At 36.8% G+C, this 69,412-nt stretch overlaps 1 protein-coding gene and 1 long non-coding RNA gene across 5 annotated transcripts; both read left to right on the top strand.

The window, feature by feature from the left end:
- The first annotated feature begins 305 nt into the window (after window positions 1-305).
- LOC117244816 lies at window positions 306-27,688 on the top strand. The gene is made up of 2 exons (XR_004498611.1): window positions 306-13,194; window positions 16,872-27,688. It is a non-coding gene; the product is annotated as an uncharacterized LOC117244816 (long non-coding RNA).
- A 3,850-nt stretch (window positions 27,689-31,538) lies between these two features.
- PRKACB (protein kinase cAMP-activated catalytic subunit beta) lies at window positions 31,539-67,858 on the top strand. Of its 4 annotated transcripts, XM_015636317.3 has the most exons (11): window positions 34,973-35,365; window positions 45,502-45,510; window positions 48,369-48,430; window positions 49,376-49,504; window positions 52,854-52,952; window positions 53,932-54,014; window positions 54,549-54,675; window positions 56,831-56,926; window positions 58,443-58,565; window positions 60,610-60,774; window positions 64,389-67,858. In XM_015636317.3, the coding sequence occupies exons 1-11, from the start codon at window positions 35,359-35,361 to the stop codon at window positions 64,512-64,514; spliced, it is 1,026 nt and encodes a 341-aa protein (XP_015491803.1). In that variant the 5' UTR covers window positions 34,973-35,358; the 3' UTR covers window positions 64,515-67,858. The 4 variants fall into 4 exon arrangements, with proteins under 4 accessions (XP_015491800.1, XP_015491803.1, XP_015491804.1 ...); XM_015636314.3 differs by lacking the exons at window positions 34,973-35,365; window positions 45,502-45,510 and adding an exon at window positions 31,539-31,755; XM_015636318.3 differs by lacking the exon at window positions 45,502-45,510 and having other exon boundaries at window positions 35,033-35,365.
- The last annotated feature ends 1,554 nt before the right edge of the window (window positions 67,859-69,412 follow it).

Below are 69,412 nucleotides of genomic sequence, written 5' to 3'. Positions count from 1 at the left end.
GGCCGCCGGGCCGAGGCCGCCGCCGGGCCGCGCGTGCGGCTGTCCCGCAGCAGGTGTCCGTCCCCGGTGGAGGAGGAGCCGGCGGCGGGGCCGCGGTGTCGGCGGGCAGGTGTCGGCGCCTCCGCCAGCCTCCATCCTCGCCCCGGCCCGCTCGCTTTCCCCACCCCCGAACACACCCTGCCGGCGGGGGAGGCCGCCCGCCCGCCGCGCTCCGTCTGCGGCGGGAGGGTTTTCATCCCGCTACGGGGAATGTAGGTCAGAAACTCCTGTGCTCGCCCGGATCGTGCAGCCCCGGTGACCCCGCGGTCGTGCCCGCGCCCCGCGGCGCAGCCCCAGCCCCGCGGCGTGTTTACATCGCTCGGGAGCGCGCTGGGAGAGCCCTCGGTACAGCGTTGCTCTCCAGAGCCCTGGGTAAAATGGAAGACAAAAGCATTGATCTGAACTCGTCATGGCAGGGAGCTTTCTGCTGGTGTTTCTGTTCGTTTGTTTGCTTTGTTTTTGTTGTTTTGTTGGGGTTTTTTTCCCCTCTGAGTATTTCAGCATTACTTTAAACAATATAAAGCCTATTCAGTTGTTGGGAAGAAAACTCTAGACTTTATTTTTTATTTTTTTTTTGCATGTTGACTTACTTCGTTTCTAGTGAAAAACTTTGGGTATGTTTGTAATGGATAAGAGTAAAGACAAGACGTAGTGAGCAGGCAGTTGTGCAAGCTCAGTGTTGTGATAACAAAACCCTTTGTTACTGGAAAATCCCTGGGCATTAAAATGGAAAGGAACTTTAATGGTGGAAGTTTGGGGGTTTGGGGTTTGTTTTTATTTGTTTGTTTTTGGTGTTTTGTTGGTTTTTTTTGTTTGTGTACTTTTTGTGTGTTTACTATTGAAGTCTGGAGTAGAAGTGGGTAACCTGATTTGCATAGGCCGGGTGCTGCCCACATAGCATTCTGGCTTCCCAGGGATCTGCAGTGGGTGCTTCCAGCTGTAGGAGCAGGGCCTCTGCCTGACCTACCCAGTTCTGATTGTTGGTTTCACCTTTCAATTCTTGTGTCTTACCTCACTATTATTTTAGACTTCACAATCCAAATCTGTTATGAGTGTTTGACCATTATTGTTAGTGGTTTTATTTTTTAGTTGAGTGCATTAGTTTTGATGGGAAGTATTTTAGCCTAACTGTAAAGATAAGTATGGAGTAAGATGTTTGAAGTACTTCAGATGACAAAACACTGCATTCTGTACTTCATGGTAACTGTACTGCTATTAGTTTGTGCAATTAAATTACACTACAACACAGAGTGTTTACTTCCATTTTACTGAATTCTCATATTACAAAATACAGTAATTTTTAGGTTGCAGAAGGAGTTTCCTTCAGAACCTCTGTCTCTCTCTTTGTTAGCATTTAAAAATTAAATGCTGCTAGAGCCAAAAAGCTCAGATGTTTAATTACTCAGTATATTTAACAGCAAAAAGCTCTGTAATGATACAACTCCTGTAACTAGGAGAAAAAAATTGCCATCATTGACATACTTCTGGGAAAGACCAGGATTCACTTAGCATGAAAGACTGATAATATATGGGCACTATACAAATAATTAATTATTAGAAACAATGTTTGGTTTACTGTCAGTGAATGTTGATTGTAATCTATTCATATGATACATGGCAACTAAAAACTAAAGAAATATAAAATGTGATGGAGTTTTAATGTTTTGAATTTTTTATTTGCATTGTTGAACCATTGCATTTGCATAGTTGTTTTCTAGTTTTGCATGTTAAGTGTTCTCAGTAGCTTGTCTTCCAGACTATAGCACACTGAACATGAACTTGTTTGAAGGGATAACAGAAGAATATCCAGCTTTGAATTCTAAAGGTGATGTTATGCCCTTGATCCATGCATGGAGCTTTTGGAATTGTGTGGATCAAGGGCATACTAAGGTCCCTGGAAGAACAATGAAGGGTAACACAGCTTCCCCTGATAACTATACTTACTAGTTCATGAAGTGTAATTTGAAACCTCTTGCACTGTCTATGGTCAGCGCAGTAAATGCTGCTCACCCAACTATGGCACTTAGATTCTTCTCATTTATTGTAGCTTTCCATTATAGTCAAATATCTTTATTACTTGTTACTTAACTTAGGAAATGAAGTGGAATAAAACCATGAGTATGTGAACGCCAGTAGCAGATGAGAGCAAATGTTTTGAAGTATTTCTGGGCTGAAGCTGCAGGTGAATGAAATCTGAGTGGTAGTGGTTTCTTAAGCTGGGTCACCAGAAGAGGAAATCGGGCTTGTGTAGCAGACAGGGCAAGATACATTGTGTATACAGAAGATGGAAAAGTTTCAGTGTACTCCATTAGGGGTTTATTTCTATGGCCTTCTCTTTCAGGTTCTCCTAATAGGCATTGGGTTTTGACTGGAGGACCAAAACCAAAAGTTTTCCTTTGGTAATGAGATGCTTCAGGATTCTGGCTCCATTTTGAACTTCATTTGTTTTAAATGCTTTCACAGTTTTCCACAGGGCACCCCAACCTACAAATTCTGAGGGCATTTTAGAATAGTAATATGAAAGATGAAAAATCTTTCATCTGATATCTGGAGAGACACAGTTATCAGTTGCCATAAAAGTTGCTCTAATTCCTCATCCTAATATCAATTTAATTATTCTCTTCATTTTCTGTTGGGATTTTTTTCAGCTTCTCAATTTACAGTAGTTGAGAACTTTTGCAACCTAGAAGTTAAAAATATCAACATGTAGTAAATTACATTTTTTTAAAAAGGCCACAGGAAATCTTCTTTAACTTGTTGCAATTAATGTAGTAAAATCATAGCTTTATTATTATTCATTATCTTGAAATAATTTGTGAAAGTAACATGAAACACAAGTACAACACATCTGAAGTTTAAAAAAGGTCACGTAACTTTTTAATTTGTCAAGTGAATCTGGTACTTTCAAAATCATTGATTTTACATGAAACAGGAATATTTTATCTTTTCTAGAACTACTTTCCAAACTAGAATGAATGTCAGCCCTGCAAAACTATATAGTTTGTAGAAAGTTTTGTGTGTGTTTTACTTCAGGTAACACAATAATACAGATTTTAAAATTAATTATGATGTATGGCTCTGAATTATTTGTCCTATTAGATATGCAAAGGAATGTCATACACAGCAGCAAGAGGTTTGGCTATAAATTAATAGTAATCCCACTTAATGTTTTGTTTGTGGTTTTTGTTGGGTTGTTTCCCGCCACAGATTCAATAGTACTTAGGTGTGATGTCTTATTTCTTTGTTACCACCAGACTGGATAAGAGACCAGGTGATTAGAATATACTCCTTAGGTACTGGAAGATTTGTAAACCTTCTCTTCTTCCAATAAATCTTGATGATGTGGGCTTGGCTTCTGAATTTTATTTTCTGGGATTCAGATGGTCTTTGCTGCTTTTTCTGTGGCAGTATGTGGTACCAAGTTGCTCTTAAAATGTATTTTTAAAGGAAACTATACATAATTTTCAAATCATGATTCTGTACATGTATCTTCTTACCTAGTAGCCAGATCTCCAGTTCTGTTAGTCCAGCATGATTTTACTAACTTTGACTTCTGTGGTCTTTAAATAGCCAAGTACAGCATATGTGATGTGTATTCTGCATGTGAGTTTTATGTTCATTCACTCCTCCTTCTCCTCAAAGTGTTCCCTACAGTAGCTTCAGTATGACAGAGTTCCCATTATAGTCAATTCTTTGCTTTTTAACTCTTATAATTATTCTTTAAGTAGTGCTTCTTTGAAGTGTGCTTGACAGGAAGATGCAGTCTTCTACTTTTTCTTTTTCCTGTAGATTTTAACATCCTCTGGGTTCATTTCTTAAAAACTAAGGGTTTGTTTTTTTCATATTTTTCATGTGTATTCACTGCTGGGTCATTCTGTTGTATTTTCTTGCTGAAGACCAAAAGAGACCACAAGTGTAGCTCTTGTTAAGACTAGATGAGACAAGGCTCTATCACTGCTGACCTTGGTTAGATTAAAATTGGTGAAGTAGAGGTGAAAAGCCCTGTATCCATTGCTATCCCAAGGTAGCTGATTCCCTGTCACTTTTCCAGAGACTCTTGCCTTGAGTGTTTTTGATCAGAGTGTAGTTTTATTCAACAGAAAGTATCTTTTTTCTTTTGCTCATTATGTTTAGCTCTCCAGTTTTGAAATGGGTAGCTTTTGGAGCCTTGTGCTTGGATCAGAACATCAGCTAAAATATCTGTTGTATAAAGACTAATTAACAATATATATTGGAGTGATGCTGGAATGGTCTGCATGAATAACATCTCTAAAGCAACGTATGCAAAGCTTATTTCCCACTAGGTTGTGGTTGTATCCTCTATTAATTAGATAGGTTTCAGCAATAAGAAAAAAAAGAAATAGTTGTAATTACTTGCTGAAGAAATACCTGAAAATCCCTCTGCAGTAATCACCAACGTAAGACTACCAGTATGCACTGTGTGGAGAGAGGCACCATCTGAAAATTCTGCTTTAATTAAAAACAAAATGCTTCACAGCTTGGACTAGCAAAGAGAGAGGTTATCACTCATTAAAGATAGCCACGTGGTAGCATAACAAAAGGTCAGAAGGGCCTCCAAGTGATAAATTGGTTTGTATTTAGCTGTTGTGGTTAGGCCTTTATTACAGGCTCAGACTACTTGAAAGACAGAGTATTTTAAATTACTTGGCATTCCCTTCTTGCTGGGTTTGTTTAGTGTTTGTTCATCTACCCATCCACATAAGCAGAAGTTGCAGAAGTGACATAATCTAAAGTAGGTTATGTAGATAATATTATTATAGATTATGTAGATAAATCTTGAATAATGCTGGGATTTCTCATATTCTTTCAAGTCACTTTGTTCCTTAGCCTAATTAAGGCTATGCTGTGCTGCAAAAATGAAGCTCTCATTGCAGAATTCTGCAAGGAGCAGAATGTAAGGAGGCAGCAGTGCAGCTTACGGTGTGGAGTGGAAGGCTCTGCTCTTTTCCCCACCACACTGGCAGTGTGTGGTGAAGACACACCACAGTCTTCAGACAGTGAAACTTCTTCTGGAGCTGACACATCCCTTCTTTGGACAGAGCTCGTTTGGAAAGACTTTTGGACGGACGTCAGATTTTGTTTTCTGCCTGCATCATTTCTAGACATCATAAGGGACTTGTTTGTCCAGATTCCTTTTTTTTTTCCAAAATACAGTGGTTGGTTTAATAAAGAATATTGTTTCTGCTATACAGTTCCAGATCAGATCTGAGTAACTGGTTTGGTTTGTTTTATTTAATCAGTGCTTCTAGCATTTAAGCTTGCAAAGTTTTCAGTGTTAGGAACCTTGAGTCAGTGGGGATTTTCTTTATAAACTTGTGAAATCTAGGGCTAAAACTTGGTAAAAAGTCTACCCTCCAGTGCTGCTCTCAAGCTTTGCCTTTGTTTCAGATACAAGGTGCTATTTCATAAGCATTTCTTTCATTTGCAGGTCTGCTTTTCTATCCCCAGCTACTTCTTTTCCTGCCTCTGTGCCCTCAAGTGTGCTGGAGTAACTGTTTATGAGACAGCAAGGTGAACTGAATTTGAGATTGATCTAGGTTAAAAATAACCCTACAAAAAAGGGAAAGCAGGAGGGACTTCAGTTAACCTGGATTTGGCTTCCTGATCCAGTTCACTGCAGCCACACAAGCAGTTGTACCAGTGCAGGTGGGATATGGCACAGAGAAGAGAGTGGATAGCAGGCATTAAATAGGAGCTGTCTGACCTACTGCTGTTGCCAAAAGGAGAGCTGTGATTTCAGGCTGTACTGCAAGTATTTTCCTACCATAAGCAGTTTCTCTGCTGTGAGGTAGAAATGCTTCCTGGGAAATGGGAAAGAGAACAAAGTAGCAGTGGAGCTCTGAGGAGGTAAGTGAAGTAAGGAGTGTGTTGTCTTAGAGTTGCAAAACTAGAAGAAAAATTCAGTTTGGTTTTTTGTTGGGTTTTTGGTTGGTTGGTTGGTTGGTTTCTTGTTTTTTTTTTAACCTTCCCCTTCAATGTTTGGGAAAGGATTACACACATTTTACTTCTTTGTGTTATCATGGTGTTCAGGAGGGCTAGTCATGAGCTAGGACCCCATTTTGTTAGTACAAACAATATGTAATTTGTTCTCTGAAGTCCCCCTGTTGTGTTTTGGAAAATAAGGTGAATGCTGACAGGAAATGAAAGTGAGACTCTTAATTTGTGTAGCAGAAGAATTGGTATACAGCAGTTTAGAGGGTGTGCTATGCAGGGAGCTAAAGGGAGATACTGCCCTGCCTGTGGTGTTGGGATCAGCAGTGGTAAACAAGAGTCTCTTCAGGGCTCGTTTGAGCCTCTCTTTGGCATCTCCCTTGCTGTTTCTTCCACATCTCAGCAGAATCACATCCGCTAAGAGTAAGGTTTCACGAAACAGCTGAGCCCAGCTGGTGACTTGCACTGTTGAAAAATCAGGTTTTAATCCTAGACCCTTCACAGGTCACAATTCAAGCGTTTCTCCAATCCATTGTTAAGGTCTTTAACATAGGCAGAAAACAATGCAGGTTTTATCTCTTTGGGTTATCTGTAATTATTTTTGCGCACCAAATCTATTCACTGAGGTGTCAGATGGCAAAAGACAGATTCAAATTAAGCACTGAAAGCACATTCATTGGCAATTAAATGGTCAAGTGGCAAGAAAAAGGAGTCTATATTTTCTAGCATTGAGCTCTTTAAGACCTCACCCTGATAACTTCTTGAAAAAAGATATTGCTCCAAACTACCACTTTGTCATCTGTATTTGTTTAAATAAGAAATTACTTCAAGACTTTTTTGGTGAGAGTGTTATCACCTAGCAGTTGACATCTAGAGCTATATGAAGGTAGAGAAAGATAGAGTAAAACATTGCTTGTTTCTACACTTGCCATATGGATCTTTAAGACAACAGCATTTTAAGAGGTTTGTGGGATTTTTTTCTGTTCAAGTTTTTCATTTTGTATTTCTTTGGTTTTGTTGTTCGGTTGTTTTTTCCAATTTGCTATTCAGAGTAAGAAATGTAATTAAGTTTTTATTTCTTCTATTAAATTACTTTCTGCTTTTCTGTGCCCAGAAGTAGAACATGTTAGCTGGCTTCTGGTAGAATGAGTTCTGGTGCATATTCCTTGTTATACACGTAGTAAGGGTTAGGCTAACTTCTTAGCACTATGCTGTGCAGTAAAGGTATGGAAACACCACCTTGGTGTTTGTTCTGTGTGGGTTTTTAAAGCCACAGGTTTTGTTACTTCAGAATAAACAACCAGTTTCTGTACACTGGGATGTCATCTGTCTGTAGTTTTGAGCAATAATTTTGAGGGTTTTAGGAAATACTTTTCAGTAAATCAGGGAGGCATATAAATATGCTCTACATGTAGGAGTTAAATGGTTATCCAGATTCTGAGAAAGCAAAAATCTTTTTTATTACATAGCTGATCTTTACCTGAGAAAGCCTGATGAGCATTTTTAAGCTAATTCCTCCCCTTAGGAAGGACAGAGGGGTGCTGTTCTGCTTCCACTGACCTTTTTCTTTAGAGAGTTACAGTATTTCTGTGATAGACTTGCAGTAAAGTTAGCAAGGTATCTTACCTTGTGTCCTTTAAAATGTTGCTAGGTGAGTGAATATCGAAACTGTTCCCACCAAACCTGGTTTGGTGATTTGTAAATGTAATTGTTACTTTGTTATTCCTTTGCCTCTTATAAACTTGTATCCTTTTGCTGAACTATTGTAGAATCTAAACTGAGGACATCAGGAACTTTTTGTTTCTTTTATTTCAGTCAGGTTAAACTGCTTCCAGGAAGTATGTACTTATTACCGTACTGCACTTGCTGCTAGCATTTGTCTGTAAACCCACAGACATCCACAGCTGCCATGTGGCTCAAAAAATTAAAACAAAGGAAAGTGCAGTTTTGGGAAGAAGATGGAAACTTGAAAGATGGAAAAGTCTGTTACTTTGCCTGTGCCCAGAATCAGTTTGCTTTTCCCTCTCACAAAATGACATAATTAAGGGTGTATGTACTCTGCTACTTCAGCAGTTGCATTGTTATAGTAATTAAGGTTAGTTTTGATTACTATAGTGTTAAGCAGTTTGAATTCTTTGTCTTGTAGCAAGCAGCAGTAACAGTTTTATTGTGTATGTAAATTATGATTGTTAAGCATATGATAATCTAGCCTTACTTTGCACAGGGTGAAATTGTGATTTAACTGTACCAAAGTCTAGCATTAAAATTAAGGTTTTTTATGCAAATTACCTGTATTCTAGCATTGTATTAACTGACCTATAGATTAATGTGAAGGATGTAGGTTTTGATCAGGGTTTCTCATTGAAAAACAGGGTAGGTGGTGATTGAGAAGAGCATTATGTAGCTAAAATCATGCCAAGCCCATTTGAAAGATCATGTTGTTACCCTCCAACAGGTATGATGAGAGGACACGTTTTCATTAACTTGTTGAGGACTATGTTACATTGGACAGTTTTGAAAAATTCAATGCCTTTAGTTGTATGTTTGTTCCTTGTGAAAACTTGTGTAGTGAGAAGCACACCCTTCAACTCCCAGCACCAGTTCTCTGCTCTGGCAGCTATAGATTAAGAATTCTAAGGCAGTAGAGTGCAGCAGTGGGTGGTGTGTTCAAGCTGGATTCTCTCTATTGGCTGAAAAATCTACATTGTTGTGGTACGTGTTTATGTGAACTGAACTTCAGAGAGAAATTAGGTGCTGCATCTTTTAGCTTAATATAATGGCTTGTATGAATATCAAATTGCAAAACAAGCAACTTTGGAAATTTAAGTGTACAGCAACTTTATGGGATGTGGAATTGCCTGGGAGATTGAGGGTGTGTAGTGCTTTGTAGTGGTTCTTAGGATGTTTCCTGGTTCTTTTGCAAATTAGCAAATTTTTTTTCCCCCTTTGAATTTCTTGAGGATGAATGATCAGATGCAAACATGACACTAAAAAAAATAGCCTGTTTTTCACACAGATTGCACTAATACCTAAGAAAGTTCAGTTTCTATCTAAATTTGGTCTATTGTTATGACATGCTTTCTTCCAAAAAGATTGCTCTTTTGATACTACCTACCTCATCATCCAACTGTTCATTTAATAATCAGATGCAGAATTTATTTCATTTGCATATTAACTTAGGTTTTTTATATTCAACTCCAAGGCAGGACATTCTTGAACTTTAAATGAATGTGTTCAGAGTTTGGGTTTTTTCAATTTCAGTTAACATTTTTTGTTTTTAAGCAAAGCTACTACCATGAGTTGGTGATGAACATCAAACATTTTGCATCTCAGGTGAACACTCAGGAAAAGGTTGACAAGGATGGAATGATGTCCATGTGAAGAATTACTATATAATTGCTATGTAAGTGACATCTCTTACCTAGAATAGCTAGAGGGCATGATCTGTAAAACTGTGTGGCATGGGGAGTGAGGAATGTCCTAGCTTGCCTTTTTTATGTAGCTGCATTGCTTCTATTGGCTTTTTCCTTAGGAACAGATACCAATTTATTCCTAATGAAACATTAGAGCTGTCCTTGAGAATGAGAAACTACAGAAAATGAGGATGGAGAAAAAACAGATAACAGCTGGTAAAAGAAGGAACGTGAGTAGAGAAATGTAAAAACAGGGAGCCAAAGGGAGCTCTGAGCAGAATATGGTTTGGGTCTGGTCCACATACTCCCATGCCAGAAAAGAGAGATGATGAATGCTGGCCAGAGATGCTCTGCCTGAGGAGGTACCACAGGTGTTGGGACATCCTGAAAAGCTTCTTCCTCCCGGTAGCAGCTTGGTCAGAGGAGCAAGGTCTCTGATGAAGAGATCCTGCATCATGTGGGGCCTTAGAGAGGAAATGTATAAATGTAAAGGTGAACCAAGAACATTTTAATAAGAAGTTTTGGAAAAGCTGAAGCAGAGGTTGCCATTAATCCCACTTGGGCCATGGCATGCATGTATTCCACCTTATCCTAGAGGGAACTAGCTTTCAGGACCCCAGGCAGAGCATTATGGATGTACTCATATCTTTAATGTATTTTTCCTGGCTGGGCTCTGGATTTAGCCCAAAGTGCATGCTGATCCACATGGCATCATGCCTCTCCTGATGGTAGGAGATCCCGTCTCCTGCTTTCTATGCTGGGCAAATGGTGAGAAAGTGAAGTTCGAGGGCATAATGGAATTTTCCAAGATGAGGTGTGAAGATGAACAGGATTCCATGAAATACTGAAATACTACATGGGGACAACATGTATCTCATGGGACAACAATCTTCTGCTGGGGTTACACTTGCCTTAGTCTTGTGATTTAGTTCAGCTCTTGTTACACAGGCAGAGAGGACACCCCTGACTACCTTCATGCCAGATGCCCAAAGGTACAGTCTGTGGTTTTGTTCTGCCAGGGGTGCGAGGTGTACTTGGCACATTGTATAGTTTCAGACAGTTCTTGTGGGGTTTTGGGGGGTTGTTGGTTTGTTGGGGTATTTGGTTGGTTGGTTGTTTTTTTTTTTTCATGGAAGGTGTGTCTAGACACCTTGGTACACTCAGGAGCTAAAATGGCATTAGTTCACTTCAGAAGACTTGGGATTTTTTTGATAGTGGCTTTTAGCTTTTCTTTTGTGTTTTCTGTTTTTAAGCAGATGCTTGAAACTATGCTGTTTATTAAAGAAAAACATTTACTAAGTAATTGACAACAGAAATATTGAACATAATTTGACCAAGTAATTTGTTCTTTTTGACTTTTGACTGTAAGACAGTGTTGTGTGATGATTTGGTTGAATCTTCAAACCAGTTATAACCCCTATTACTTGTTACTTTAGAGTGTTTTTTTCAGGACTTCTTTTAGAAGCAATTTTATAGTGTCTGCTGGGTAAGAGTCTTCAGAGTAGAACCTGACTTTTGCTGGTATGATATTTTTGAAAAATCCCAAAACATGTTTGTAGTGTCTCCAGCTTGAGGTTTGGGGCTATAATTATGAACTGTTCTTCAGCTTGCTACTTATGGAGTACTTACCTGACCAATTTTCTTTGGCAGTAAAGCTGACTTGAAAAATGCCTGCCGTTATCACCCCTGCTGCTCTGCTCATAGCTACAATTCACTGCTCCTCCTGTGCTGATACAGTTGTTCAAGGACTGCTCTGTGTCTCACCACAGTGGTTAAGACCCTTGCTCTCACCTGGCACTGCTCTTTTAATCCCTTATTTCATGGAACTGTCTTAAAACACTGCCCTACCTTGTGCAGGGCTAATACAAAGGAGGGATCCAAAACAAGCGGGAAATGGTGTTGCAAGTGGCCTTTACCACTGAAGAAAACACACAGGATTCACGGAAGGGAAGAAGAAAATGCTACTGTTGCATGGTGTCAATATCACCTTTTGGATATGTTAACATGAGGTGCTTTTTAATTTGAGGAACTCTTTGGAGCCTTCCCTTGATTCTGAGATGCTGCTGACTGACTTAGTAGTGCTATGCATCACCATGCCATTCTCAAATACTATCTGCAAGAGTTGTCCCATTTTTTGCTTACAGCTGAGACTAAAAGTGTTTGTATCATTTTAGTTTTGTTTAATGTGATTACCCTCATGGTCATCAGCCCAATTTATTTTGACAAAGTTATCAAAAAGATCACCAGCCTTCCTCTTCATATTTTAATTGCTTCAGAATATACTCAAGTATTTGTTAGGACAAATAAAACGGGAAGATGACTAAAACATATGCATTCCTTTTAGATACAGCATGTGAGTAGGGAGTAGCAGGAGGAAGAAGAGATGTACAGAACTGTGCAGCAGCACAATGAGAGATGTGAAAGAATCCAATACCAGAGTTAACCTAAATGGTATGGTAAGACTAGAGCACTGGAAATTTAGTATGATTTTTGGCAGGAAAAATGAAGGCATGTCTTGCATTTATCTTTTCTGCAGTTGAACTGAATTCTTGCACTTAGTGGTGGATACACTGATTTTCTGCAGGATGTATTTTTCATTTAAAGTAAAAATAAAGTTCATACCCTTACTGTCTCTTCTTTCAAAAATAACTTGTGGTAGTTCTGCCTTTCTTTGTGTGAAAATAATTCCAAACAGAAAATAGTAGTTGGCTGGTTTTCCACAGTTCTATTCACAACACTATAATTTTCTCCACCAACTAAATTGACTCATTCATTTCCGCTAATACATACAAACTTACTTGTTCTGCTGCCAGTCTTGTTGTTAAAAGGCCTAGCCCAAGACACAGTGGCTGAGAAAACAGAGCAGTAGATGTTCAGTGTGGAAAGTGCAGTTCTTTCACATACATCCTTTTCTCTTCAGACTTGGACATACATTTTTCACCAAGAGAACTGTCAGCCACTGGAATACTCTCCCCAGGGAAGTGGTGGATTCCCCAACAGCAGGACACTGAAGTGCAGCTGCACAGGGTGCTGGGCCATCTTGTTTACGGCATGCTTTTGTCGAGAAAGGTTGGACCAGATGAGCCTTGTGATCCCTTCCAACCTGACATTCTATGATTCTCTGACATGTTACAGAGAAGCTGAGTAGCAGAGCTAGTCTGTTGAGCTTGAGATTGTTTGATACTCATGCAGCACTAGAGAGAGGTTTAAAAAGTGACTGCAAATTGGGAAGGAGACAATAGACAGGTACACTTTTAAGAAATAAAGGCAGGGTGAGAATTTTGATTCCTCTCAAATGATGTGAACAAGGTTGGATATTTTCAAGAAGACAAGAGTTATATGAAAAACACTTTTGATTTCTTCTTGAATGCACATTTAATAATGAAAAGGAGACATTTAGTGAGGGAAATACATTTGGGGAAAATGTATGCTTCAGTTGCAAAAGATGGAATATATTCAGTATATGGGTGTAAGCCACAATACTGGCAACTTTGAGTCAGAGTAAATGCTGAAGAAGGAAGATGAGAGAAAGTTAAGAAATAGTATTATTAGTCCCTATTAAGTATTTGCTAATGATACAGCTATCAGCAATAACATTATAGCACGAAGAGCATTTTTCCTCTTCCAAAATACAGAAGTACATCAGCATTGTGTGTTAAAAAAAACCTCCTCTTTGCGGCACTTCTTCCCCTGCTGATGAGAGCCCAGTGGACCTCTATTGCACTCCAAGGATATAATGAAACGCTCGATCTCCCTATTTGTGATTGCATCAAGAATTATTCAATGAAAGGTAGCATTCAATTTTTTCTGGTGTTTCATCACATGGCAGAGTGTATTCTTTCATGAAAGATTAAACTGCAGATGTTACTGACATCTGTTATTGTTTGGGAGGTTCTGATTTCTTTGTGTAGTTGGAGGAGGGTTATCTGAATCAGAATTACTTTTGTGCTGCAGCAGCGTGAATTTTGCAGTGTCCTATGAGACAATATGTAACCACAACAAAACCAGGATTTCATTTTTATAGATGTACTTACTGGGATGCTTTTGTGGTCCAAACACAGAGCAATTGTCACAGCATTGGATAATTTAGAACTGAACTTAGAGGACTGCAATGTGAAGTACTAAAATACTGCACTTTGGCATCATTGCTGTTTAAAAAGTACTTCCAGCTAATTGTTCTGTTCAAATACTTCTTCACTGGTGATAGTATTTAAGAAGGGATGGCAAAATGAGAACAGTTTTAAAAGATGATCTACAAGCAGATATAAATCTGGTCCTTGAAATTTTTACAATTTAAGAAGGCAAAAATGTAGACCTAACGGTAGCCTAACATTTATAGATGGTTTATACTGAAGTATGCATACTTAATACATAGATGGAATTCATTTAACTGAAGGAAAAAAAGCTCTGAACAAGGGCAAGAAGAAATTTTCCTACCATCACCACTTGATTTTTCAGGTTGGAGAAAGTGAGAAGGATAATGGTTTTAGTACAACCAATGTAATTATGCTCTAGGCAAAGTCATTGTCTGTAAAAAATTTATTGTATTTTGACAATGATGATGTTGGTACGAGATATATTGGAATTGAAGTTAGGGAAATGGGAAGAAATGGTAGTATATCAACAGCTGCATCTTAAAGCAGTCATGTGATAGTAGTTTAAAATTCTGTAATATATATGAATATTCTGTGGGCATTGCATGTGACATACTGCAGGAAAGCAGGTATCAGTTTATCTTTCTACTGGTAAAGGCACAAAAGAGTGAAGATGATGGCCAGGCCTTGTTCTGTTCTCATGACAGTCACCAATTTTGATAAAGTGGCCAAAAAAGGGGCCTGTTTCAAGAGGTCTTTTAATATATCATGGGGGGCTTTTTAAACCAAATGTATTTGATTAATTTATAAATATTTACCTTCTTAGCAAACTTTTTTGTTTTTCCATTTAAATCTCAGAATGTGGGTCCTACTGTTATTCCAAATAACATTAATTTTTATCTGAAGATAATGATATGTATGTAAGCCCCCTGTAAATAGACCATAAATTATTTGCAGTCTATGGTGGTGGTGTGGTAGTAATACTTTGAATTTGGGTGTCCAGTTAAGGGTAGAAAAATTTGGACATTTATGTTTCAAGTTGAGTTTTAAAAATTAAGTCATTAATAGGTAAGGGATCTGTTTTTCTTTTTTTATTCTATTGGCACATACTAGCATGGTTCAATTAACGTTTTTTCTTACATCAGTGAGTGTTTTAACCTCTTAACAAGAACATTTTTAAGACTTGCACTTCAAGAAATTGAAAATCTTTTAAAAGTGAAATAGTATATTCTGGTCCTCTGTTAGACTGCAAGTATTTTCATTAATTCAACCTACATGTTGCAGTATTACTTGTTGATTCATTAGCAAAGATAATCTAGCTTGGAAACAATTTATAAGGATCAAGACAGTTTGTCTTAATTCAGTGTTTCTATTCTAGTACACATAACAACATAAAAGATGTATCTTCTTCACTGTAGAGTATTTTCTTCACGTTCTTTCCATTGAGTGATTTTAATGACAAACACTGTTAGGATTCTCACTAAAAGAAAATACTTTCTTGCCAACAAGTGTTTATACGTGATACGTCTGTCTTCTGTTTTGTCTTTTGTCTTCTAAAGTCTGGTATAGAAAGTATTGTGGGCTAGGGAGATTGTCATTCTTAATGAATTTTATCCCTCAAATCTTGCACCTGTTCAGGTAATACTTTAAAAAAATGAAAGGACATGTACACCTTGTTAAAACAAGGTGCTGTGGGGTGTCTTTTAACACCTTATATTTCAAGAATGTATTTTTATCTCATATTACAGGATAATTAATAGTGTTTTAAATAGTAAACAGTGATGACTATTGCGGATTAAAAACTGTGCATTTTAGTATTTTTAACTACTCAATATTAGTTAAATTTTGCTTTGCTTAGAAGTGAAGGTTACATTATTTCTGTGTAGTTTTTCAGTATCCTATTTTGCTTGGTAAGAGTAGAATTATTCGAACACTTCTTATGCTGTCCGTTCATATTATCATATTTGTGATATTATGGGCTGAGCAGATTTCTAGTGAAAATGATGTCTGGAAATGCAACTTTCCCTATTTATTTTTGGTAAATAAACCAAAAAGTCCACTAAAACTCAAACCAGGCAAATTAATATTTTCAAAATAAAAAAAACAGGCAGCTCACGAGTGGAATATTTCAGGAAGGAGAATCTGTGTACCTGTTTATCATTTGGGGAAGATGAGTGTGTGTTGTTTCTGAGGGGAGTCAAAGACACAGCAAGAATGGACCAGAGAGAATTTGAGCAAATAGTGGAAGACGACCTGTGAAAAACACAGCAAGGCATTTTTTGACAGCATGGCTAAAGAAGCCTTGTGGACTTCTCATGTTTGGTTCTTTGTATAGGTAGAATTTTATACATTCTTCATAAATACCCAGGCTTGAATCAAGATAGTCTGCAGAGAGCAGCAATTCACTTATTTCTGTTCAGGTGATGAGTGGATGATGGAAACAGGTAACCTGCTCAGGTCAAGTAGGTTGCAATGTGCATTTGTGTGAGGAGCATGGGTTTGGTTGTTTTTTTCTTGACTGGCAGAGGTGTAATGATATGTACTGTCCAAAGGTTCTTTTGCTATATCACTTAGTTCTTCGCCTTTGTTTTATGGTTTGGTGTTTCTATCAACAGGCCAAGACATGACTTTTCAGGTGATACATAATTTTCCTTCCCTCAGAAGTTAAAAATCAGTATATGCTTTCTCTCTAGAAACAGCTCCTCTGAGTTTGTGATTGCACACCAGCAGACAAAAAGTGTGCCACTTTATTTTGCAAAACTGATGTACTTTTGCTGCTAAGAAAGTAATTCTTGTAATTCTTTGTAATTCTTGTATACATTTATAAGCTTAAAAAAAACTCTAGTGAAACTGTTCTAGTTCTGTGAGCCTCTGTTGTCCATAATAGTCATCTTAAAATGAATGTTTATGGTTATATAGCTCTTATAACAGTTGAAGGATTCCTTGTTCAGGCAAATTAAAATCAGTCTCATGATGGGGAGGGGAAGTGTTTCATTAAAGAATTCAATGTATTTCCCTCATTTCTATGTATCTTATGAGTCCTATTGGCTTTCTTTCAGATGTAATTAACATACATGCACAGCCACACTCTGTTTTTTCATTACACCTTTTTTCCAAGCTATCTTTCCACATAGATTTATTTCAGACACATTAGTTTTATGTCTCCATTATGGTTTTGTTCAAATTGGAGTTTCTGCAATAGTGCATGCACTCATTGCTTTAAACTATTTTCTGTTGAATTTCTATATGAAAGTTACTTGATTTGTTACTAAAAGTTAAGCAATGCAATGGGTCGAGAATAAAATAAAGCCTCATTTTCCTCCCTTCTTGTTTTCTTCCCATTCTAAGTTTGTATTTCTTCTTTGTGAAATAGGCACCCAAATACCATTTCATCACTGTGGGGATAAAAAAAGCAGCAATACCTACAGCTGAAAATCATATGGTTTAAGCAACTTGTCACAGAACAAGGATAGTGTCTGCTCTTCAAGGATGGTATTTAGTAGCCTTTGGCAACAGTTTGTCCTGATGCTGCTACAGGCTACTTCATCCTGCTTCCAAAGTTCTGTAGATCTTTCCAAAGGAGCCGAACCGATACATTTCTTTCACTGCCTGATGCTGAATGAGTGCCAGGATAGTTCCATACATTGTTCTGCAGGGAGTACCAGTCTGTGGAAAAAGGAATACGTCTGTATCTGTTGTTACAAAGAATGTGTAAACAAGGACATGCAGAGGTTATTAAAAGAATACTTATTCTGACTTCTAATGCCTTTTTGAATGCCAAAATGTGAAATAAAAATAATGTCTTTAAAACATAGTTTTCTGTTTGAATTATGTAGACAAGTACTTGTTTATACAGTTTGATTTGTAAATGTCTTCCTGTAAAAAGGCAGTAAATTTTATTAGTCAGTTATTGTCTTTATTCATAAATACTCCTAATTAGTATGACAATAGGTTGATAGCAGTTTAGTTGACTTTATCCAGTGTCCCTTGAATTCCTGGTTGTTATTTTTAGAATGTAAAATAAAGCTTAGAGGTAATACAACAGCATTTTCAGTGACACAGTTTGTAGCTTGCACATTTTTATGTTCAAGTTAGAGAAATTTATTAAAAATGTTGGGAAGAAAGTTTGTATAAATATTATATCAAAGACAATTTGGGATCATAAGAAGGGACTAGATACTGTGATAAGCTTTTGCTCTCTGAAACTCTTAGGGAGATTTTTTTACTAAACTCAGAAGTACTCCTAAAAATCTCATTAGAAGCCCACCCATCATTGTTTTGTACAAATAACAGAAATGTGTTATGCTCTGGTATCACGGTATGAAAATTGTTTGTAGATACTATTCATCTCTTATCCGAGGTCAAACTGCAGTATTTGTTGACCTTCCTACTTAGGCTTGATGCACTGAAAATCTGGGCTGTTAAACTTGGGAGTCATATGATTGTCTAAATCCTTACTTCTCATTCGCGATGTTCCAGAAAAACAAGGCAGAGGCAATGCAATCAGGCTTAACAGTCCTATTGCTTTTAACCATTTCTGAGTTTCTGTTAGGGAAAGTGTAGCTTTTGGGAAAACAGCAAGTTTTTTTAATTAGTTGGCACTATTAAACACATTTCATCTGTAAACTGGCAAATAACTGCAAATACTTATTTAACAGTTAACTCTTTAGAAGACCTAGGCATACAGCAATATAGTGAGGTGACGACTTATAATTACCCTAGGCTTGTAGTAATTCTAGTAACTTAAAATAATGTGTATCTTCATTTTTTGCCAGTCAAACATTTAAATTGGTGGTCTGTTACAGAGAGAAAACTATACCTTATTTTATGGCAATTAGTATATCAATTTACTTCACGTTCTCAAAGTGCTTATTAATTTTAGCTCAAAATAGATCAAATGTACCACATGTGACTGCTGTATCATAATACTACATTTCTATTTTTAAACCTAAATGGACTCTGGGAAAGTACTTTGCAAACTTTTGGCTTCCATTGCAGAGCAGGTTTCCCATGTGTTCCTGGGTAAAGTGCCTCCTAATGGGGTCCAGGAGTATCTGTTTGTCTTTCTGGCCATGTTTCAAGCTTTTATGTTAGTTAATTAAAAAACCCTGAAGCAAAGTCAGGTGAATTGTTTAAATTCTTCTTCAAAATGAGCAAGCTGGGGAAACTTCATCTTCTTCATTTCAGTCCTAAAAATGTCCAGATATTGCAAGGGAGAATGAAATTTATGCTGGAAGTCATGAGCTCAAAATCATATTAATGGTATTTTGTTTTGAGAATGTTTTCTCTGTGAACTTATATTCAACACAAAAAAAAATTAAAATTTGTTTTCCTGTAAGTGACAGGCTTTTCAAAATTTACTAATCTCATATTAAAAATAAGTCTCCTATTAAAAAACATGTCAACTACTGGAAAACAGTCTTTACCTTTTTTACTCTGCTGTTGTGGAGTCATGGCTCGAAAGCTATGTATAGGTTAATATTAATTTTGTAATGGCCATTTGGGATCTCTTTATCCCCTCTGCACATGGTCTGAGTTCAATATTAGGACTTTCCTCTCAGAATCTCTCGCCAAATCATCACAGTCATGAAAATGGATAGAGTTGCCTAGGCAGTGAGGAATTTTAGTCATTTCTAGGTTGAAGGCAGCTGTAGAATGCAGCAGATAAGTCTTAGAGCAGGTGAAATGGTTACTAAGGTGTTGGTTCCATGGCTCTGTCAGAGCATGCAGTGGTGTTGTACACTGACTGTAGATGGGCTTTTCAGCCTAAATGTGTGTAATTGCCGCTTGTAGTAATTCAGTCTGAGAGTTACAAAGACAAAAATACCAATGACAAGCAGCACCATAGATACCAGTATTTAATAACTCATCATAAAGGAATATTATTTTTGCAGTCTGAGCTGCATCATAATTTGAGATCCAAGGGAGTACCCTTAGGTGACAAACACTGGCAGACGCAATCCACGATAAACTTTGGATGTTTTGATTGCTTAGCCTGTGAGCCAAGGAGCAGAAGTGCTTTTCTGAAGTAGCTTTTCATGCTGCAGTCTTGGCTCTGGCTGAAGAGATAGCACCCCAAGGTCAGATTTTATTTTTTTTTTGTTTCATATGAAGACATCAACATATTAATGATGTTAATAAAACCACTAAGTTTTACAGCTTAAATGTCTTAATCAGCATCTGTAGCAACATCAGATAAAAATGAAGGATAGCAAAACAAGATCTGTTAGACATTAGTGTTTCAGGGGTCCCTTTTCTTAGCATGCCCAAAGCGTATCTGTAGTTTGGTGTTCATTTCCCAAGTCAGTTATAGCCAAGTCATAAGTTGCTAAAATACTGAAGAATATTAAAAGTGGGTGTTTCATCTTTCCTTTATGCCCAGTTGGCAGTCAGTAACTAAATTGAGCTTTCATTTCAGTTTGAGAACTGAAGAGAGTTGAGATAATAAGATTGTGTTAAATCAGTTTTTGGTCTTTGACCTTCTAAAATTAATGTCTAAAACAGAATTAAGGATAAAGTTGTATAGAGACATGGAGTATTGTCCTTTAAATTTAAATGGCTGAAAAATTGGGGCAGCGAGAGGTTAGGCTATTTTCTTCTCCATGTACAGTGATAGGCCAGACCTTTTTATTTAGAAAAATTTTGCCTACACTACACTCTTGGAGGCTTGCATTGTAAAACTTTTTTTTTTTTTGTAGTAACATGAGAGAATAAAACTCTTCTAATTGTTTAAGGCTGCTGGTGAAGATGCCTTTTCTTGCTCTTTAATATACCCCCAAGCTCAGGTTTTGCCTTCACTCGCTGTAGTGGTTTCAGATGCAGAGCCCTCACTCTGTCCTTCCTTAGCTCCTTGTTTCAGTTTTACCTCTGCTTTGTGCCAGCTCCCTAATGCAGTCTTGCATCAGTTCTCAATTCTTTGCCTGTTAGCCCTTCCTCTGCTTTTTTTTTGCCTTTCCTCCCCCCAGTTCCGTTGCGAAATTCTAATTTTTGACCAAGTGTTGGTGACATTCCGGTGTATCCTAATATTGTTATGTTCCCTGTGCTTGTGTCATAGTTGTTCCTGAAGTGGACACTTACTGGCAAAGAAAAGAACATTTTAATTTTAAGCTGTGTTTTAATGGCTCACTAACTACTTGTAAGCAAAGAAGTGGCCTAATTTCCTTAATCTTTCATATTTCAACCTGTTTAAGCAATAATTAAAGTTTCTGGTGTAAATATGTCTTAAAAAGATCTATTTCACTCAATATGTTTTCTTAGGAGTCCTTAATTTGGGCTTTATTTGATTTAGGACAAAAATCAGACTTTATTGAATGTGTCTTTTTTATGTGTACTTATAATTCTCTTAATTTTTAATATGTGAGCCAATTTATGTTGTTTACAGTCAAAAGTATGATGGTAATCCATCTTCTTGTCTGATGCAAAAGAAAATTAACAACAATGTTTGAACTTGAGGATGTCAATTTAAGCATGAAACATCAAAAAAAAAAGTCTTCTTTTTAATTTAAACAAAAACCAGTCAATTTTATTTTAAATTGTTTCCATGTGTATGACTGAGTTGTCTGTTGAATTTCAGGCTACCAATTATTTTTAGACTACATAAATTAATGAGAACAGATGGCATGTATGATTAGAAATTTTGGCATATTGAGCAGTCAGGCTGAACTGAAAAATACTTTAATGTATAATATGTGGAACAAAATTATATCAAAAAGGTATTTGCAAAACCAGAGGTGCAGAAGAATTCTATGAAGAAAAGCAGAGAGGATACCTGAGCTCAGCCTCTACAGCACACTGCACAGGACATGAGTAAGAGGCCTCTTGTCTTGCAGGTGGCTGTGTCCAGTTGTGCATCTGGTAATTGTATCTCTAGATGTGTGTTCAGTCATTTAAGGGAATGAAACAAATAAATTCAACAAAAACCATCTACATGAGAGGAAGGAGGAGGGAAAGTTTTTCAAAATACTATGTAATATATATGTTCATGTAACAATGTTTATATATGATGTTCAGAATTAAAATATTTACCTAGAGATGTGAATTGCATTTTTTAATAGTATTGAGAAGAAATAGTAGAAAAGGAAAAGAGGTAAAGGTTCATTCCAAGTTTTCCACCCTGCTGTTTTCATACCTATTCTAGGTGACTTGCAAGCATTTTTTTATCAGGGTTGTTAGTTATGGTTTTGTTTGCAATTCTTCTGAAATGCTTTTAATTTTTTTGAATGCTTCTAAATGCCTTTCTTATCTATATTCCTTGAGCTGGTTGCTTTAAGTAGAACAAAATTTGCACCCAGAATATCTGCCTTTCTTTCCTGTTTCCTAGAGTGAGTATATATGTACCCATTTTTCCTTAGGGCAGGGAAGGAAGATAAGCTTGGTGTTTCAACACGAATGGCAATGAGGCTACAAGTTTTTCAGCAATGTATAAATGCATTGTTAGCCTTGCACAACTTTTCAGAAAAATCATGTATCAGCAGTGTTTTCAAAAATTGCAATAATACTTTGCCTTATTTGGCTGATAAATTAAGCTGATATTTTCCTCTGAAAGTGTCAACTTCCCAGAGAAAAAGGAATGCAAATGTCAAATGTTACCTAATAATAATATGTAAGCACTCATTTTCACTTCAGATTAAGTATTCATTTAGGCTTTTATTTCTTGTAGTTTAAGTATTGCAGGTTTTTTTTTTTATTGTATTAGAAAGGGCTCAGTTACTGCAATTACTAAATTCATTATTTTGAAACTTCACTCAAATGGGATGCCATGTGTTTCCTTCCACCCACCCTCTCTAGAGTGGAAGAAGGTGGATCTTATAGTGGAAATAAGTTTAGAAAAATTGCCCAATGTAGTGCAACTGTTACCTCATTTTGGCAGTTGGCAGTTTTCTTGGGTAGATTTTAACTTGAGAGGAATTGGAAGAAAACCAGAACCTTCCCACATGCCATGTGACTCCCAGAAATAACAATTCTGTATTGAGCTTGTTAGGAAGAGCTATGAGCATCTGAGACTGGCTCACAGTGAAACATGTTTGTTCTTCCAGGAGGAAGAAATGAAGCCTCCGGCTAGTTAAAAACTTTTAAGCTTTTTTTCTCAAAATGGTTCAAGTAAATTAAGATAAAAACTCAAGAGATGTCTTCCAGCTCTGCTAAATTAGAGAGATTTTTATTTCCCTGAAATAAGAAAGGCCTGTACGATGTTATCGTGAGATAGACTTCACCTATTCAAAATAGGAATATTTAAAACATTTTGTTTATTTTGGAGTAATCATGATTAGGATAGCCTATTGTATGATGTGACTACTGCCAGATGAAGGATAACATTCCCAGTGACTAGCAGGAAGGCCCTAGATGGTGAAGCCTGTTTGGCAAATGATCTGCTCTCCCTGCAGTGGAGGTGTGTGCTGAAGCATGCGGTGGTGCAGAAGAGTCACAGTATCCTTGTTCGGGAGGGTATGGGGTTGATTGTCACTGCTTTGAGAAGATGCTTTTAGTGGCAATTCACAGTATGAAATACAGTAATTTTCAGAATGCATTTCAAGTAACTCTTTGCTCTCTCTTTAGAGAAAATTAAAGGTAAATACAACTGATGGATGTTCTTGTATCTAATTAAAAAGTAGCTTCAAGATGATTTGCTGTGGTTTACCTGTCAGTTAAAAGTTCACATTACACTTAATCTGAAATGATTTCTTTATTTGATATAAATGGTGTTACTGTGGAAAAGCTTATTCTCTGTGAAATCTAATAGAGTGAGTTCTATTACAAGTAGCCAGCATAACAAAAACCTGTTTCTTAGAAAGAAAATATTTGCTTTTTAAACAAAATGCAGAATTGTTAAACTTCTCAAAATAAAAATGTTAGGCATTATCAAGCACTCATTTTGCACTAAAAATAAGAAAAAATGTTGTGTTCAGCAGCACAGCTTGTAACTTACTCTCTATAAGCTGGTGAAGGAGTCACTAGTTTCTTTTGATCTCTTTTTTAAAAAAATCTTTGATCATGGTGCTTTGAAAGGGAAAATAAATTGAAAGGTTGAGGATACAGTATTAAAGAATCATATCTTTGCTGACACATTGCAAGTGGAGCTGGATGCCATGTGAATTGTTTGACTTTGTTCAGAAAATTACAAAGATTGGTATATTTTATTCCCACCCCCCCAAAAAAAAAAAAAGAAAATAAACGCTATGCATTTTATCTTGTGTTTCTTTCCTGGAAAGTTTTTTCTGCTTTCCTGCGCTTTTAAACAAACATAAAACCAAATTAAATATACTTGTATATGTATTTAGCTCATTCTTTGTAAATGGAAGAGTGAAAGATATCTTTTGACAATTCTGCCTGTCCAAGCTTTAGTTATTTTGGCATTTCTTGTAAAGTAAAACTTGGGAATGCCACAGGGTAATGTGGACTGAGAAGCAAAGTCCCTGTTACTTATCGATAAACACAATTCATAAATAGGCAAAGGCAAATGTACAATTTTACATTTTTTTTTAAACTTGGTAATTTATTTCACTTATATCCAAATGTAAATACTATTTAAGAATATATTCAGACTAATAATAAATAAATTCACTTTATGTGAAATAAACTCAAAATAAATCAGAATTTTTAAATGAAAATCCATCACAAATAGGGAAAAAAGTATGATCTGTGAACTTTGTTGATGCCCTCACTAAGAAAAATAGCTAGTAATTAGAAGGTTGATGCATTAATTATTTCCCCTCTAAAAAATCCAAGATATTCAGTTGTGTTTATACAACACATTACAGATGAATGACTGAGTACTTCTGAAATTTTCTGTTCAGTATTATAATTCCTCATGCTTTGTTTGGTCTTAAACCAGCAGATGGCATTTGTTACTCCATTTAAGTGCAGACTAACATATATTTTGTAAACACGGCGTAATTAACTTCAGCATATTATAAAGAAATCTTGTTTTCTGAGTTGTGTTTCTGATGCCTCTGCAGTTGTGCAAGTTCCTGTAGTTGAGATTCCACATACTTAGCACAAGGTGTGCTGGGCAAACTCCGAAATGCCCTCTTACACATTCTACAGCCTCTTGCCCTGTGGCCAGAAGCATCCTCCCTACTTTTTGGGGTTTAATGCCTGTGTTCCACTGTAGCTGCTGTGGGGGACAGGGAGTGTTTCACTTGCTCCTCTGTTTGTGGGGCTGAGCAGGCTGGTGGGAGTGGAGGGAGCAGGGCTCTCTTAGGGCAGCCTGTAGTCTGGTGAGGCATTGGAATGAGGGGCTGTGAGTCGTGAGTGCATCTCTGCAGCACATGGCCAAATTTTCATTCTTCAGACTGTACTTTATGAAAGCTGCTACTGTATTCTAATTTGCACTCTGTACTACTTCAGTCTATGAAAAAGCACTTCCAATAGAGTTACTTTGGGTTTGCTTTCTTTCTTATTTGGATATTTTTCTAATTAAACCTAAATGTCATATAATGAAGGAACACTTCAGTTTTGGAGGAAAACAAAGGTATGAATTTAAAATACTTAGCTCAAGGTGGAGTAATTTGGCTTGGGTTATTCTTTCCCCTAGTGTGCTGGTGATTTAAAATGCTTTAAGATTGGCTTTCTGAAAGTGTTACTAAAATGTCTCTGGTTACTCTAGTATTTAGCATTCTGGTCTTTTACTGTACAGTACAGATCTGATAGTGAAGTGTAGCTGCTAATATAGTGAATAATTTTTGCCAGCAAGACTTCAGTTTAGGTGAAAGCTGTCCTTTCTCCTAGTTTCTCTTAATTTTTGACATAGGATAATGGGAGGAACTATCTGTAAATATGACTCCAGATCTCTCAGGGATAATAATTTGTTATGTGCAGCACTCTGATTCATAATACTAAATGTGTCCTAGGAAGGGGTTTTCGAACCCAAGTGTGCCTCGTAAGGAGCAGTTCCTTACAAGTTCCTTTAGCTAAGAAGCTAAACCAAGGAAAGATAGACCAAACTTGCAGATTTTGGAAAAAGTAGAGCTCTTCTACCCAAAGCTTCCTGTAGCCAAGATCCTGTCCACAGCAGCTTCACACCTGCAGGAGCCTTTAAGGTTCCTGTGAGAGCCAGGTCTTCAGCATCCTTGCTCTGATAGAGAATGGCCAGAATGGAAGCAGGGAGCTTCTCCTTCAGCCCGGTCAGATACTGAGTAAAATGCCTGCATGGTTCTTCTTTACTCATTTTGGATCAATAACCCATTAATGGTTAATATTAATCAACAGTAATTAGTTTGATATAAATTAAGTGAACCAAAACCTTTATTTGCTGTTAGGTTTTTCAGAGAGGCAAAGCAAATGAGTTCATGCTAAATTGCTTCACAATTTAACCTTGGATTTTAATTTTAAAAGTCTATACACTTACATGTTTTTTCTAGACTTCATTGGTTCAAAAGTAGAAACAGCTTACTCCTGGCAGACTACTATTTTGTGTAACTGTAGCAAAAAGCACTTACATAGGTACTTTCTCTTTTGCTGCAAAGTAACAGAGTTTGTACAAAACTTCTGATTGGCTGTTGAACTACTGTAACTTGTGCTAGCAGGTAACTGCAGAGGGTTATTTGGACAGTGTGTGATTTGGAAGGGCATGGACACCAAGCACATTTCACCTTTCAGATCAGTACTTTCAGTTCTCTTGTACTCATGTGAAAGCAGCTGTTGCAAAGATGGTTCCTGGCTAACCTTTGTTTTATTATGGAGCAATTGTATGATTTTTATTCACATTCTGCCAACGCTGATCTTGCAGTCTGAACTATCGTATTGGCAAGCATCAGTGAGCACAGCACCTTGAGGTAGCCTGTGAGAAAAGCATGGAGCAAGGTGATGTCTTAGGAGAGAAATCCAGTTGTCTTTGGAAAATTGAACAGTTTTCTTGAAGATTTGCCTTTTGTACTGAGAGTTCTCTGTCCCCTCCTTGTCAGCGCTAGATTTGGGACTGTGACTACAAGGTATTTGATTTCAAAAAGACCAGATAATGTGTTGGTAGAAATGAGGAAATCTGTTCGATCTGCTGCCAGGGTATGTGTCCACAGAAAATCACAACATCTTAGATGATGAATTTGTCAAATTTTGACAAGAAAACTGGTGAGAAGAGTAAGAACTTCCAGCTTACATATGAAAAATCAGATTCTGAATTTGATGTTCTTTTTTTTTCTGCACGTTCTCACTTATTTTTTTATTCATTTTTGTATCATCACAGTTAACAAGTAAATGATGCTGTTAGACCATGTAAGCTTAAATTAATGCTTCCTGATGAGAGCTGAAGGTATTAGATGTGTGCTGCAGTTAAACTCGTGTACAGTAGATGCCAGTAGAGACCTACTGAGTCAAAATAGAAATATGATCAGTGTTTCCATAGTAACAACTTCCTCCTGGCAGTCCTATTTATAGCAGTGCTGCAGTCCCAGCCTCAGTGCAGCTCTCGGAGGGACTCTCTAGGAAGGGTTAACCTTGTTAGAAAAAATGTAGGCATAGAGGCACACTAAAACCGTATGGGTTTGCTTTCTTTTGTTTCATTAAACAAAGAAGTTACTGATTGTGTTTATTTTCTTTTTGTATGTTTTGAAAAATCTTTGTTTCAAAATGGAGAACCATTAAAGCTGTAAGCTGTGAGCAAATACTGCTCCTCCTTGTGTGTGTTTAAGAAGAAATGCAGCCCAGTGGAACAGTGCTGGATGTACAGTGAAAATCAAAACACATCTGCTTTTTCAAGAGCCTTTTTCTGTCTCTCTTTCTACCCATAATTCCTTCTGAAATATGCATGCCTGGCAAGACTCAAAATGGATTGTGTTCAATTACATAATTTTGGATGAAAATGTAGGGGGGGGTTTAAGTTACAAAAGGGCTATCTGTGTACTTGTTTTACATCCTTTTCTTTCAAGGTTTATATAACAATTAGAAAAATACCACACATATTGCCTAAGGCTTATAGGACAGACATTAGATTTTTTAGTATACATAGTGTAAAAGGTTTGAGTCATTAAATGCTTCTAAACTTTTGTATTTACTAATTCAAAATTAGATACTTAAATTGTTTTCTTTTTATGAAACGTGTTGGCTTCATCTTTCAATTTACAAACACCTTATTGGTCAATAACAGACCAGCAAAATTTGTCAAGATCCCCAAGCTCTTAAAAATGGAGGATCCCTCACTAACACTTTGTATCAAGTAATTGCTCATTCCTTTTGTAATAAATAATAAATGCTGAAGTTGTATTTTCATCTTTCATTCTTGAAATAACTGATGCATAAAGGAGAAAATGTGTTTCATCAAGTCATCAATTTTTAAAGCAAATAAATAAACTTTCTTTAACCTCTAGAAAAAAACAAAGTTCTTTATTAGGCATTTGTAAGGTTTAAGTTATTTTTTCCACTGTTTACAAAAACAATGCAGAAAATGTTGCAGTATGTCTCTTTAATACAGATAGAGGCTTCCTGTGATAAATATAAATACTTCAATTTAAAACAATATGTTTAGTATTTAAGATAGGAAATAATATTTTTATTTAGCGAAATAGAATGTGAAACCAGAAAAATACTGTTTCAAGATTTGGAACTAAATCCTAAATTTTATTTAACTATGGGTGATCTGAAATGTGTTTTGTATCATAAACCCATTTTTCTAGGTACTGTCAAGGAATAGATTTAATTATCTTAAAAACTCTTGTTCTTGATTGCAAGATTCTCAGGGTTAATATTCATTAAACACTAGAGAATGGTGTTATTTGTACAGTCCTGCTTTGCCTGAATATAGAAAAATGCACACATTATCTTTTAACAAATATTTAAAACGATTTCCAAGTAAAGTTACAACACATGGTAACATGCTGTTACTCAACCATCTGGGTCCTTTGAGGAGAGCAGTGTTCTCTCTTTCTTAATCCTTTATTTTTAAGGCTCGACTGGTAGGGTAGAGTTTTTTCTTAGAAATTGAGAAATATTGTTTTAGCAGAGATTATTAAAAATAAATTCTCCATGTAGCTACCTGGTAGATTCTTTTTCAGCAAGGAGCTGGAAGGTCTGTGGCTGGGTTATAGTGCTGTGTTTTGTGGCATGCCACAGGGCATCAGCCCCTGGGAAATCTGCCCAAGGTTGTAGGTTGGCCATCAGGAAAGGTATAAATGGCTTTGTTGCCTTTATCACCTTAGAGAACCACTGTGTTAGCCCTTGTCCTTGGCTGTCATCATGATGTTGCTTTTTATAAAATTGTGGGCGAGTTTTTACTGAAATGCTGTTTATCAAAATACCAGAATTTGCACATGCAGTGTTCAAATTCAGAGTTGAATGTCTTACCACTCTGAGTTTTTGAATATGTGTTAAAATTTTGCCAAGATTTGTTGGTCAGAAGATAGCAAAAATAAAATTTCTCTCTAAAGGAAATTAACAACAATTTCAGTGTTGACTTTGGCTGCAAGTAATTGGCACTTTATCTCTTACAGAACAGAAATTTCAGATTTTTTCTTGCATTCTTCCTATACAGCATATAATTTTCTTGATGTAATAATTAATTTGGAAGATCAGTCAATAAGATGAAAGATTAAGTAAAAGGAAGTAGGAATGTCTGCCTTTAAAATCATGGATTTCATTTGAAGACATTAAAAGCCACATGAAACGTGGGTTTATATGGTAGTTTCTTGTATTGCCATTGAGCAATGCCAATCAATGCCAAGAATTTCCTAGATTAGGAAAGTGTATTGCTATCTGTGATCAGCACTTTCTTTTCATGTTTTATGTCTGCAGAACTCCTGTAACTGTGTACACTGGCAGTAATTAACTAAATTCTGGCAAATTCATGCTTTCTCTTAGGACTTCTTCTAAGAATTCCTTTTTGGAAACATGTTTTCACTTAAAGGACTTACTTCAGTGATATCAGATTATGAGTATTTATGATTCTTATTTTTGGCCCCTGCCTCGAGTGTCCAGGTCAGACACTTGGGTGCATTAAGAGCTCTGAGTTTTGGTGGGCAGAGTTGCTCTTTGGCAGTTTCTACATCTCTCAATGGACTTAATATGGCTAGCAGACTGTAATTTATGTAACGTGAATTTTATAAATTCTGTCTTTCAGATCAGGGAAACAAAATGATTTAGTTGGAGACCTGTGTGAAAGATAAGACAACAGTAGTGTAAAGGATCAGAGCCATGAGAGAGCAGAGAGACAAGATAAGCACGCCATCATACCAGGTAGCTTTGTTTACTGGAAAAAAAAAAGCGAGGTTAGAGAGAACATGAATCTCTTGGAAGGGCTCCCTCAATGCCCGAAGACTTGCAGTGAGCTACAGGGGAAGCAATTCCAGAGAGGCTCTTCAGCTCCACAAAGATCACCATGCAGGGAATAAGCATTTTGATGTTGTCTTAAATATTTTTTATATTATTGTGTGGGAGGTGCATGGCCTTACTCTGTTTTAAAGTGTTTGGTTATACATGGTGTCTAATATATCCCCTCTGCCTATCTGTGACCCCAGGTAAGGCAAACAGATTCTCATGATCTTCACTACCTCTTGTTTCTGGAAGCAGAGCCTTGAACCAATGGGATGTTGTGGATGTCATAATTGGTCTTGGAACAGAGCAGGTGAAAGGCTTCAAGGCATGAGGTGGCATCCAGGGAAGGCTGGAGCACCAGACTGATGGAAGAGCAGCCTGGTCACCACTGAGATTAGCTGATGATCACCCAGATTAACAGATGGCTGTGCAGAATGTAGGCATTTAGACAGTTGGTTCCAAAATTTGAACAGGGGCTGGACATTTCCAGAGTGTCTGGAGCCTGCAAGCCCAGGGCATTCCTGGGCTTTGTGTAGAGTCTAGGAATGTAATGGGTTGTGCTGGCTGAGGCCAATCACAAGTGCGTGCCCATGAGGAAGAATGTAGCCAAATTTGTAAAATCTGTCTGTTGGCATTTTTATTATTTTATCATTGTCATGGGCAGTTTGTTAGCATGAGGGGTTTTTTCTGAGGCACAGGGCTGTTATGAAATGGTTATGTAATGTCCAAGGGTGGGTATCTGCTGACATTTGAAAACTATGCAGTGAGAAGTATGGTGGGGAAAAATGAGAGGTATGTCTTTAACACGTGTTTTACTGTAAGACAGGAGACAGATTGAAGAAAAGATATTTCAATCTTTAAGAATAGCCTAAAGTTTTAAGAAGCCACATTGTAGATATGAAGAAATCTATGTGTTTCCATTTTCACAAAAACAAATATTTAGTATTGCTCATTGTACGCATACATAATTGCATCAATTGCAAATAATTTTAATGTTACATACAGATTTCAGTTTATTTTTCTTCTATTTTATGCCATTAAAAGTTACACTTTCGAGACTTACTCCACAGTTGAAAATACTAAGATTTCTTGTGAAAAAATGAAATCTTATCAGCAAAAAGTTAAATGCATTTGGTTCATTTGCGGAGTAAGTAGAACCCAGTTTGAAAAAGTACAATGCAGTTGTGTTTAAATGTGCAGTAGAATTCAATTTCTTCACTGATTTAATCCACAGAGGAGGAAAATAATGCACTTTTTTTTCTTCCAGCAATAAAATAAGTTTCTTTAACTTAGTAACCAGTAACTTCCTTGCTTAGGAAGTTAATTAGTTGAAAGCATGAGATTACTAATGATTAGAATCCAGGTGGTTATGTTCGCTGTGATGATGTAGTACTCCATCTTAATAACAGGGGAGGAACTGCAGAATAGTTACTTTTGGTTTTTTTTCACATGTGGTTGTGGTAAATTAAAAAAATACCCATCTACTTTCTGATCTTCTGAACGGGTTGTTTGTTGTACTCTAACATAAGATGTGTACTTAAATACAAAGTGTAATGCATTAAAAAGCTATGAGAACACATACTAGAGAAATTATTGCTTGTTTGTTTTTTAAAAAAACAAAACACTTTTCAGTCTACATGAAAAGAGACTTTTCAATGTATAAACCAGTACATCATAGAGCTTTCCTTTACAGGAAGTAGAAGAGAGTCGTGGTTAACAAACGCTGCAGGCAGGAAGCTCCACACATGCATAGCTCTTAGTGGCGCTGGGTTGTCCAGATCCCTTTAGATGTTTTCTGGTTTGCTTTTGTGAGAGCTGCTGGTGTGTGTAGATGGCAGGGCACAAGGAGGTCCCTTGTAACCAGGGCATGGGGACAGCCACAGCGCTGCAGAGACTGGAAGGGTTCGCTAATCGCCTCTTCCATAGGCACTCCAAGAATGGTGCGCATGAGCAGAAACCGGCTCTGGGAAATGAGAGCCAACAGTGCTCTGAGTTCACTGCCCAGTGGGATGCATCAAGTAAGTGTGGGGAGGGGTTTGTTTCTTTTATAGGTATCTGCTCTTCAGTTTGCCTCGCCAATGAGGTGTGAACACTGACAGTGTGGTGTGTTCTGGGGCAATTTTATAATTCATTACCTAAAGGTATTAATGGAAAGAAGGGCATATTACATCGGGCAGAGGGAGATAGGGGCTGGTTCATGGACTGGTGGCTGGCAGGAGAATTTATCCTGCATTCTTTCTTTTCTTTCAAAGCACGGTTGACTTGTTTTGGCAAGCCCCCACACCAGATCTTACTTCTAAATTACTTATTTCATTTTCAAATTAAATCAGTGAGTTCAGCAGAAATACAAGGCTCTCACTAAAGACTAGAATGTTTAAACTTCAAAATAGGCAGACATTGCTGTGCAGATTAAAATTCTGATTAAAGGGATTTTCATCATTCATAGTTTTTTTAAGGGATATATACATCAGAAATGTGCTATATAGTGGTAAACAATATAAAATTGTATTTGATTTTAACTATTACATATTAACTTATGTGGGAATGCTAATTAGCTCTAATTTCTTAATTACTGAACAGTTTACAGTATTATTTGTATGGATTAAAAGTTTTCATGGTTGTATTGCGAGTAATAAAAAAGATTTCAAAAAAATCACAATCTAAATAAATTGACATTTGATTTTCTTTTTAATTTTAAAGCTGTGTAGTATTTTGCATAGCAATTCTTGTCTCTGGTTAAATACTCATTTTTAAATGTTACAATATGGTAATTTATGATAATTTTGTTCCAAATTTCAGATTCATTGATGGATTTGAGATAGCACAATTATTTCAGTTGAAGATAGGCCATGTTGGAAATGCTTAGCATCACAGTGTTACCATGAAGAAAATCAGTATTTATACTTCTTACTTCAAATTTAATATATTATATGAGTAGGGAGTGAATCTATTCTCAGAGGATAAGCAGTAAACATGGAAACAAAAAGGTGTTAATGCAGTGATCTAAAATAGATTAAATCTAGGTCTCCCAAATGCGACAGGAAAGAATTGACTCGTTTTGTTGCGAAGATAAATGATGAAAGTGCATAAATTCTGAGCTTTCACTTCTCCAAAATATTTTCAGCTGGGTAAAAATAGACACATATTTGTGTTTATGTAGAAGCTCTTTTTTATGTAAATAGATATTTGAAAAAAATAACACTGAAGTATTTTCATTTACATAACATGAAGAAAAAAATGGCAATGACCTACTGACACTCACAGATTGTGACCTGTTTGTGTACAAGTCTCTACTTTTTCCCCCTCTTTGTGAGGCAGGCTTCCTAGTGTGACATATTTGATGAGGAAGTGGACTGTCATGTCTCTTGATAAACATGGTGAAAATGGCTGTTCTCTGAATGCTATTTTAAGTCGTAATTAAGCAGAGCAGTTGCATGCAGTTTTCTGAGCTGAAGTTGCTGAGCTGGTAACTGAATGGTGGATGACTCTGTGGCTTTGGTTTTGGGATGAAGTTCTGAATCTTTACTGAAAACCTACTTTCAACCTCTAGTTTATTAAAAAAAAAATAAAATTACTGTAGGTATCCATGAACTGAGTCCACATTTAAAGGTTCTCATTTTGCTACCACTGTAGCCAGTGATAAAGAAGAAAAGGAATACAGTGGAGGAAGTATTTCAGACTCCTAATTAGATCTTCCTGACTCCTAGCTAGGTCTTCAGAAAAACACATCATCTGTGAAAATAGTTTGTAAAACATGGAAGAGAAACAGGGTGTTTGGGGTTTTTTTAAATTTCATTTTGGTTGGTTTGTTTGTTTGGCGGTCATATTGTTTAGTCGTGGGGGTGGTCTTATATCCAAGAGTGCAATGTCATAGAATTGCCTAAAGTCATTGAATTCAGCTTGTACATTAATTTCACAGAAAGTTTTATAAAAAAGCAGTGTTTTAGAAACATGCTGTTGTTTGTCTTGGAAGGATATTTAAATAGTCTCAACTATTCTGCTAATATCACTGCTATTATTAGAAATGTTAGTGTAAAGTTTTAGGTGAAGCTACTTAGCAGACAGCATAAATTACTCTTGAAGTTCAAGCCAAAAACACTAATTCCTGAAAAAAAATTGGAAAGTGACTTCTCAGAATTTTTGTTGTTTTAGGCTTCGGGTTGAATCCATTTGAAAAGGAAATTAACGTATTTATATCTTCTGCTGTAATGAAATACAATAGCAGGTCTGTTTCTTTTCTTTTACAAGCGGTTTCTGCTGAGGCTCTGAGTTTGCTGAAGGGCAGGAGCTGCTGCTTGTTTGGGTGGACTTTGAGTTGTCAGTTGCTCTTGTCAGTGTTGTGGTTTGAGTAAATTGCTGTGTGGTCTATGGCTTTAGGGGATTTTCAGTGGCTGAGTTTGAAACTTAACATCTTTGCTTTGTTATTTTGATATATAAAGCATACAGTTTTCTCCATCTTGCCTTGGATGCTTGGTTGATGCATGAAATTAATGTGCTTTGTAATATCCTCAGAGTCCAGTAGGGCAGAGGTAACTAAGGGCACCACAGGCCTCAAAATCTGTTTTGAAAAGCTGACTGAGCACACATGTGATGGTACAGCCTGAACTGGTAACTGAACCAGGTCAGTTGTGCTGCACTGCCCAAGGGTGAAAGGGACATGATGGGAGCCATCAGAACAATGTATTTCATTCTTTGTTTAGAAGTCTTGACTGTGACCACTTGCAACTGTATGGAACTTACATTTTGATTTTTGCTTTGTTTTCTTAGTTGCTTGTTGCTCTTTGAAAACATGGAAATGCAAAAGGAAAGGAGAATGAGGCTGCTTGGTTTTGAGTGTAGAGTCAGTAAGAGCAATGTGTCTTAAATTCTTGTACCAATAAAAATGTTTTCCAAAACTGAATAAGAATATCAACAGCTTGTATAACAGAAATGGTCAGGAGAGTCACCACTAGCGTATCTGTCATCTTCATAGTCCCTAAATTGAAAGTGGATGGGTGATGAACAGTCAAAGGAGTATCATTTGGTCTCTGATTCAAAATAATACCAGTATGCTTCCAAATACAGTAGAGTGATTTATAGAGCTTTAGCTGAATAGTTTCTTGTATATGTGTGTGTAGAGAGAAAATAATGCATGTGAAATATGAAATAATGTACAGAGCATACTGTATGAATTGCTTAAAGCTTTAGAATAACTACTAGTTGGGTACAAGTCAACAGATAATTCTGGTCTAAGGTTGCCATGGAAACAACCAGTGCTTGATATAATTGAGAACATCTTAAACCCTCCTGGTGTTTGCATGCTTTTTTCCCCTGCCATTTTGAGTTGCTTTAGACATGAATAGGTAGCACTGGTCAGAAGAGTAGTAGTTAATGAGCAAAACCAAATACCCGTGTCCTGAATATTGATTTCGATATTCTACTGGTATCTTGTGCTTCGTAGTTTTTTGCATCGCAAGGAGCTCATAAGGAAGAGCAGCTCTCTGGATTCTGTGTGCTCGCTTTCTGGTTAGTGTGTTAGTGTATTTAGAGATTGAAGCACTGATTTGGTAGAGATTAACATATTTCATCAACTGTTGGATTAATATTTGGAGCAATATGTTTCTGAAAACTAGCTCTTCAGCATGAATGGTAAGTCTTTTCTATTCCCTTTTGACACATTTTTTGTTCCGTCTTCGCGATCAGGGAAAATCTGCCAGGTTTCCTTTTCTTGTCTGCAGAGCTGCATCGACTGCTGATTTCTTTGTTTTTGTAATCGACTCACTGTGGGTTTCTATGTAAAATTATTAGTCTTAAAGATTTGCAGGTTTTTATTAAACAGTTTGCTTTGCATGACTGGTGTTTAGTGTTTTAAATTTTATTTTAAAGCTTTCTTTTAGAAATATCTGGTTTGGACAATTTTGTAATTGTACATATACATGTCTGTTCACTTAATTTTCTGTGTCACTCATAATAAATTATCTTCTGTGAATTGATACAAATCAGAGAGGCTTTCTGAAATTACTGTATTCATCACCTAAAAATTCTAAACAGGCTTTTGTTGTTTTTTATCTGAACCAGCTTATTCTACTATGATTCTTAGGCTTCTAAATGCTGGGATGGCAGAATAGTTGAGGTCATTCATGGAAGTAAGGGAGGGGAGTCTCATTTGAAATGAGATCCTGTAATAGATCTAGTAAACTTATCAGGCAGGTATTTACTTTCCAGAACCACTGTGACTACTTATTATAAGGTACTTTGAATATAATGGAATTCTGAACTGCTAATTCTTACTTGTAATATTGAAAGTTGTTTTTTTTCAATATGTAGACTCTGTAAATTTGTTTTCTTAGAAAAAATATATCCTTTGAAAATTATTTGCAAAAAGCCCAAATATGCTAGTTTCCTAAATGATACCATTTTGTTTCAAACAGATAGTCTGAAGCTTTGGAAAATGACTTGAGACACAGATTTTTTTGAAAAGAAAGAGCAATTAATCGTATATGTGGGGTTTGTGTGCATGTGTGCTTCTGTGGTTTTGCTTAATACTACTAATTTAAAAGACCATTTTTACAAAGATTTTACTTGTGTACATGGCATGAAATAAAGACTGGGAGGAGTTATCCCACTGCCTTATCTAATATCAGCTTGTCTATACTTATCACATACAAATGTGTTGAGGTCATCTTCCCCAGAATGGAAAGTGTGGCTGTCATTTCCTTCATGTACAAAGTACAAATGTCAAAACTGATACAGTTATTAAGGCAGTGTTTCAGTACTTTGTACCTACATGATGGAGATTTGTGGTACAGCATCATTCATGGCTGTTTAAGTGAACCTAAATGCAGGCTGTCCCTGAGAGTGGTGTCCCAGCCCAGGGTGTGCTCCCTGCAGGGAAGCTGGCAGGTGGGAGCACAGCATGGACCTGCTGGAGACTTGGTGTGGCCACACAGCCCACGGGTGGCCTGAACTTGCCCAGCAGGGACACAATGGCATCCCGACATCCTGCCACCACCTGCCTCTGCTCAGCCTCTGGGGGAGGTGGGGGAAAGCGACAGCCTCCCCCATTTCCTCCATGTCACGCGGCTGCCTCGCCTGCTCGTGGAGAGGTCTCCTCTGGGGTCAAAAAGTCTCCACTTTTCACCAGTTGTTACCCAGCTGGGTTTTCCATCACATTTTCCTCTGCTTCTCTTACAGTTAGGTCATAGCACCCACAGGAACTGAGATTTGTGGAAATCAGTTCTGTGAATTCTGAGTTTTGGGTGATTTTTTGTTTGGATATTCTCTTATGGAGAATAAATTTTACATAGGCTAGATGGGAAAGAGGTTATAGTTGTTTGTAACTTCAACAATTATGTTGATTTTTTTGTTTGTTTAGTGGTGTGGGTTTTGGGTTGGTGGTAGTTCTTTTTAGGGTTGGGGATTTTTTCTTTCTCTTGGGGGTTTATTCTGCAATTTGCATCTGTAGATTTTATTCATCTTGACATGCAGGCTCCCAGTTCCATAAAAATAGAAATAAATAGCTACAACTTTTATCAGATGTTGATTTCCAATCAAAAATACTTATAAATGAGTCTAATTTTGACAAGGAAAAGGTGACTATCTCCTGCTCCATTAAGATTAAGTCTTTGCTGTAAACATTTCCCTATTTAAACCACTTATGCTTTTCAATGCATTTTTGTGGCTGGCTTCACTGCAGCAGTGTTACATTGCACCCTGTCAGCAGATAAAATCAGATGCTTTCCTTGTGAAAGATGGCCAAGATGCAAGTGAAACCTTGATGAAAAAATTATGTATTTTCTTCAATTGCATGTACAAGTGGCTGACTTTTTTTTTCCCTTTTATTTCTTCTTTTTTTCCTTCCCCCAGAAAAGTCTGGTTATATGATTAGATTTTTTTTTTTTCTGGAACGACTCAAGGAAAAGCTGTTTTTCTATTTCTTTGGACTTGGACTTTTGTTTTGAACAGCTTGAATAGATAAAACTGTAAGGTCAACTAATTAATAGCCCCAGTTCCCAGAGGTGAAAGGTATAGTCTGCTAAATCTTCTGTTTCACTAAGAATAGGCTTAATATTCTGAAGTGTCACTAATTACATGACTGGGCTACTATTTTCCAATACTGCAAATATAGAGATAATTGCTGATACAGACATTTGCACTCAAAAGACAGTTACCAGATGTGGTTGGAGACAGATGGAGCAGTACATGGAGAGGACATGAGCCACACTGATGGACTCTGCTAAAATGTTGTCCAGTTTTGCACACACTAGAGCATAGGCGTGTGTAAGGGGTGAAGGGTGAAGGGAGGTAGTATAAATATATTGGTTATATGCATTAAGAACATTTCTAACAGCAAGGGACAAAAAGCAGCAACTGATTATTCCTGCTGCTGAAAAGATTGTAAAAAATTGAAGGATGCTATGGAATTTCTGGGTGTCAGAACTGTACATCTTCCTATGTGTGTCTCATGGGACTAATGCTTTCTTTTCAAAAATTCCACATATCCATTAGCCTCTGACAGCAAACTAGGGTGATTTCTTGGGTGTTAACTTGGGTTCATGTTTTGTTCTAGTTCCTGCGCAAAATATTTGAGAAAGACAACACAAAAGCTGCTGCATTGACATAATTCTTAAAATGCATCACAAAGTGCACAGTCCCTGACAGTGCTTGGTTTGGGGCAGCAGCAAAAAATGAGATTAACATAATCAGGGTTTCTTCCAAAGGAAAGGGTATTTGGTATGTTGTAATCTTGAACTCTGACTTTAATCCCTGTTTCATTGCTTATGTATATTTTTTTACCAGAAAGATTTGGTTTTTGCCCTCATTTTTAGTTAACATCTCAAATTGTTTATATATTTGTTGCTGGTTACTCTGAGAGTTTCTGTTAGTCCTGCTGTTGTAGGCCAAAGTTCACAGGAGTTTCCCAGCTTTAATTGTGGAGGTTCTTACAGGCAGTTTTGTAACTTGCACAATGTTTTTGGTGTTTTTCTTTATTCATTTTTAGCTGATGACAGTTACCCCAGCACATTAAAAATTGTGGTTTAATTTCTTTAGCTTTTTTTTTTTTTTTTCCCCCAGGTTGCAGTTCAGTTCTGTGCAAGTTTTAGGCATGCCTTTATGCCAAATAAGTGCTGAATTTATCCAGTTTCTCTCTAAAATCTCATTCTTTATCAGAATGGATAATAAACATTCTTACCTACTTTTTGCCTGCCTTAATCCTGAGACAAACAAAAACTCGTTATTCACCCAATGTGTTGAATTGTGAAATGTATTTATTTACATAAGACTTCCTTATTCAGGAAGCCAGTCTCTGCTATTTAAGGGTATAAATGAACTTCTCCTGCTTGGCTGGTTACTGCAGGCAACCCTTTCCTGTAAATATTGAAAACATGTTCTGCGGGAGATATGTCAGTGCAGCAATGTGTCAGAAGCTCAGATCTTGTGAGGAGATGAAGAACTATTTTGCTGATTTATCCTGACAGCTGTGAAGATGTCTTGCTGATCCCAAAGTATCTATATAAGAATTTTTGTGGAGTTTTAATAATGCAGGGGCTGGGACAAGGTAGCTTATGGGAAATGAACTTAGACATGAGTGCACATAGGCCAAGATTGGTGAATCTGCTATCATTTTTATGCCTTGTATTAAATATTTGGAAAAAACAAACAATAAAATAGTTGCTCTTCTCAAGTAACTTGTTAAATGCATCCATACAGTGAATGGCCCCTGCAGTTGTTTAGTTTGGAGTATAAGGAAGAAGTCAGTTTAATAAAACTTATAAAGGTTATATTTTAAAAGGAAGGGGTATTTGTGCATGAGTGTGTGTGGTATTACACCCTGCTTGCAGGGAATTCATTTGTCGATATGCAGGTTAAGACCAACTACCTGCAAATTTATGCTTACTGTTACTAATAATCCAGCAATAATAAAGCCTGGTCTCAGGCACAGCTGCATGGCAGTATGTTATCCTTTGTAACCACTGAACTTCTACAAAGAGGAAATGTGGGGCAGTGATATGGGAGAAGGAAGTAGGTGCTGACCAGTCTTAATGGTGCAGAGGGGCAGAAAGCTTAACTAGAGGCAATCTGCAGCAGGTGCTGAAAACATTTTTCTTGGTAGGTGGTTTTGACTGTAAGGAAAATCTGATTAATTTGTGTATTTGTATTAAGTACTAGAATTTGCTAAAAACCTTTGCTCAAAAATGTGATACATTTACAAGATACTTTATAGTAGTGCCCTAGAAAATGTTGTTCTTGGAACTCATTCTTAAACTGTATTCTTTTTTTTTCTCCCCACATGGTAACCATGGAAATATATGCACTGCAGGAACAAAAGATGTTTGAATTTTCACAATTCTCAAACAGTTTTCAGTTTTCTTTGTTATATTGTTAATAACGGTTATATGTCACACAGGAAGGTGGTCTTTTACACTACAGGTCCTGTGGTAGTTGTAACATTTTAGATTATTTGCTGGATAAAGTTCAGCCACAACTATAGAGGATGGTACTGCACAGCTGCAGCTTAATTCCTAATTGCTTACAAACTACCTCAGTGTATGACTATTGAGTACATAACATGTTAAGATTCTTCACATAGATTTTTTCTGTATGAACAAATTTTTTAAGTGGGGAGTGTTATGTACTGCATGTAAAAGTAATTGTATTAAACATATACTTCATTAATTTTGAATAAATTTTAAGATAATGGAATTATTCAGTACAATAATTGAAAACCACTAACTTAAAATTAGAGTTATTTCTCAGAAGCCTTTTCAGTAGCCAGAGTGGTGTGTGTATGTGATCTTGTCACGCTAGCACAAGCTGATGCCCTTTCAGAAAAGGAGCAGTTCTGTTCCCCATATTTGCCCATTTCCACCCCACTTCTCCCTTCCCTCACCTCAGGAGCAATCATGAGAAGAGAAGAGGGAGCTGCTTCTCTGGTTGTTCCCTGCCTTCTGCCCATTACTTCTTAGTCTGGGCTGGCTCCCTGACCTGGCTTGGCAGTCAGACACAAGAATGCTTCTGCTCTTCCAAGGCAGGTCATTACAGAAATGCAGGAGTAAGTGACTGACTGGCAGAGGTCAGGACAGGCATGGGGTTTTTTTCAGCCCATACTGAACACTGAACTGTAGCCTGAGAAACCAAACTGCTAGTTGTTGGACTTTAAAGCTTCAAATCACATGGATTGTTGCAAGAGAGGAAGCACATTTCCCAATGTGTCATCTCCTTCAATTAATGCTTCAAGGGCACGAGGAAGGTATGAGTGAGACTCCTTTCATTAAACCAAAGCCTAGGTTTAGCATATTCCAGAGCTAATTGAATGATAATTCTAACTGATCCATTTAGAGAATTGGAACAAAAACCCCAACTCTAATCAATCAGCAGAAGGTTGCTAATTGTGCTTTAATTTGAAAGGAGAACTTGGGTAACACAGAGGGGCACCAGCCTGAAGGACCAAAATAACTAAAGGTGGAGTGGAACAGCTCTTGGCCACCAGGAGTCTGCAGGAGGCTTTGTCAAATCCTATACATGGATGCTCAGATGAAGATACTCTGCTTGCCAGCATTGAGGAAGTCTTGCATATTATTATTACTTTAGGATTTGAATAATAGATCCTAGGTTGAATCATAAGTTTTGATTGGCTGCTATGGGGTTTTTGGCATTTATCTTCTGTTGAGAGAGAAGTCACTTATTAAAGTATGTGTTTGTAAATTTTGATGTATATTGGCTCTGGGTTCTCTTTTAGATTTAGTAAGCAGAGTTTTATCTCATCTGTATATTTTTTTTGTGGAAAATTATTCAAGTGGGACATGTATGCATATACAACTCTGCTGAGCAGTGCTAGTACAAGATTTGATTGCATTTGTGACTGAAAAAGCTTTACTGCTTTGCATTATACATTTGACTTTACTGATTTACATGGTACATCTCGGGGTGGGGGGAGTTAAACAAAATTTCAGGAATTTGTGTCTTAAGTGACTCTGTTATTTGGGCTTGGATCTGTCTCCCCAGAGTGGCCCCTGTTAAATTTTTTGGCATTAACAGGATTTACCACCTCTGAAGCAGTACTTTGGTATTTAAGAAAAGATCAAGGGAAAAGACTGAGCATTGGATTTGGAAATGAAATTAATTATATTATCTGTAATAAAAATAGAATGAAGTCAGTCTGACTGTGGCAGTTATATGCAGTAGAGTATCTACTGCTCAGAATTCAACAAAGATCAGTGCTATCTCTGATAGCTGAAAACCTGGCTCCTGTTCTGGTGTGTCTTAATCTGTCACATCTCTTGTGCAGGCTGTTGCTGTGTAGCCAGCCAAGTAAAGAGGTGAACCGGGTTCTTTACAGAGCTCTTAAATGTTTTAACTTGGCTTTTATAAAATTCACAAAATACTGTTTAGCTCAAGACATGAAAATCATGGACAGGATTAAAATAAGATTTTGCCTGTGATCCAAAATTGAGTTGTAATGGATAAGAGCAATTTGTATTTTATAATTGCTGCATGCTTTAAATTAACTCCTGAGTGTGCTTCTACAAATATCAGATTCCAGTGTTGTCTTCCAGTTTTTAGGCACCACAGCTGTAATTGGTCTTAATTGACTGTTTATCCTGTTTCTCTCCCTTTTTTTCCATGCCTCTCTCTTCTCCTCTTCTTCCTTGTTCATTCCATTATTCCATAGAAAGGTTTACAGTGTACAGTTGGATAATTAGCACTTCCATTTTAATAGCAAGCTTATATTCAGTTAATAATTTTACATGATCATGTGTCTACTAAGAACTTCCAGGTTTTGTATTTCAGCAAATGGACTCTTTCAGAACTACTCCATGTGTTTGGCTCTTTGATTCTGGGGAGTGTTGGATTTTTGTGGTTTGGTTTGGTTTTTTTAACTGAAGGATGGTTCTTATCCATTTCAGCTGGTAAGTTGGTTTGCTCTGCATCACCTATTTTTATCATAATTAGCGTTTAAAGAGAAATATGAAGTCAGAACCTTGCTCTCAAAGTCAAAAACCTTGATAAATGAGATATTCAATTGATGCAGTTCATTTATCTAGCCTTCCCAGAAAAAAGACAGGCTCCTTGCTGGTCAGCTCTTCACAAGAGGCCAGTGGCTGTGCTCAGTGCAGTGTTACGATGAGATGGACTTGCCCTCATATAGGGCAGGTTATATCAGGCTTATATCACCTGGACTTTTTTCACCCACCATTTTCATCTCATGAGAAAGAAAGTGCTTTGGTTTTGTTTACACTCTGTTTCAATTATACCATTTTAGTTTGTGCTTTAAAGTGTTCTCCAGCTATTACATTGTTAACTGGTGCTCACACTGCTTCCTCAGAGCTCATAATAATACTTAACACTTAGCTGTGTTCATTTTGAAACAGTGGAGAAACCTTATTTTGAGCCTTTTTATATTATTCCTGCTAATCAAAAGAGAAATTTTAAAAAATTAAGATGACAGGTTAATGGTGTAAGAATGGGACTTGGAACCAGAATCAGAAGCTTCTCACTTGCATCTGAAATATGGTACCATAGCCGCAGGATTCACTGAGGTATCTATATACATCTTGATAAAGTTTAAGGCTATAAATACACTTTTTATAAAAATGAAATATACATATACATTTACCAGAATCTCTTCATACATATTCATTTTTCCATTAAATGATTTAATTAAATAGCCCATTTAACTCCAGACTTCAAATGATTATATTATAGTTTTGGAACAAAATTTGAATTGTATTTTGATAAAGGGCATTTTAAATACCAGACAGAGATTGGCATTTAGCACAGCAGATGGGGGTTTGTAGTGGTGCCCAGTGTTTAGTCTTAATCAGTTTAGTTCTTGCTTTCTTGCTGTGAATCCTAGCCAAATACTCTTTTTTTCTCCCCTTACAAAAAAAAAAAAATAAATCCTGGCTTGCTGGCTCTTGTGGGAGATGTGATTGAGAATAACAAATACTGTGCATGTGGGAGGTGGGAGAAAGGCAGAGTAACTCATGGTAACTCTCAGGACTGCTCCATCTGTGACCCCTTTCCCTCTGCTGTCATTGCAATCCTGCAACTGAGAGGTCCTCACCCTCTTGATTTTTTTTCAGGAACTTTATTCTGATTCACTTGCCCTTAAACTGTGTTTTAGCTCAAAGTACTCACTACAGTACTCATACCCTTAGTTAACAATTTTTTTATAAGCATGTTAAGTTTTCATAGAAAAGTTGATCAATAAAACTAGCAAGCATATTGTGAACTGTGTGAATGTACTAATAGAGAACAATCTTGTTTGGGGGTGGGCTTGGGTGTTTCAGTTTTGTAGCAGAGTGTTTTCATTTGTTTGGGTTTGTTGGTTTGTTTGCTTGGGGTTTTCTTTAATTCCTCCTTTGCTGGCATTACCTAGGAATCTCTGGGCTCCTCTTCCCTTAGAACACTGTTCCAGCAGACTTTGCTGCTTATCCTCATGTTGCCTTGGTTCAGTACAGCTCTCCAAAGGCCACCTGTGATATGGAAGGGAGTAGCTGAGATCTTGTGTTGTAGTGGTTGTAGCACTGCTTCTGACCAAGGTGAACCAAAGCAGGTGCAAGACATTCAGTTGTGGTCCTTGGCCATTCCATTTCTTCACACCTTCTTCTGAATATCACTTGATTTCCTGATTTGGGTGTTTGTGCTGCATAAAACCTGCCTCTCCTGCCAAGGCTTGCTCATGCTGGTCATAAAGGGCTGGCTTTGTGCTGTGTGCTTGTGCTTGCCTAATCCCTGGACAGCTGGTGTTTCCTCTCTGCTTTCAACTGGTGCCCTTCCTGCCATGATCAGTTGTTCCTGCTGTGCTCCTTGTGCTGGTGTTGTTACCTGGGCTTTGCTGTCTCCTTCCAGTACCTTCCTTTCTTGAGCAACAGCTCCTCCTGCATTGATTTCAGCCTCCTGCACTCCAACTTCTACTGTACCAGTAAACCAGTCTGAGCAGTGTCTGTTGCTGGTCTGTGCATACATTCCTTGCCCCACTCTCATCTTTGCTTTGCTCAGCCATTGACAAGTGATCCTTGCTCTTCAGTGTTTATGGGAACCTGTATATCCACATTCTTAGTTCCTTTTTTTCTGACAGTCTTACAAAATTCAATCATACTGATATGGTGTCCATACTGGATCCCTGTGTACATTCCACTTTGCATACAGTAACTTCAGCTGTGCAGTTTAGACTTCTTAAGTTGCTGTTATTGGGTAATGGGACTGAAATCTGATTGAGATATTTTTTTTTTTTGGAGACTGCTTGCCACTTCTATGCTATCTACCACATGCCATGCAATTCACACATGCTGTCTTCTGGAACAAAGTGCTAAGTAGTGGGAAGATCACCCGATTACAGGTTTTATTGTGATCCAGCATGCTGTGATGAAGATAGATACACTATTGTTAGCAACAGTTCCGTGGATGTGTATGTCTTGGAATAGATTAATTATTAAAGATGCCAACTTGATCTTCTGAAGTTTTCTAAGCTGTGCTTATTTCTGTGATGCATCATCTTTTTTTTCATACTGATTTTAGCTGCCTTTGGTGATTTTTTTTCTTTCTTTGCTCAAACATTCTGTGATTTAGCATGAGTCATTCTGTCTGTGTGGGAAAGGACTGGTTTATTACAGGGTCTGTTCTTGAGTGGGGAGGGGAAAGGGTGGAATGTATTTGTGTTTTCTATGTGTTTGTTGTGGAAATGCATAAAACTTTTTTTTCTTCTTCTCTTTCTTTCCTCTCTTCATCATCTCATCTGTGTGGGTGAATGTTCCTGCAAACCCTTGGGGAACCTATAGAGACGTTTGGTATGCTCATTCCTTCATAAGTGCCCAAAGTCACAGATGCTAGGTACAGTTCAGACTAGAAAAGCAAACAAGAGCCACATCATCTCAATGTAAGGTGGCTAAAAATGTGCACTTGAGGAAAACCTCTAAATCATCATTTGTTGCACTTTTTTGTTAGCATTGTCACAGTAATACCAATGGCCACTTCCACCCAGTTGGTGTAAACTTTTCACTTGAAAGTACTATTGATTAATACGTAATTAAATGTGTTCTCCTGTAGCAAGAGCCACTGTTTTGTGCTTGAGAGATAATTTTCAAAAGTTCAAGTTCCAAGTTGTGTTTTGAGAAATGACTGAAGTGCATATCCTTAAATTTCCTAAGTTCTGTTTGAAAGCACCTGCGGAATTGTGTTGAGGCATAGGAGCCCAGGTGACCTCTGAAAGTGAGAACCAGGCATAATTTAATCTACTCTCTCATTAGGAAGAAGCTGATTTTAATAAAGCAGAGCACAAAACATGAAACTGCATTTAAAGGACAGTGATTTTCAGATAAGTTATTACCACTGGGTAGCTTTATTTTGAAAATGTATGTTCTATGCTGCTTTCTAAGAAAAGAGGGCCAAAATAAAGTAGAACAAGGTAGGAGTTTTGTTGCAGGAGAGCTTGTGGCTTAGTGGTATTCTAGAAATGAGATATTTTTCTCACAAATCCACAATTTGAATGCTTCCAGCTGGATCACATTTAGTTCATAAACAGCATTCTTTATTCCATGAGTAGAACAGAGACAAAAATGACTGTAAATGTCATTGTATATTTTTATAAATACTGAGTAGTCATACTTCAATGCAAAATGTGTGGAAACTTAAAATATTTATTTATATGAAGAGAGATGGCATGAGGGATATTTAAGACATATGTACTGTAATAACATGGAAAAACAACACCAATTTCTTTGTGTTTTGGTTGTGTTATATAGTGTTAATGTTCATTTCTAAGCTATAGCCACTAAAGTTTGAGGGCTCAGCTTTTTGGTAATATTAAATATTTTCCCGTTTTTTTTTTTTTTGTCATTAAGAGAAAATATTTGTGCTACTTTGACGTAAACTGATGTTTGAACAACTATATCAGTATTCCTCACTTGATCAAGTCATCTCTGTTCTCCTAATGGAAGAAGGATCATCAAACATGAATTTAGACATTGCTAGTTTCCAGTTTTTGTGTTGACAATTATTTCATGCCACAGGAAATACTGTCCTATCTTCAAATTAGGATAATAAAAGTCATTATATGAATAATCTCTATAACTTAAAAACAAAGAAAATATTTTCTACCGACAGGATAAATATGTTAACATTTTTTGCTGATTAGCCACAAAAATATCTTTACCTCTCAGTTAGTTTTAATACTACTTTACCAGTTTCTCTAATATAAACTATGATTTTAGTTATTTTCGTAACCATAAGTTTAGAATGCTGAATATGCTCCTCCTCTGTGATATTGCTTGTTTCTCTTAAAATAAGATTGCTGAGTGGAAATCATGCTTTAAACACTTTTCTACTGTTGAGATCAGCCAGAACTTTTGACAACTTTTACGAAATTTCCATTTTATTTAGTACTCCATCAGAGCCAGCGGTAGTGGGAACCATAAACCTCCTTTAAGTGTTTTGTGATAATCAAGTCCCATAACACACCTAAGAAGGGGGGAAAAGGGAAAAAAAGCCAACACTCAAAACCAGCCTTCTTCAGGACTGCTGTTGTTTTTAGTGCTGCTGGAAATGTACCAGTATAAGAAGAGAATTTTTGAAGTTTTCTTTGTCAACATTAGTATTCACTGAGAAGTACAGGGAAGTTCTGATTCATCAAATGATTTGTTTACAACCTGTTATAAATCTAATTTTTTGACAGTCAGAATGTAAAATACAGTTGTTAAACCACAGATTTTTAGATGTTGACCAAAATAATCTTGGCATATTGCTGCGTATTTTTAGCAATTGCTTGTGGCAGAACGTCACAGTACAGAAAAACCACTGTTATTAATGTTGTATTATGTGAAATGATTCAGAGAACACACAACCAGTATGATATTTTCTTGATTCTGTGACTCTTTCAGAACCACAGCAATGTCTGAAACACCTCCCATTAATGAGTGTGCATGAAGTAATCCGCATTGATCTGGCTGAGCATTGATACTCAAAAAAAAGAGAACAGCTGAGAGATGATCTGAACAAAATATGTTGGTGCACATTTTAAACAGTCATCCAGAACTTTGCCATTATACATTCTTTCAATTTCAATGGAAAATCAATATTAAAACTGCATATTCTCTGACTGTGGGCATGCCTAATGTGCAGTGTTGTTGTAGCCCTGTGCTTTGTCTTTGCTTGCAGTAATGCTGTCCATTTGGTCCTTGAGCTTGCAAACAGCCTTTAAATAAAGGTGATGAGGGGAAAAAGCAATGAGATTGACATTACACTCAAGCAGCTGAAAGAAAATGCAATTTATTTAAAGAGATAAGTCAATCTTTGTGGAATGGCTATTTATAAATGGCAGGTGTTTGGTTTTTTCCCAGCTGAATTAAGAATGTCTAACATCACCTTAAAGCCTGCTTGCCTATAGAGTATTGTGAGCTATTAGAGCTGGTAAAGTTGAAGTAATTTGTGTAGAATGATGTAGTTACTCCAGAAAGCCTAGATATAACCTGGAGATACAGTAGAAATTCTAGAGACATTGATGCTTGCTTTCATCCATGGTGAAAATAGCATATTATGAATTGAAGAAAGAAATTGATAATGAAGTTTATGTATTTTGTTAACAAAGCATCTCAGTTGCACCCAGAATGAATTATATTAATTAAAATGTACTTTTTTTGTATATTTGCAGTGAAAGAGTTCCTAGCCAAAGCCAAAGAAGACTTTTTAAGAAAATGGGAAAGCCCCCCTCAGGTATTGATCATTTAAGCATTCAGTAATTTTCTGTATTGTATTTTCTGGGTAACGTTATCAGTAAGTTATCAGTCTGCTAATGAGTAGTGCAGAAAACAGTAATAATTTAATGCAATTTGTAAAGGAGTTGGCTGGCCAGTTTTAATGCCAGTTTTGTCACTTTTCATTGAAGTTTATCAACAAAGATTCTCAGGTCTTCTCCAGATCTGAGCTGATGAAGTGCTCCCACTGAACAACATTTTCTCATATGAGAATGATGTTCACAATCAACATGACAAGACTCAAAATCTATTGGCATGTTTTTAGTTGGCTTTTTTTAATAACCAGAAGCATTGGCACATCTGCAATTTACCACGTTAATAGTTTCCTCCATGATAGTAAGTGGAATTAAGCGTATTAAGACTACTGCATAGGGCTTGGGAACAGGTTAAGGAGCTTGTTAGAGAGAAATCTTGTAAAATTTGGGATTTTGGGGAAGGTTGATTCTTGTTCTAAAGCAATATTTGAGATGCTGTGGCAATGAATGTCTGAGAAAATGTGCTCAGGGATGTGCTCTTCAGACAACTCTCATGTAGAACTGTCTCAAGAGCTTGGCATTTTTTGTATGTTCTAATATTCTTGTTCATGAAGCACAAAGGGATTATTTATCTGCATATTATATTCATGATCTGTTTACTGATAGATGTTCCCTACTAAACATGTATGGATAGCAGTATGGACAAATTAGAGAAATGTTGATATAGTTCAGTTAAGTCTTCTGCTTTAATGAGTGCAATGTAAAATCTCTTTTCAAAACTTGACAGGTATCAAATTATAACAGTATAGTTGGCTATAGTTATCTTTGTTAAATGTAATATTACTCAACTGTTTTCATAACTGAATTCATCCAGTTGAAATTGTCTTTGGTATTAGTTTGTAAATACTGTGATTATATTCTATGTATAGAATACTGCTGGCCTAGATGATTTTGAGCGGCAAAAAACCCTTGGAACAGGATCATTTGGGAGAGTAATGATGGTGAAACATAAATCCACAGAACAGTATTATGCTATGAAGATACTGGACAAACAGAAGGTTGGTATAATTTATAGTGGGTTTTGTGCTACAGAAGAGTTTGATGTGGATGATCTGGTAGCTGTGGCTGAACTGAGTTGCACATACTGTGCTTTTTCTTATCACACTTGGATACCAGTGATAATTTAAATGCTTTATTTTCTGTTTTAGCCACTAGGTTCTGTTGTTGGGATTGTGCAGACTTTGTACAATGGCCAGTAACATTAACAGGCTAAAGAGGCTCTAGGTAGCCTCTAAGTACAAGGCATTAATAAAATGTTATTGGATAAATTCTTTGCTTAGATTTTGTAAGGTGGCCTGTATATTCTTTGGCAAAAGCAAAATGTAGTGCTATGGTTCAAATAAACAAATAAACTTTTGCAGGATAGTTCAAAACTACCTAGATCAGAAATTTATTACTCTTAGATTAAGTAAGTAATGTCATTTGATAAAATTCAAATTTTAAATTGTATAGTATAGAATTACAGAATGTGAAGAAGTATTTTAACAGAATTTATCAATACAAGTAGTTTCTAATGGTTTTGACATGTTTTTCAAAGTGCATTATTTAGATTAGTAGATTCCAAAGTTCTCAATGTAAGAGCTGTTCTCATTTTGTAATACACTATACATAATTTTGGTGCTGTATAACAAAGATCATATTAAGACAATATTAATCTGGCAAAGAGAACTTAATAATCAGCAACTAACAAACTCAAAGTCAGCGTTGCCTCAGTGTGGACTTCTGCACTTAGGCATTATTACATTTCTGAGTAATTTTATGTAATGGAACTGACAGTGACATAGTCAAACTGTTTTGCCCAAGTTTCAGTTCCAGTATTCTTTACATGTGATTGGGGTCTTGGACCTTGAATAGTGGGTCATTTAATGAAGGACTGCTTTATAATGGTCTGACAAACAAAAACTTTTGACATCTTTTTGTGTCAAATCTGACATGATTTTTTTTTCCTTAGGAAAGCTCGATTTTACTTTATACTTACTTAGGAAAGATCAATTTTTTGCATCTAATGCATTCTCCTAGAATAATGGTGTCTAACTTGTATCTTAAAAAAATCCAATTAAGTTAAAATTGCATTCCAGCATAGTACAAATAAAGACAGTCCAGCCATTTCCACCCATGTGGAAATATACCTCAGCATTACCTCAGCATGGCTGGTGGCACCCTGCAGGCAGAGCATCCCCGTGCTGCACAAGGAGCCCACTACCAAATTTCCAATTTTCAGCTTTTTTTACTTTGAACCATTTTTTGTGAATGGCTCAGTTTTCATCACTGGAGGAGTTTAGGAAATAACATCTTACTTCAGAAAGCTGCCATAAAAATACTCAATTTTTTTTTGAAAAAAAAGTTAATTTGTTGCTACATCTCAGAATTGGAAAGTTATCTGGAAAAAGCAAAAAGGTCACATTTTTAACAACTGCAGTGGACATGCAGTAAATGATTCACAGAATTATAAAGACATTTGCATCCACACATCAGTCTTCTGTTCATAAATTAGCTCGTTTTGTCTATAATAAGAAGTCTTGATGTGTTCCTTTATGAAATACCTGCTTTTTCAACTTAGCATAATTATTTATTTATGTATTCTATTAGAAATATATTAGTGTATAGAAATATATTAGTAGCTTCCATTAATTGTTAAAAAAATAGGAGATGGTTTGGTGAGAACACGTTTGTATCTCTTTGTTTATGACAGAAAACATACAGATGTCTGAAATTAGACAATGGACAGACTGCCTATAATTTTTCATTTCCATTTTACTTGGAAAAAAGGGAAAGCATCCAGTGTATGTCTTTGTTGTCCTATCTCATGCTTGTTTCATGAAACATGAAAAAAAATGTAATAGATGTTGATGCAGCCAGTAGTTTTCTGTGTAGGGATGTTATTCCTTTGTCTGCCTTGAGTTGGGAAGGCTGTAACAAGCCATGGCTTGCCTAGTTTAATTACATAATTGCTTTTGGAAAGAAAAAAATCATGAACAAGAGTTTGGACACAAACAAGCTGTTGGAGAATCTGCCGTTCCCAGACACCGTTTGGTATATGGGAAGCTGACACTGCCCTGAGCCTGGGCTTAGTGTGAACAAAGCTGTGTCTGAAGCCCCAGCTGGACATTCTGAAGTGTTAAACAGCAACTTCAGCCTGGGCTATTGCTCCATCCCCCTCCAGTACCTCACTGGGAGGAGATGCAGGAGGAACAGGGTTGAAGTCTGGTCTGGCATTGCAGCCTCACAGACAAGAGCCTTGGCTTTCTTGCTTGGATGAACAAGATCATTCCAGCACCCCAGCTTTTTAGGGATGAAGGAGACACTTCCTACAAATGAGTTGATTTGAGCAAAACTTTATTTGCACACTAAAGATCTGGAATTCTAAGGAGGCGTAATGTTTTTAATCGTTATTTCTTCTATATGATGTTTATTTCAAAACAGTAGTGAGTCTTTTATAGGGACTACCTTTTGCATCTAAATTTAAATACAATTTCAGTCAGGGTTGGAATATCTTGATTATCTCTTATTTATAGCAGTTAGATTTCATTTCCAAACATAAAAACAGACTTGTTTTGATCACTCTTGTATGTTTTCTTCTCTTTTCCTATGGAGCAAGGAAAAAAAAACTAAATTGAAAATCATGTCATTCTGAAAATGGGTTATAGATAAATTGTGCAATAAGGATTAAATAAAATGGATAGAATTCATTATGCAATGTTGGGGTCTAACACAAGGAAACCAATTATTAATTGCTGAGAAAGAACAGTGATCAGAAACCTGCCACTTGCTGCCTTGTTAGCAGCCTAACATTTTAATGGATTACAAGAAGTAACTTACTCATAAAAATGGAGATTTTGAATTTGTCTTTTCCTTGGTTTTATCACTAATATGTGAGCTGTATAACATAAGTCTTGTGTATAACATAAGCCCATTTACTTCTGTTCACAAGTAACAAAATTCATAATTTAGTGTGTCCCACAGTTTCCTGCCTTTCTTAGCAAAGGGTCCAAAGATCAAATGTATTTTATTGAAGTGCTGAGGAAGTATGGCAACCTAAGTATGGTAAACCTAAGCAATTCATAGAAAATGCAGAGAGGTTTTCCTTACTGACTCTTACACTCAGCAAGTAGGAAGAAACAGTATTTGTAGAGTTGTCTGCCAACCATATTACACAAGTGTTACTCTTAAAAATGTTATTAGACTTTTTAATCCTTTCTTGCTTCTGCTATTGTACTAGGAATCCATAAGGTTTTTCATTTTTTGTAAAGTTACAAGCTTGCTTTCAACTTATTGTTTAACGCTAAAAAGTTTATCAAGAACTATAAAATATCAGACTTAAACTGAAGATTGTTTTTTCTCTCCTAGGTCGTCAAACTGAAGCAGATAGAACACACACTGAATGAGAAGAGAATATTACAAGCAGTGAACTTCCCTTTCCTTGTTAAACTGGAGTATTCTTTTAAGGTAGTCATTACTTTCAAAGTAGTTGTTGGGTTTCAGGGAAGTGCATGCTTACACTTCAGATATTAAAATACATAACTTTTATTGTACAATAGTTCAAGTATTTTTGTTTTCAAAGATGCTTCATTTGGCACTGTTGCCAGGGCTTGAGTAGGAGTGGAGTGCACTCGTGTACACTTCATATATCCAGTTCATCAGGTAATGATTGAAAGGATATCTCCAAATAAAAAAAGAAAATGAAATTAAATTAAACTCCTCAGAGTTTTCTCTTCTCTTGGATGGAAACTAGATTTTGTACAACAAGGGAGCTTTTAGGCATCATTTCATCTTGGAGAGATACCAAAGCGTGTCTTTTTATACCAATATACAGAATGGTAAATTTGTAATTGTTCTGCATATCTTTTTGCTTGAGATTTATACCTGAGGCAAGTCTTAATGACAGCTTTAACCATGAAGGAAGGAACTTTGAGCTTAGCTTCTAATTTCATGACAGTACATATTAGTTAGTCTGTAAAGAAACTGAGAAGCTTTCTAGTTTATAGAGTGAGATGTGATGGTTTGTTTTTTTTTAATTTTAAATGAGTAGGCATGTTCTGCCTTAATCGTTTGAGGTTTGGGGCAGGGGCTGTGGAGACAATACCTCAAGCTGTCAGTTTCAAACACTGAAGAGTTCAAGGTCTTGACTTGTAGTAGGCGTCTTACCCTCTCTCCATCAGGTCTCTTATACACCAGTCTGTGTTTGAACCTCACTAATTATCTTTATTCAGATCTGCTTTAAAAGGGATTTCTTGAAATAGATGCTGGTTCTTTTGCAGTTTTTCAAGAATTTCTACAGACGTTGCTTTATATCTGTCAATGTCATTGGATGGCTACAGTTTTTCATTTCCATTCATTAATAAAATGTACTCCACATGGGAGTTGTAGACTATGGCATGCCTAATGTGTATTTGTATGTGTATACTTGTCTCCTTAATTTCCTTAGGACAATTCTAATTTATACATGGTAATGGAGTATGTTCCTGGTGGAGAAATGTTTTCACATCTAAGAAGAATCGGAAGGTTCAGGTAAGAGTATTGAAGACACTGTTCCTTTAAAAAGACTTAATTTGATGATTTGGGAAGAGGGTTTTATAAAACTTGTTAGCATAGAAGAAAAAATTCTGAAGGATTAAGTGCATTTACTTTACCTCTCATTTAGTGGACTTAAATTAGTCCACTAAATTATTAATTTTTAAGTAATTATTAAATTATTTTTCATTGAGTTAATACAGGCATTTGTGATCTGTACATGGTAGAATCTTGGAATTCCTATGTATATTGTCGCTGAAATTCATGGTAGTTTCTAAAAGTAAAATTTGAAGTCAAAGCTCTGCACTGTGGGATAAGTACATCTTGATTTGCATATGTATTTTAGCTGCAAGACTTAAATTTACGGAATGCATGTGTCAATTCTGAAAATGTTTGCTTTTACTTTTTCTTGTTGCACCATTAAAGAACCAGTTAAAAGATACTTAATATGTCTACCTCTGACAGTTAGGTGGTTGTTTTGGTACCTTAGTGTAGCATTGGGGTACTTAATATTCTTTTAATTCTTCACAGTGAACCACATGCACGGTTTTATGCAGCTCAGATAGTGCTAACATTTGAGTACCTCCATTCATTAGACCTCATCTACAGAGATCTAAAGCCTGAAAATCTTTTAATTGATCAACAAGGATACATCCAGGTATAGTATTCTTTATATATATAGGGAGTGAAGTTTTGTCTTGCAGTGTAGATTTAGGTAATGTGAGAAAATGTGTTTAGAATAAATGGTCTGTTAGCATGTTTGTGTGGAGCATTCAAATGCCCTACTGTCTAGTAATGGTTAAAACCCTTGGGTTGTACTTCCTCTGACTAAAATTAAGTGCACTCAGTAGAGCTGTCTGCAGTTGAGCCAGTTGTCAGGATTTCCCTTGGGGTCTGTGGTGAGAAGTAGGTGATTACATGGTTCTGTTCATCTGACCTATTTTATACGTCTGCCCTAGAACAAGATGAAAGGTGCCCTAAAATGTCTGTTTCTCTGCACTGTCTGTATAAGTAGTTTAGGAAAACCAGCTCAGATATTAACCCTGACATGACAGTACTTAATGTCCATTAGATGTATCCCACCCTTGGAGAGTCCTAGCCTTCCCAGCATAGCTGGAGTGGGAGCTGAGTTGAGATCAGCACTGCAGTGCTCAAGTGACAGCTTTGGTTTTACAACAGCCTCTTGTGGCACCTTCTCATCTTCCTCTTAGCTCTTATGTTTTTAGCTAAATGGCAAATGGGAAGGCAGAGTGCAGCAACAAGCACTCTGCAAGGCTGTGCAGTCCTTAAAAGGAAGTTCTTCTTCCCTCATTGTGTCACCTTTTGTCACAGCAGAATCTAAACAAGAAAATACATAATAAAAATGTTTGCGAGAAGTGTAAAGGATTCATATCTTACCTTGTTTATAAGTGTAAAATATTTTTGCATAGAGTGTAAGGTAACACTGTAGGGAGAAGAGCTCCTTTAATGTAGCTGTGGAGCACCATTAAGGTACAGCTGGTTTGCTCCATTTACTGTGACCGGCTTACTCCACCACTGGCAGCTCTCTCTGTGCAACAGTATGTTTTTGTGATGGTGGCAGAGGGAGGTTTGAGTTCATATGTTGATGCTGCAGCTCCAGCTTCATTTTCTTTTTGCATTTTAAAGCCATTACGGTTTTTCCTGTGTCTGCGGTGTAATCTTCTCACATAGACTGATGTGCATTCCAAAACACAGAAACTGTTCTTTGCTGATGAAGCAGGTCTCTCCAGTCACCATGTCACCCACTCCATTCAGTTTCAGCTGCTGATGCTGTTGTTTCTGTCAAAAATTAAGAAAAGCTGCCTTGGTAGTTTGGAGTTTGGCTTCTTTAGTTGTCGCATTAATGTACAGCAACATCAGCACGAGTGATTGTATAATTAGCAGCGATTCTCATTTGGTACAGTATGTTTTCTCAAGGAATGGTTTAAAATTGAAACCAAGAAGGAGGAAACAGAAGAAACAAGTATAGACTTGGTAGCTTGAAATTGCTCCCAGAATTTCACATGTAATTACCTGGGTTCTGTATGTATTCCACAATATGGTCCAGGAAAAAACAAAAACAGTATGATATTGCTTGCAGAGTTCTGAAAACTTCCTGTAGAAAACATGACAAGTGAAATGAAGAATTTATATGTCCAAGTACTTACCATTTGTAAATAGAATTATTGTTAAATTTTCCTCCCAGACCTCAAATAAACAAACTTGACTCTGTGGTGCTTTCAAAGATACTCAGAATCAGAAGTTACTGGAAGACCTCTTCTACGTCATCTTATTCCCACACTAATTTTACATATGACCTTTATACACTTAAGAAATAACATTCTAAATTTACAAGACTGGGGGATATATTGACCCTTCTTTGTGATTCATTTATTTGTTTAACTAAAGGAAACTAAAGGAAAAGATAAATATCTTGTTTATATTCTTCAAATTTCCAGCATTCCAAACACTCTCATGTTAAAAAGTATAACTATTAATGTAATTGCAGTACCTGTGAAAGATTAATAAGCCATAGTTTCCACTGATTTTTAAATTATAAATAGAAGCTGATGTCAGAGTGATAATACATATTTTGTGTTCTTTATTAATTTTATCATGAGACCTATTTATCTGACTTAGAAGTACCAGGAGGACTGACTAATAAAGGTTCATCTGACTATATGATACCACGTGATTTGAGAAATAAACTTTTCCCCTGTAAAAAATGGCTTTCCAAAATATTTCTAAAGTACTTAATTTTAAATTTCTTTGTAGCAATGCACTTACAGACAGTTTATTTCTTCTGATGACAGGTCACGGACTTTGGCTTTGCAAAAAGAGTAAAAGGCAGAACTTGGACGTTATGTGGGACTCCAGAATACCTGGCACCTGAAATAATTCTCAGCAAGGTACTTTGTCTTGTTACTCAGCCTTGTATTTGATGTAGTTAAAACTTCTGACCCAATTATCAGGCTCTGAGGGATAAACAATTGCTGATGCTTCCCAAAATTAAATCTTGACTAGTCAATTCTTTACAAATGACACAAAATTAAGTCATTGCATTGTAAATATTCATTTAGTATGCCAAAACTTACGTCAAATAAGGAATTTTCACTTAACTGTACCAAACTTTCTTCATGCTTGCAACATAACTTGTGAGGGGCAAAGAGATTTTAAAAACCTGTAATTAGGTTATTTAACTAACATCCCTATCAGAACAAGAGATCTGAGTGATTACATTCTGAAGTGTTAACACACTAGAACAAGAACTCCAAAGGTAACAAGAACTGCGGATGGGATGAATCAGTAGTTATTACATAACTAGTTGCAGAGCTTCAGGTCTAAGGTAGTTGATATCAAATCAAGCATGGCAATCCACTGTTTTACACCTAAAGTTCATGCAGTCTAAGCTGACTGTAGATCTGTTTGTCTACTACTTGCACTAAGTGTTCCATCTTTAAAAAAGTATTATTCATCCTACAGCTCTTTAACTGTAGCACTGTATGTTTTGCAAATGGAAAATATAGAACTGCTTACACTATAAAGAAATCATAGTTCATAATGTTAAATTACACATTTAACATGTGCTTTAATTAAATACCCTCTGCAGATTGTCAAAAATGAACAAAAAATACTTCTGTTTAGGGAAAAAATATTTGTTGTTTGCATGGTTTTTTTCCCCTGTGCAGCTAAAACAGCAAAAGAAATTGCAATGCATCTACTACAATGTCTTCAAAATAGATTTTCCTGAAAGTGTGAGTCTGAGCCCTGAGCTTTGTAAAAAATCTCAGAGAACATATATGAAATGGATGGGTTTGGCAGTTTCTTTGTCTTTCATAACATTGAATAGGACCTACTAATGATTTAAGGTTCAAGCTTTTAAAATCAGATCATAAATCACTCTTAACAGCTAATTAACTGAACTTTAAAGCTCTTGTAGCTGATTAACTACATATGAAACTGAATGTTCCAAAATGTGAATAATCAAAGAAAATGGTGACAGTGTACAATACAGCATGTATTGTTATATATGTTGTTAGAATGAAATTTCCCTAAGCTTTGAAGACTTATCAGTCTGTAACAAGATTGTTTTGATTTCAAATAAATGAATAGGTTGTGCCCATTTCTGTCATTTAGGGAGTCTTGTAATAGGAGTGTAAAGAAATCCCTGACACTCAGCACAGGAATGTGTGCAAAATGCTTTATTTCCATCACTGTTTCACTATCATCTCTGTCTTAGGCTTTAACTGTATTGCTGTTGGAATCTGTGAGTGCCAGTTTGGTTGGAGTCAGGTTATAAGTTCTGCATAAAACAAGCAATAATATATTTGCTTTCTTTGTATTCTATAAATATATAGACATATACTGAAAATCTTAACCTGTGTTAGAAACTGTACTAACAGTGCCATTTTTCATTTTATTCAGGGTTACAACAAGGCAGTGGATTGGTGGGCATTAGGAGTGTTAATCTATGAAATGGCAGCTGGATATCCCCCATTCTTTGCAGATCAGCCCATTCAAATTTACGAGAAGATTGTGTCTGGAAAGGTGAGTTAAGGCTATAAAGGTGTTTTCACAAATGCAGTTGTTTCTATAGAACCTGGTTTTTGGTGGAGAAGATGCAGAATTCACTGGCCACTAGACAGTGAGCAATTTAAAAAGGACATAGGAGAAGTTTGTAATGTACATTTCATAAGTACAAGCATTGTTACTTGAAAATCAAAAGTTATAAAAATCTGTTCCCTGCCTTCAAATTTAAAATGCAAGTTACTAAATTTACAGACATTTTGGTATTCTATTCTTTTATGCTTGGATTAAAGTGATCCAACGACTATTAACGACTTAACTGTGTGCTTAATTTGCCTAACTGTTTTCTGTAATTTTTTTGCCATTTTTGAGAAGCCCTGAGAGGTTTCCATCATTCCCAGTAGGTCTCTTTACTTCCACAGTCTTACAGCTAGACCTGTCTAACATTCTGTTTGGTTTTCATTGTTATATAAATTTTTTGAAAAGTGTTTCCAATGTTTCCCTTTTATTTTTCATTAATATTGCTTAGTGTGCTGGATAGCATCAAAATGTAGTCATTCTGTTGTTTCTCCTGCCAGACAGTGTTGATTCTTTGTACTCACTTAATTTGTTGGAGTTGTTTTCTTCCTTGCCCCTACATAGACACACACAGTGCTGCATCTCAGGTGCCTCTGTAATTCTAATCGAGGGCAGTACCTCAGTAGGCCTCTGGTGCACTGCACTGAGCTTGATTCTTACTTAATAAAGAAGGTGGTTGCTGGTTGCTCTTTAAAAGGTTTTAATTTTGTGAACCTTCAGGTGTGTCCATGAATATATGGGAATTAATTTGCAAAGACATATTTTAAAGAAATCCTTTTCTTCTAAACTAAAAACAAAATGTTGGGCATTTTTTGTGGTTTTATCTAATTGGCTTGACATCTGTAAAAGGTCATCTACCTTTTTTACTGAGTCCATGGATGGACTACAGCAGAAACATCACTGGACATCAACTCTGGAAACTGTAATTCAGTCCTCAGCTAGCAGTTCTTTATAACCTGGGGTCTTTCATTTATTCTACCTCATTTGCTTAGTTCTCCACTTAAAAATTTGAGTCAATATTTCCTTACTTCTCCGTGGTCTAGGTATTATAGTCATTAAACCTGTGAATTTCTTATAATCTACAGTAGAACTATATTGATAGGTAAACTGAAGCAGGGTCCTTGATAATTTGACATCTTGATTTTTTGAAATGTTTTTATGTCAAGTTATTGCATGATCTGTATTTACATCATAACTGATCAGCTCAATATTGGAGTGTCAAACACTGAGACTATGAGGATGACAAATACAGCTTTCTGCCTGTTCTTTTCCCCTTCCTTCCCTCTGCCATCTCAAATGGTGTCAGTAGATCATTTATTAGCAAAACCCTTTGTAATTACATCCCACGAACCATCTTCAAATATCCTTTAGCCAGGTTTGAATGAATTGCAAGTCACTAGTGTGCTATCTTCAAATAGTGCTGTTATGTAAGGCTTCTGATGTTGGTGCATTTAGTTATCAGAAACAGATTGCAGTACAGCAAAAAGTTCCAGATTGACTTTTCATATATGATTGCTGAAGTACAGTTATTTCAGAGCATATCTATGTATTTATATGCTGTGTATATGCTATATACTATGTCTCCTCTGTGTCTGTATATATATATATTTATATTTATATATAAAATAGAATCTAAAAATTTATACCAAGAAAATAGCTGAGAAAGTCTTGAGATGATTTGTTGTTAAAACACCAAGTTAAGCATAGCTTTTAGATCACAGTTATATTAAATTAATATCTTGCCCCCTAGAAACTTCCAGTTCAAGAAACAGTAGATGGGCAATGTAATGCTACTGATAAAGACTTTGTGAAACAGAAATACATGTGCAACAATAATCATCCCTTCATGCATTCCTGCTTGATTTGGTTTTAGAAGAAAGATAGAAAATTGCCCCACTGTTTCCCTTTGTATGAAGTTGTTTGCCCTCACAGGGGAAAGAATCAAATTTGTATCATGTTTTTTAATGTTGAGGATGTATCATTTTAGGTGAGGTTCCCATCACACTTCAGTTCAGACCTAAAGGATCTTCTAAGAAATTTACTCCAGGTAGATTTGACCAAACGATATGGAAATCTCAAGAATGGTGTAAATGACATAAAGAATCACAAGTGGTTTGCAACTACAGATTGGATTGCCATTTATCAGAGAAAGGTAAGACCCTTTCTGATAAAAACTATTACAGGTCTTAAAGGGATTGAATTGAAATTTCTAATTATTGTGTTTATTTTTTATTTCCTAGATCTGTGACTTTAAATTGAGAAAGAGTAAAAGTACTTTAATCTTTTAAGAATCTAAAGGATATGTATTGATTGAATTATGTTTGTTTCTTCTGGGTATTTTATTCTGGACCTCTGTATATGTTCACGTTCCCTTTAACACACATGTCGTGCCTTAGTCTATTTCTGGATTATCTCAGGATGAGGCATCTCCTGCCTCTCTCACTTTTTTTTAACCCCTGCTATAGTGGCATCTATAAATACTCTTCCACAGCAGAAATGAATTTGTTTTCCTTTCCAGGCAGCTCTTAGCACTCAGACTGTGCTTCAGTGTGGAGAATCTCAAGCAAAGCTACAGCTTTTCTTTTTTCTCCTAAAGCAACCTGCTGCCTCTGTAAAGAAAGCTAGAGATAAGCAATAATATTTAAAGAAATTGGTTTGAATTTGAAATGCTAACAGTCTGACTATAGAGGCATGAACTCACTGCTGTTAGAGCGGTATTTTAAGGGCCAAACCTAAATACTAACAATAGTTTATAAAAAGAAACTGGTTGTTTGGCTACACAATCTGACAGTACAGTTGTTGAATTATTCACTAATGTATTAATTACTAGAAGACAGGGTACAATTAATGCATCCTATATTCCTTGCATTAAGTATAGATATTTTTAAGAAAATATTCCCCATTGTGGAATTCTAATTATCTGTTCTTCACTTTCTTAATGCCTCATTGTAAGGCAGATATATATGCACTGAGATTCATTTGCCAGTACTCTGTTTGGAACACCCAGGCCCCATAATATTAACAGTGTTTTAATACTGTGCTAAATATTCTTAGCATTGCTAGTGTACTGCTGTAGTGAATTACTTTCACAGAAATAAGAAATATTTTTAAATGTTAAGAAATAGTAGAGTCAGAATAGCTATTACTAGATTTAAAGGGTTGTGAAAACTGATACCAAGTTAAGTTTGAAGCTTCTAATTATAAAGAATAAATACTGTAATACTGAGGGTCTGAAACAACAGCATGGATTGTAATATCATTCTAGTAGTCACAGAAATGCAGCAATAAACCTTAGGCTTATACTGGTTTTTCACAGTGGCTGTTACCACAGCATGTATTCTCCTGAATAAATGTAGTGTTCCTTAGCAGCTTATGTCATATGAATGAATTTTTTTTTTTTTTTAATGCTATAGTCATAAGTAATCCAGTCAGTTACTTAATATTTTGGATACAGAATCACAAAATATGCTGAGTTGGAAGGGACTCACAAGGATCATCAAATCCAATTCTGGGCCCTGCACAGGACACCCCAGGAGTCTAACCATGTGTCTGAGAGCGTTTTCCAAACTTCTTGAACTCTTGTCAGGCTGGTGCTGTTCCAGTGCCCAGCCACCCTCTGGTGAAGAAACTTCTGATATCCAATCTAAACCTCCCAACTCAGCTTCAGGCCATTCCCTCGGCTCCTGTCACTGTCACCACAGAGCAGAGATCGGTGCCTGCCGCTCCCCTTCCCCTCCCGAGGAAGTTGTGACTGCAGTGAGCTCTGCCCTCAGTCTCCTCCAGGCTGAACAGACCCAGGGCCCTCAGCCCCTCCTCACACAGCTTCCCCTCAAGGCCTTTGACCACTTTTGTTGCCCTTCTTTGCAAATATTTCTAACAGTTTAATGTCTGTCGTACATTATAGCACCCAAACTGCCCCCAGCACTCGAGGTGAGGCTGCCCCAGAGCAGAGCAGGACAATCCCCTCCCTTGCCCGGCTGGCCATGCTGTTCCTGATGTCCCCAGGACACAGCTGGCCCTGCTGGCTGCCAGGGCAACTGCTGGCTCAACTTGCCATTAACCAGGACCCCCAGGTTCCTTCCCACAGCTGCTCTCCAGCCTCTCATCCCTCAGTCTGTCCCTACATCCAGGGTAGCATCATCCCAGGTGCAGAATCCAATGCTGAATTTCATACACTTCCTGATTGCCCAGTCCTCAGATTAGACAGTCTCTCTGCAGGGCCTCCCTCCACAGAGTCAAAAGCTCCTCCCAGTTTTCTGTCATCTATGAACTTAGTTAGTGTCCCTTCCACTTCTGTGTCCAAATAATTTATGAAGACATTCGAGCACAGGGCCAAGGATTGAGCCCTACAAAACCCTACTAGTGACAGGTCACCAGTCATAAGTCATCCTGTAACCTTTTGTGCCCCACCTGTGAGCCAGTTACTCACCCCTTGCATGATATACCATCAAGTCTTCCTTTCTTTGTGTATTTCCATATTTATTAACACACTGCCTGATAAAATGATTGTACTTAGGGCCGAACAGGTGTTTCCACTAAAAAACAGTGTTATCTCCTGCAATCTCTTTTTAGCAATTTCCATAGTGAAGATAATAGGAAAAGGTATGACGTATCTTATTGGAAAGTGTTCTAAAGTTCAAGCAATAAATGAGATATTTTCTGTGCTCTGAGTTTTGTTGTAAGAGAATAACTAAAAATCAGTTTAAGAAGAGACAGAATTCATATAATGGTGATGTGTGGCTTTGTAGGCTAGGTATGTACACAGGCTGTGTATTCACTCAGGCTAAATCACTGAAACACAGCTAAAACACTGAAACATGTATCTTATTTTTAGAATAAAATACATGCACGTGACAATTTCACACAAATGCACAAGTTACTGTTATGTCTTGGCAGTGTATAATGGTATTGCCCACAGCGTGGAGTTTAATTTGTGTTAGTCTGTGCTGTACCTCTTTAATTTACTGATCTACACATGACACACCCCCACCATCAGCAATCTACCTGGGGGCACAGTGTGGTGTGATCCTCTGCCTCAGCTGGAACTGTGCCTGCCCTGTTTCATTGCCTCCCCACCATTATGCCTCTGGCACACTTACTCCTTGAGTTGTTTGGGAGAGAGATACTTATCTGATTACTTTGTGTTTCCAGGTTTAAATTTGCACCACCTGCATAGTTTTGCTGTAATTCTGCTTACCTTACGGGACAGTCTTTGAGGGACTCTTTCAAGTCATTGTTTGTGTCTCATTGTGGCCTAGTTTGGAGGAGGCTTTCACTTCTCACTTAGGTTCTAGGAGGAATGTCATAAGAGATGCAGAACAAATTCTTTTCCACCTGTATTAGGTTAGTTTTTATTTTGAAATAGAAGATTGTTATTAAGTAGGAGGGAGAGACATTCCAAACTTTCCTAAGATTTTTGTATAGTGGTGGTGGCAATCAATGTACTCCATGTCCTGTGCTAAGGAGCTGGAAGGAGCAGGATCACTTATGCAAGGAGAGGACTAATCTTTGTTTTGAGGTGGAAGTAATTTTTTAATGATGTCTGTCAGCAAGAGATTACTCTTTTTCAATTTAGATTCACACATTAAGCCTGTGCCTTCTTAGGTTAGTTTTGTTTATGTGCCACAGCTTAAACCTGTAATACCTGATTTCTTGGCACGACCTGAGAAGTAATGGGAGTATTGCTGTGCTCATTATTAGTGTTAAATCTATTGGTATTTGGCCAATAACATTTCACGTGCCTTTTTGTGTCTCTTACCAATACAGGTAGAAGCTCCATTCATACCAAAGTGCAGAGGTCCTGGAGATACCAGCAACTTTGATGACTATGAAGAAGAAGATATTCGTGCTTCTCTAACAGAAAAATGTGCAAAAGAATTTGCTGATTTTTAGTAGGAGTAAGAGGACAAGATGACATCAGGGCTCACATTGGGATCTTTGCACTCTGTTAACAGATGAGGTGGAGCTGAGACCATCATATGTCAAAACAGTTACCTAGTTACTTCATTCCACAAAGCTGACTGAGGTCTTTATTGCCATCTTCCATGTGTGCAGTTTGCACCAACCCTTCTAACTAGGCACAATTAAGCAAGCACTGTTTGTGCAGTAACACAGAATAATAGACCACTTTCCTACTTAACTTTGGTTTCTGTCGTTCTTTGTTTCTGTGTATTGTTCATTTTCCCCCTTTGAAATGAAGTAGTTTTTTACCCAAGAATGCTCCATTTTATTTTGAATAATGTATTATTTGTGTGAGTGAAATGGAAGGTGTTGCGGCTAGTGTGATTTAGACTGAAGTGAAAGATAAATGTTGCTTCTAGTCTGTGCCAGCCAATAATTCATGTCTGTCTTGTGTCTGATGCTACAATTTATAATAATTTTTTAGTAGCTCAGACTAAACCTAGCCAACATTTTTAGCATTTTTGAAGGTAGTATTTATCGCCATATAAATGTCTGCTAAATTAACTTAAAAACATTTCTTCCTGGAGGCTGACCAAAATTCAGTAGAATCAATTGGATGGCTTAAGTAGGGGACAGTAGCTAGACCCCGTGCCTTGGTTTTCTACATCCCTGCAGTTTTTGTCACTGCCTTCTTCCTTTGTATTTCCCACCTAGGCAGTAGGCAAGTTGCCATAACCAGACTGTACCATGGAAAGCTTACAGTCTCATGAGAGGGAGTAATTCCATCTGGTCTGGATTTTGGACCATATTAAACCAAGTCAACTTACCAGCATTTCAGTTGGCAGGTGTGAAATGGCTTGTTTAAGATCAAGAACCCTAAACTCTTATAGGAAGTTTTGGTCAGTACTGTAGAGAATTCATTTTGATTCACTTTTTCTTCTTTTATTTTTTTTCCTTAATTTTTTAAAAGTAGCCAGTGTTTTGGCTTCCAAAGTATTCCTTGCTTCAAGCCTTTTTTGATTAAAAAAGGCATCCATTAGAATAAAAACCATCATGCCACAAAAAGCAAAATGCGCTCTGCCATTAGCTATGAAAAACAAATGGTTTAGCAAATGCAAAATAATGTTCTAGATGCATCGCTGGATGAACACGGTTATTTTTTGTTAGCTGTTAAGAATAAGAGGTTATTGCCAAGTTTTTATTCTGGTATACTATATTAGTAAACTGAGGATGGAGTACTGCTACAATCATTTTCTTTTTAATTACAGCACTTCATTCATGAAGAAAAGATCAAGTTTAAAAACTGCAACAGCTGAGTTTATTTTAGTTGCGTTGTGTCTTCATTTCTAACCTACTTTCTTTCAATCAATCAGAATGTATGGTCACACAGATACAAGTATTTGGGTTTAATTATGTTTTGTATACTCTCACCAACTGACTTAAAAGGTATTGCTACCATGTGCTAGCTTTGGGCACTTTTACACATTTATTTCAATGTTAATAATCAGCGGCTCAGCACTTTTTTTCGGGGTTGCTTTTAAACTTATTCATAGTAGTTTTATTTGTACACTTGGTTCTGGCTGTCTCAGTGACCTGTCTTAAACAGCACATCTAAAAGTTAAAACTAGACTCATGTTTTATGATAAATTTACATGCATACAAGGATGAATTGTTTTTTTAAAGAAATGAGCTATAATGATACATAGCCATTGGATTTGTTTGAATGCCAGTGGAAATAAACAGCTGGCAGTCCTTCCTTTTAATCTGTACGACGCTCCTAAAAGAAAGGCCTTTGTAGACATTTTACAAAAGAGTATGAAACATACCACCCAATGTTCTGTCTGTTTAGGTTGTTGAGCATTTTTGCACAACGTCATTAGGAGGCTGACACTGAATGCAGTCTTTGTCCACCCATATTTACATACATGCAAGAAAAGTATAAGATACTTTGCTGTAGCAAATTTTATGTAACAAAGATATATCGTCACATTAATAAATTTAAAGAAATCCTTTGTATGAAAATGTTAAAATCTTTTGTATTTCATTTAGACCAAGGACATGCTGCTGTATGCTAGCTGTATGCGATAAATTCTACAGTAACTTTGTTGTCGTTTATGAACTTTAAAAGATTTTAATAAATGTTGGAGATCACAATTTGATTCTGTTATGATTTTAATTTTTAATCATTACATTTCTAGTTCTAGAAAGGTTCAGATATTTTTCTGTTCTGTAAAATACTGTAATCATTCATCTTGCGTGTACAATAAGACAAAAGTCTAGGAAATTGGTTCTGACGTGTCTGTCTGATATCCAGATTAAATTCTACATGGGCATAAGTGGAAAAGTCATCATAATGCCATGATATTATGCTATTTTTTAATTTTATGAAAATCCTGTTAGAAAGTAAAACACTTTTCCAATATGGCATAATAGACTTCAGTATGGAAATGAGATTCTATTTTGGAAAAGGAGGGGAAGTGTGCAATTTCCAAGGCATTAGTGAGTACATTTGACAATGTGAGTATTATACAACCCTCTCATTTAAACACAGTCATGAAATATAACTACAGAATATTATGTTACCTGTATTTAATTTGAAAAATCCTTTTCACAATATGGAAAAATTGTATATCTATGACAGTAGAAGCTTGTTAATTTTACACATTTGAGGAATTAAGTGTTGAACTATATGGTATATTTTAATTGTACTCTAGTTGTATGTAACTTTCATTTCCAACATAAAGGATTGTATCTCATTAAGTAAATTGCTTTTTTTATTATCTTGTCAGTTGCATTAAAACCCTTATTTTTAAATCCTTTAAAGTATTTTACTAATTTTTGCAAATAATTAGATGTTTTTAAGTGCTGCAATAGTGTGCAATAGTAAACATTTATATACAGAAGTGCAAATTAAATTATGTACAACACTTGTGCTGCTTCTTTGTGAATCAGAATATTGTATGATGACAGTTGTTGCACCTCCCCACACGTAAGCAGAGTTTGAGAGCATGAGGAAAAGGTTGTGAAACCTACTACACGTATGAGTTGGGGCACATTAAGCTTTACACTAACTAGGGTGTCTGGAGAAGGTGGTGTGGAGAACATTAAAGGCACTATGAGAAGTCTTGGACTTCTTCGACAATCAAAAGCAAGCAAGGTGATCATTAGCTTCAGTATTGTTTGTCTTTATATTCTTTTCATTCAGACTCGATGCTTTTTATTAAAGATAATTGCCTGTTTTTAAACTGTCTGCAGATCCCGCTGTACAAACTTTGTGCTGTGTCTCATTGTGCTGTGAAACAACTGATAGAAGTAAAGACTGTTCATGGTCTTGGCATTGTCTGTCTTGAGGCTTTTTCTGCAAGTGGTGTTTGGAGAGGCTCTGGTGCCTGCTCTGTAATGCAGCTCCTCCTCTTCCCACTGTCTGAGCCAAACTGTGGCCTCTGTGCTTCTGCTGCTGTACGCCTGCGACTGCGGTGTTGTGTTCTTGGTTTCCTGGTACTACTGCTACATTACATTTTAAAGACCTCTGTACCTTTTCTAAAGCTGAGCTAAGAAACCTGTGAAAATACTCTTTCTGCTTTTACTACAGCTCCTAAACAAGCACAGCATGCTGAGCCACATATTTGAAAGTGTCATTCAAATCTGTTTCTTCTGATTTGCTGCATAAGTAGGACTTATCCCAGATCAGAATTGAAGAAGCATTCCATAAGAAACTGGTAAAAACCCAGTTCCATTCTCCAGCTGAGGTGTATATAGCTGATCTGGATCTGTTTGATGATATTAAAAAAAAAAAAAATAGTTTGACCACCACAGTTTTACAAGTGTGGGTCTTGCATACATTTTAAAAATGTTTTTAATTGAAAGCTTGAGGTATTGACTGATTTAAGTTCTTTAACAGAAAGGTAAAATACAAGCACCTAACATCAAGTTGGCCAGTAAAAGGGTTAGAGCTCCACAAGGATGTTTAAATGCCTTATAGATAGTAAATGTTTGTCATCTTACATAGGGATTTTGTGAAGTGTTGGATTTTTTTAGAAGTATGAGATGGGTACCTAGAGGCAAGACAGGATCTCAAGATATCTTCCCTTTTTAACTTCTGAATTTGATTATGAATAAAAGTATGAATTAAATCTGAGATCTAGTCATATTTTTACCTTTTTTTGTTGTTTGGATTTGGGGAGGGAGGGGTATCATGACAAAAAGGGATGTCTGAAGGAAGCTTGCATATATTGAAAATGTATTTTATTCTATAATTGACTACTACAAAAAATGTAGTCCCTCAGTGTGATAAAAACAGCTTGAAGTTTCTATGACATCATTTGGATCAGTTCCAAATGGTGTTTCAAAGCCAGTAAAAAAAAATTCCTTTAGAATCCTTACAGCTTCATTGTGCTGTTCCCTCCCTTGGCAGGTCAAATACAAATTTCTTTGCAAAAACAAAAAGAATTGTGTATGTGTGACTCTTTGCTTTGAAGCTTAAAAGAAACATACTTGTGGTGTTCATTGACATGAGCTGCTGGTCAGTGAAGCATGAATGGAAGAGCCAGTGACATGAGCCAGTGATTTCTTACTGCTGCTCAGCTTACAGGTGTAGATTTTGATGGATCACACAGTGGCAATCTAATGTCTGATGACAAGGCTGCAGCACAAAAACTCTTGAGGATGAAAAGTTGTTGGAGTTTGAGGAGGGAGATCAGTGACCTGTATGCAACCACAGTGACTGGTGTTTTCCTTTGCTGGGAGGTTGTTATCGGACTTCTTCCTTTGCCTTTGCTTCAAAGGTGCTGTGGAAGATTAGAGAGGACACATCTGTAGCTGTGTTGACACGTGTGGAACAAGGTCTCAGCAGCCTGGCAAGCAGTGTGGTACTTTCTGAGTGTGATCAG

The sequence above is a fragment of the Parus major genome, chromosome 8 (assembly GCF_001522545.3).
Source record: "Parus major isolate Abel chromosome 8, Parus_major1.1, whole genome shotgun sequence".
Lineage (NCBI taxonomy): Eukaryota > Metazoa > Chordata > Aves > Passeriformes > Paridae > Parus > Parus major.
Note: the sequence above shows the minus strand (reverse complement) of the source record. Positions and strands in the feature narration are given on the sequence as shown.

What these genes read in the sequence shown, in the direction of transcription:
- PRKACB (XM_015636314.3), top strand. Translation starts at nt 31,569, where the DNA reads ATGGCAGGGCACAAGGAGGTCCCTTGTAACCAGGGCATGGGGACAGCC. An exon ending in ATCAACAAGGATACATCCAG is followed by an intron (nt 54,676 to 56,830) that starts GTATAGTATTCT and finishes TTCTGATGACAG; the next exon opens with GTCACGGACTTTGGCTTTGC. An exon ending in CTGAAATAATTCTCAGCAAG is followed by an intron (nt 56,927 to 58,442) that starts GTACTTTGTCTT and finishes CATTTTATTCAG; the next exon opens with GGTTACAACAAGGCAGTGGA.